This window comes from Callorhinchus milii, unplaced genomic scaffold, assembly GCF_018977255.1.
Source record: "Callorhinchus milii isolate IMCB2004 unplaced genomic scaffold, IMCB_Cmil_1.0 Scaffold4, whole genome shotgun sequence".
Taxonomy (NCBI): Eukaryota; Metazoa; Chordata; class Chondrichthyes; order Chimaeriformes; family Callorhinchidae; genus Callorhinchus; species Callorhinchus milii.
The window spans coordinates 58,751,183-58,823,271 of NW_024704745.1; positions in this window are offsets into that span (position 1 = coordinate 58,751,183).

Genomic DNA, 72,089 nt, shown 5'->3' on the forward strand with positions numbered 1-72,089 from the left:
CACTGTGATGCATGAGAGAACTTGTCAAATCTGCCTTTACTGTGGGAAGATGAAGTGCTTTGGTGGTCAGTCAGATCGATACTTGTGGTAATTTGTTCCCTTCCAGCAGCAAAGGCTGCCAAGTCGAAAGGCTTTTCTCATGCTTTTTCATAGGTGGCTAGGGCTCAGCCCCCCAAATCTATCTGCAGCTCAACTCTGTCCCACACTCCCTCCACCCCCTCCCTTGCCCCCTTCAAGACCCATCTCAAGACCCTCCTCTTTGACCGTGCTTTCGGTCACCCTCCTATCCCTACCCTCCCCGCCCTCCACCACTCCTGATCCCAACCACTAGCTCGGGTGGAGATCCGTGACAGTCCAGTCTTGCGACATCCTCCTGACATGAGCACAAACAGTTAATAGTTGGTTTCAATTATTCTAAAGGAAGTATAAATCTTGCAATTGCAACACAATATTCTGTACATTTCAATGTTCTTAAGTTATTTTGTGGCATGCAGAATTATTCTTATTACTTATACAACAACACATCGTGTTCAGTGCACTCTATTTGATGCAGCCCTGAACAGACTGAATAAAACTATGTATGTTTTTATTTAGAGTACTGGGTAACATTGATTAAACAGTAAATATTTTGAATTACAATCTTTTGTGTTCCGCAAAGAACGTAATACTTCTTTATTGTAGCGGAGAATGGCTTCAAAATTGTACCTTCTGACACTGATAATTGCAGTCATTGGAAGCTCTGTGTAACGTGACTCGTAAAGACAATTGTTCACATGCATCTTTTATTTAAGAAACAAGAATTCTTGTTATCTTGTGCACAAATACTGTACTGCATTGTTTTAAAATTCTGTATGCTTTTTCAAACATCAGATTTACATCTTATTATAGGTTTGCAATATTAAATTGCTATAATCTTTGCACTGCTTATATATACACTCAACCCTGTGTGACAATACAAAATCCTGTAGCTCATTGGTTAGAGCACTCTCAAGCGAGACAACGTGAGTTTGATTCCTGATAAGTTTCCTTACTCCACATGCCTCTGTTTACCTAGCAGTAAGTAGGAACCCAGTTGTTAGTCGATTGGTGGATTGGTTTTCCGGGGGTAATAATCCCTTCAAAAAAATAATAATTTTGGTCACTCAATCCACGACTGTTTGTGGATCACTGCTGTGCGCGATTGGCTGCTGCATTTCATCCACAAAATATAAAGTCAATTTACTTTCCAGCGTATTCCATCTCGAAGATGTGATAAGGCACTATATCAAATGCAAGGATTACTTTTTTCACTGATGCTGCATTCTCAATGTAAGTTCAACAAAGAACTTTTTTTTTACATAATTTGATATTTCTGCAGTGTTTGCAAGTGCCTGTGATTAGAAGTGGGTTTGGCAAATGATACACCTTCCATTGTTTCTTTATAACTGACTGTTTAGCAATCATTTAATTAGGTTATCTAATAAATGTGAGAATTGGTCAGATTTGTCTACAAGTCCATAGTCACTACACTTTACAATAATTCCAGTGAAGCTCTTTGAGACATTTTAACAATGTGATAAGGAGCTACATCAGATGAAAGTATTATTACGATCCTGGTCAGTCATTAGAAAAGTATAAGAGAATAATCATTGCATTTGATAATCATAGCATTTGATATAGCACCTTAATACATCTTCAAGAAAGCACTTCGTAGAATATACTGTTAAGTGAATTGACTGTATATTTTATGGGAGAAACGTAGCAGTTAATTGCGCGCAACAATGTCCCACGTATAGTCGTGGATTGAGTGACCAAATTATTATTTTTTAATTATTTTTATTTAAAAAAAATATTTTTTTGAAGGGACTATTATCCATGGAAAAGCGGGGATAATAACTAATAATAACTAATAAACTAACTAACTAACTAACTAACTAACTAACTAACTAACTAACTAACGGTCGGGTTCTTACTTACCGCTAGGTAAACATAGGCATGTGGAGTAAGGAAACTTGCCCATATAATATATATGAGACAACCCTATTATAAAGTGCCTCACTGGAGTATGAGTCTACTTCTGTAGTTTCCCTTTGACTCACAGTACATTTTAGGCTCCTGGGTATGTGTGTGACCTGTGTGTGGGTGCAGGAAGCCATGACTGCGCTCAAGAGCACAGCGCCATCTAGTGCACTTGTGAAAAGAGGGCACAGGTTCATAGTTGTGAATGGCAATTTTAGGTCAGATAGGAAGAATTGTTTAGGTCGGGAAGAATTTCTTTACTAGGAGGGTAATTAATTTCTGAACAGTATACCAGTATAGGCCAGGATGCTGGACTTAGAATGCCACATATCTGCATGACAACTTATTCCCAGTGGGTTTCAGTGTGCGACAACAACAACTTGCATTTATATAGGGTTTGTCAACAACAACAACTTGCATTTATATAGCATTGCATTCATTAATTACCAGTCCTTCCGAGAGTAATTAATGAATGGAACATACTGGAACAAATCTGCACTGTGTTGCAAAATAAATTTCTCTTAAAGTTTTACGAAAAAAGGCAGTTGTATTTCACTAGCTTCTTATCACCAGAATTATATTGTAATTTAAATGGTTAAATTATGAGGACAAGTTGCATAAATTTGATTTATATTCCCTCGAGTTTATAAGGTTGAATGAACAATTAATCTAGACCTGGGTGATCCAACGTTTTTGGCTGCTGAGGCCTGGATGCAGTATCTTAGAAACCCGAGGGCTATATAAGCAATATTTTTGTGTTTCCCTGCCAGGAACATAACTCATAAGAATTATGCAGAAATCCTATTTTTTAAAATTGTGTAACTATATTACTTAATTTCACTATGTTTCAGTTACAATGTAAATTTTAAATAGGTAATGTAAAAATTTGAAAACAATCCAACACCTTTATCAATAAAGTACACATATGCAAAATAATCCATGAATCTAGAGTTAACAATGAAAGTGAAAGAAATAATTAAGTGAATGCACATAATTCAATATTCCTAATGATGAACAAAATAATGATAACCTTAAATGGAAATAATATAATCATCAAGTTAATTTTTATGATTTAATATCAAAACACAAGTTATCAATCAGCCTTTGGAGGCCCAGTGCTTGGGGAGGCTCTAGATTGTTGGAGGTACTGACATGTTATAATAATAATAAGCCTTGCATTTGATATAACGCCTTATCACGTCTTCTAGACATCTCAAAGCGCTTCACAGAATATACTGTAAAGTGAATTGACTGTATATTTGTGGGCGAAACATGGCAGCCAATTACGCACAGCAGTGTCCCACAAACAGTCATGGATTGAAGTGACCAATTTTATTATTATCTTTTTTCTTGAGGCATTATTATCAGGCATGTAGAATAAGGAAACTTGCCCAAAGTTTCGTCCTACCAGGAATTGAACCCAGGTCTCTTACTTGGGAGGTGAGTGCTCTAAGCACTGAGCTAAAGGACTCTTGTATATCAAAATCATGTCTGCCTGTTTAAGTGAACATTAATGATTTTGTTGTACTGTTCAAAAAAGGGAAGGGAATTTCTTCCAGTGTCTTGGCCAACAATTCCCCAGATAAAACAACAACAACAAAATTACATTTGTAAGGCTCCTTTCACGTCGGGAGGACGTACCAAGGTGCTGAAGCAAGTCAGAGATCAGGACCCGAGCGTGGGGGCAGGGTTGGAATGAGGGAGGGGAGAGGGGTTAGAAGGGCAGCCGATGGCATGCTCAAAGAGGAGAGTCTTGAGTCGAGCCTTGAAGGGGGTAAGAGAGGAAGCAAGGCAAAGGGATTGTGGGATGGAGTTCCAAAGAGTGGGGGCGGAGAGACTGAAAGCCCGGCCACTGATGGTAGGGTGGGTTGGGCAGGAAACATGGAGCCGGCCGGAGCCTGCTGCGCGAGGAGCGGACAGGCTGATAGGGGATCAGCAGATCAGAGATATAGGAGGGGGCAAGGCCATGGAGAGCCTTGAAAAAATTGGTGAATGACCAAAAATTCACTCTTGCTGTTTGCTGCATGCAGATTGGCTACTGCATTCGCCTACAAAATGCAGTCACTGCACTTCGCAGTAAATGCTGTGAAGCATTTTGAGATGTCCTTCCAACACAAAAGATGCTATATCAAATGCAAGGATTATTTCATTTATAGTTTAGCCAGCAAGAAGTGAAAAGAAAGTTCATTCAATTTACTTAGCTGAGTCAAAAGGCTTTATATGAAATGTCCAACCTCTTAGCCTTGGCAGGAGTGCACAGTTGAAGATTACCTGCACAGTTAAAGATTACCTTTTCTTGTTCCCAGCCTCCAGCATCAATCAACAAAGTAATCAGTTTAGTCTCTTACTTTTGATGAATTCAGAGAGCCTCCGGCAGAAACCTGTCACGCTTATCCCCTCGGCTGGCGATGCGTCTCTGAATCCAGTAACAGTGAGAGATTAAAACTGATCTTCTGATCATCAGTGTTTGAAGCTTTGACAGCTGTGAACTGCAGTTTATTTTTTGGGGGGCAGGGGAACTTTTTCATATGATACTTTCCTGACTGAAGGGAATAAATTGTAACCAACCATCTCATTCACTTCCTATTGAGCCAGGAAATTTCCACTTATATTTGTGCAAAAATCTCATTCAGCCACACAGCCCAACAGCAGCCAGCATTGCATTTATATGCAGAGGATTAGGATGTGGAATGCCCTACCTGACCAGGATTGGGGCAGAATCCATAATAACTTTTGAAAGCGAATTAGATAAAAATCTAAAATTAAAATTTAAAAGGATATGAGGAAATTACAGGCCTTTCTTGAGCCAACAAAGGCACGGTGGGCGAAATGGCCTCATTCTGTGCTATACGTTTCTATGGTTCTAAAGGGTGAACTGATTCTAATGAGCAACTACCACATGAAGGGAAGTAGTTGTGATTTTGTCCATTTTTTAATCCTTTTTGTTTTGAATAAAGTTGATTAAACAACAACAATAAAATTACATTTATAGAGCGCCTTTCACTTCAGGAGGACGTCCCAAAGCGCTGAATAGTCAGATGTCGGAGCCCGAACATGGGGAGGGGTGGTTTAGGGGTGAGGGAAGGCAGAGAGGTGGAAGGGCAACTGAAGGCATGATCGAAGAGGAGGGTCTTGAGACCAGCCTTGAAGGAGGCAAGTGAGGAAGCAAAGCGAAGGGACTGTGGGATGGAGTTCCAGAGTGTGGGGGCAGAGAGACTGAAAGGGGGGGGCGGGAGACATGGAGCAGGCCGGAGCCCGCTGAACGGAGGGAGTGGGCAGGTTGGTAGGGAGTCAGCAGGTCAGAGAGTTGGAGGGGCCAAGGCTATGGATGGCCTTGAAGGTGAGGATGAGAATCTTGAATTCGATCCTCTGAGGGATGGGGAGCCAGTGGAAACAAGATAAGAAAATAGCTTCACTCTATGTGTTAATACTGTTTCTACCATTTCAAGAGAGTTTGATTGTGGTGGCAAATGGCTACGTAAAATCCAGACCCAAAGTAATGGATTTACATGAATTGTTAACCCTATAGGCATGCACACATTAATGGATGATAAGATTCAGCATCGGTCCCTACTTCTTAGAAGATAAAGGTTCTACAAATGGGAGCTTGGCTAGTTCTTTCCAAGGGGTGACAATATTGAAAACTTTAAAGCTAAAACATGGTAGCTTGTTGTGAATTTGTGTGCATGGATCAACACGTGACTGATTTGTCTTCTAACAAATATATTAATCATTTGTATTACAATTTACATTTATATCACACCTTTTGCATCAAGAGCATGTCCCAAAGTACCTGACAATGCTGGATTGGCATCTGAGATGAGGGTTGTAGACGAGAGGGTTGGGGAGGGGAATGATGGCTGAGACCACAGTCAAAGAGGTGTGTCTTGAGATGTGCCTTGAATGGGGGGTGGGGGGGTGGTGCGAGAAGGCATGTCACAGGATCTTTGGGATGGAGTTCCGGAAAGCAGACAGAATGGCTTGAAGCCCACCTGCCTATGGTGGGAAGCAGAGGGCAGGAGACATGAAGGGAGTGGCCAAGTCAGTGAGTTTGAAAGAGCTTGGAGTGGGAGTCAGGAACATGGGAGAATTTGAACATGAATAGCCTGGTCCTGGTTGAGGCACCAAGTCTTTGTATTGTGAGTCCAGTGCAAAGAATAGTAAAGAGGAGATGAAAATAATGACTACAACAAACCCTTCAGCTGGCGCATGACTCAGAAATAAATTGTCACAGTAGAGCAATCTGTGTTTGTGCTGTTGCTCCAATGCTCCTCAGGCAAGAATGAGGGTTTCGGCTGTGGTGAGCGTGAGATGGGGCCAGTGGCAGACAATGTGGCAAGAATGCAGAGAAACCGTTTTAGTCAGTGAGTGAAAGGTTAAACTGAATGCCAAGATTGTATACCTCTACAATGATAGCAGAGAGTGGAAAAGCACTTGTATGGTGTAATGCTGAAATAAGCATCTATAACAAAATTCTTCTTCGGGGAATGCCCTGTATGTTAATCTAACATAAGAGACCTTGGCTGTAATGGGGGTATCAGGTTGTAGCTGAACTCTTGTGAGGTACAGGATTGATCCGCAAAAGTGCAGTTGCATTGAGGCACATTTCCTGACAAAGGTGAAGCTTTGGTCTGTTTGTAATTGTTTGAATTATAATAATAATAATACAATATTAATTTAAATTTACATAGCACCTTCCATGTCAGAAGAACGTCCCAAAGCATGTAACAGTACTGACTGGGTAACCAAACTGGGGATGTGAGCTGAAGGAGGAGTTAAACATTTATATATTATAATTATTACTATAATAAAACAATAATAATTATTGCATTGGATATATTTGTTTTCATGTCAGGAGGACATCTCAAAGCACTGCACATGATTTATTGTAAGTTGCAGTGATTGTGTAGGGAAACGCAGCAACCGATTTACACACAGCAATGTCTTACCAACAGCCATGAAGTGAATGACCAATTTTCTCTGGGGGATTGTTGGCGAGGACTGAATCAGTCCCTGAGCTCAGCTTGTCTCTGTGAGCACTGCTGTTACTCTAAGTTGAAGATGGCTTTTCACAGTGGAGGTCCAGCTTCTGTGTTGTTTTACAAGTAAACTAATTGTGGCATTAAAAAGCACTACAGCGAAGTGCGTGCTGTTTTCTGTGCTCATCATATTTAGCAGCATGACTACAGACAAAATGATAAGCTAAAATAGTTTGTTTAATGTGCCAGTTTCATTCCGTAGGTAATATTCTCGCCTCAGGGTTAGAACTTTATGGATTCAAGTCTCACATTGGAACTGGAACCCATGATCTGACCCTTCAATGCATATAACGGATAATAATAATACTAATAATCCTTGCATTTGATATAGCGCCTTATCACATCTTTGAGATGTGCTCCGTTTTTCGAAGTGTTATTCTTTGGATTACAACAAAAATAGTATCAAATTGCTTTTATATAGCGCCCTTCACATAGGATAAGGTATCAGAGTGGAGGGAGATGACCATAGGTGTGGTCAAAGAAATAAACTAAAGAGGTGGTAAGGTGAAGGAATAGAGGTAAAGAGTTCCAGAGTATAGGGGCATAGTGACCTGAAGACTCAGCCAATGATTGTCTATGTCCGCTGAACAAAGGTGCGAGCAGTGGAATGGGATATGAACAGGTCAGAGAGGCAGTGAAGTGAATGGGCATGAATGGATTTAGACATTAAACTGAGCTTCTAACTATCTGTGAATGTTAAAGATCAAATTAAAAATAACTCCCTTCGCCCCTGGCCATTTGCCATTCTAGAATCTTGCTGTGCATAAAGTGACTGCCATGTTTATCCATAAAAGCAGTCGCTACAATTGATGTGAATTAATGTAAAGCATTTTGAAATGTTTCAATGTGGTAATTGCTATAAAAATATTGAATGATTCTGTCTGTAATTTGCACAAGCACAATTTCACCTTATGAAAAGCTCGTTCTTGTTGTTAATGGTTATTTGTGTATGTTTTACACAATATATTTGAAGATAAACAGAATGCAACACAAATTCACATTTATATAGCACCTTTCATGTCGAGAGGATATCCGAAAGCATTTCACAAGGCTGTCTGGGCACTCGGGCTGGGGATGGGAGCTGAGAGGATGGGAGGGAGCAGATGTCCAAAAGTGGGTCATTACAATACATTTTGAGAATAAACCATACATACTGTATATTTTGAAAATGTACTGTTGGAAAGCATAATACTGTAACTTACTTTATTCCGATCTGTTCCTATAGGGGGTGATCTTAGTTAACATGTGTTAAGGGTCACCCATCTCTTGTATCTCTTTCTGTCTGTCATGGACATTAAAGATCCTATTCTGAATTGACAAGGCAATTTTGAGAAGGCAGTTTCTCCTGGTGTCCTGCCAACAGTAAATTCATCATTCACCATGCTGCAATGCAATGTTTTTGTTTCTTCTTTGCTGTTAGCATGTTTGTAGGAGTAAAATTTTTTTTGAAAAACTATGTTTTATTCCGAGATAATACTTTGGGATATTTATTTATCTGGTTTTGTGATTTACATTCATAATATACAATATTAGTCTACAAATAACTATCCCTCAATGAGTGGTTACTGTATAGCGACTGTTCAGCTCCTCCTGTCCAAGTCACCCTATTGGACATCCATAATCGTTACTGTCATCAGTTTTTAAATCTTCAACAAACATTAACACTGTTTTCTTTTAGCGATGTTAAATGTTATCAAGTAACAGTGTGATATTGCCTTTGTAAGATGACCAGATGGGCTATCTTTCTTGTATTTTACTAATTCAAGGCTGGTGAAGTATTGAAATACATATATCCAAATGTTTCATTAAGTGATGGCACTAATGTTACGTTTCTTGTGAATCATTCAGTTAATGACATCTACATCTCAACACTAAGTGTAAAGAATACGGAGGGACTAAGGGCTAGCAGTTACTGCTCAACCACAACCAGTAACACCTGGAATAAGGGAAGAAATCTGCTTACTGTAGACTAATAAATATTAAAAGACTATTAACTAATCTGGCATCTGAAATGCATGATTTGTAAAGTGAGTTTGTGAAGACAAATTTCCATCTTACACATCATGGGGGTGAAATCTTAGAACCAAAACTCCTTTCTGAAAGTATGACAGTAAAACGCCACACTGCATAAATGTGCTGTGAAAGTAAAAACTTACCTTCACTGCAACATAGAAGTTGTGTGGTGTACAAGTGTAAAGTTATGCATTTTAACCTTCCTTTTCGAGACCTTTTTGGATAAATGGATATTCAAATAACTGGAATTCTAATGTATCCAAACTGTTTCATAGCTGTATGTAAGCCAATCCCAAATGGTGGGGATATTGGACTCTCTGCTGTTCGAATCTCACTATTGTCAACTTTAAACAGCAAGCAGATTGAGTGTTGAATCGAATACTGTATTTACCTAACTTAGCTGAAAAATCTGGTGTTATAGTAGCAAGATCTAAATACAAAATTGTACGAAGTCATTGCTAACTAGCATGCAGTAAAACCCAAATCTGAATGTCTACCTTTCGCTCATTCAAAAAGAACAAGGCAGATTGGATCAGTGACAAGTGCAGGGTTCAGTCATTTCGATCAGTGCTGCAGTACCTTAATTAAACCCATACTGTGGCTAAATTTATTTTGCAACCCATTGGAGCATGATTTTGTTTTGAATTATTTGATTTTCAAGTGACATTTGTTAAAACCCATTCTTCTGGTGGGTTGCAATGATTTGGACCAAATGTGATGCTGTTAATGATCCTTTATATTACCTTTTGCACAGTGTGCAGGTGCCTACGAAGACTACCTGTTTGTCGCAGTGTTCATTTATAACAAGCATTTAATCATCTAGAAAATTCATTAGCTGAATGTCAGAGGATTCTTTTGAAGAGCAACACCGGGCAACAAACCTCAGGTTGCACTTGCAATGACGCACTCATTCGTGGCGAGTTTTATTAAAAATCAGTCTCGGGGTTTAATCTTCAATATATGAACCGTGAATCCAAGAAAGAAAAGAGGTCGCAGTGCTATCAGAGCTAGGTGCTTCCAATCTCATCGTTCATCCTTCCTGTGTCATTGCCAACATATCCCCTGCTCCAGGCACTATCTGCATCAGCCCATATGGAGAAAGATGTAATGTCCTGTAGAACATTATCAGAGTAAGTCTGAATCGAACCATGTCTTTTCACTCCATTTGAATCTCACTCCCAAAATAAACCATTACTCCTCGAAAGGTTACAATATTAACCTCTTTTTACCATTGGCGTTCACAAAGGACAAATACACCAAATGAGCACTTTGCTTCAAATGCCTTTTGTGCACATGTAGCTGGTTTTAAGAATATTTTAATACAAACAAATTTAATTTGTTTTAGTTTGCAGTCTGTATTCTGCCGTTAATATTTAGTGCCGTCAAAAGTAAGATATGGTTGTGTTGCAGGAAACAGCACCTCGCTTAAGCATTATATATTGCTCCTAGAATTAATTATTAGACCCAAGACTATGTCTTTGTAACCGATAATAAGGAAGGACGCAATCATCATGCCATAAAGGAGACAGTCTACTTATGAGAACTGTTATCCAGCCAGTATCCAAATAAGAATCTCTGGAAGTGAGCCTAAAATGTAGATGGGCACAGTTATAGGTAACAATAATAGAAAACTGAAAATTGTCTATTATAAGGTAGGCTTATGAGATGAGCCTGGATGAGAGCTAACTTCCTGCAGTTGAATGTCAACAAGACCAAGGCCCTCCTGCTTGGCTCCCGTCAGACCCTCCATACCTCGGGGTCTGCCAGCATCTCCCTCCATGGATGCACTCTATATCTCACAGAGCCAATATGGAACCTCAGTGTTCTGTTCGACCCTCAACTGTCCTTCATACCCCACATTTGTGCCATCACCTGCTCCACTTTTCTCCCACCTCCGCAACATCACCCGGCTCCACCACTGTCTCACACCGCAGGCCGCCGAGACTCTCATACACGCATTCAAAACATTCAGGTGTGACTATGCAAACTCCCTACTTGTCAGCCTCCCCAAACCTCACTCCATAGCCCGCAGATCATCCAGAACTCTGCAGCCCATGTCCTCTGCCGCACCAGGCTCTGCGACCCTATCACCCCCATCATCGCTTGGCTCCACTGGGTTCCCATCACACAGAGGACACAGTTCAAGTTTCTGGTCCTCACTTTCAAAGTCCTTCATGGCCTTCCTCCGCCCTACCTCTGCGACGTCCTAATCCCTACCGACCTGCCCACCCCGTCCGCTCAGCGGGCTCCTGCCTGCTTCGAGTCACCCACCTCGCCCGCCGCATCATTGGCAGGCAGGCCTTCAGCCACTCTGCTCCACCCTCTGGAATTCCATCCCACAATCCCTCCACCTCGTCCCCTCCCTTGCCTCCTTTAAGACCATTTTGTTGTTGTTGTGGGTTGATCACCATTAGAATCTCCTTTGACATTTGATTCTTCCTGCTTTTCTGTTCAATATTACATTAGAGTGTTTTTTATCTGCACTAATTGGACCAGCTTTATTGCAGATAAGCAAACAGTGCAGATAATTGATCATTATACAGAATAGAAATAGCCTCTGCTGCTAACTAAAAAATTTTTCCCTTGGGAGTTATACTGTTACCATAGAGCCAGATTATGCCAGTCTTTCTATTTCTCTGCCTCTCCTTCTGTATCTCTCTGATTATAATAATAATAATAATCATTGCATTTGATATAACGCCTTCTCATGTCTTCGAGATGTCTCAAAGCACTTCACAGAATATACTGTAAAGTGAATTGACTGTATATTTTGTGGATGAAATGCGGCAACCAATTGTGCATAGCAATGTCCCACAAATAATCATGGATTGAGTGACCAAATTATTATTATAATTTTTTTTAAAAGGCATTATTACCCCCCAGAAAGCGATCTGTCAATTGACTAACAACTGGGTTCCTGCTTATTTTAGGTAAACAGAGGCATGTAAACAATGAGTTGGTGCTATGAGTATTGATGTGGAAAAACTAATATCTGATCTGCCTTTGCCTCCACCCCAAACATACAGACAGGCATGCACACACGTGATATGGGGAAAGTGCCAGAGAGTGGGGGAAAGAGCAGTGAATGGGATCAAAGTAGATGGCTCCAGTTGAAAAACTAATACCAGCACAGACACTAGGTGCCAAAATGGCCTCCATTTATATTGTAAACATTCTATAATTATAAATGTCGCCATGTTTCAAGAGCCGTAGAAGTAGTGAAAATTATAGATTTCTCAGTAATTGATTTTCAATTGTCTTTTAGGTGCCTTTATAGCACCCCACACCAACTGGCAGCACAAAGGAGTTTTTTTTTAGCAGCGTACAGTGTCGTGTTAGAGACAGATCATGAGATTGATTTGGATGAAGAAGGTCCTTCGGCCCATCCAATCTCATCCCTACAAAACACCAACCGGATCATCCCCCATCGCAGCGTCAAGGTGCTTTCTAAATGAATCCAGTGTCCTGGCCTCAACAACTGTTCCTGGCAACCAGTTCCAGTCGTTGATTAACTTCTGAGTAAAAGAAAACTTCCTGGTATCTGCCTTGATATTGCTTTTACAACTCTAAACCTTTGTCGTCCTATTCTACTGTCTTTTTGATATAATGCTTTTCACATCTTCCAGATGTCTCAAAGCGCTTCACAGAATAAATTGTAAAGTGATTGACTGTATATTTGTGGGTGAAGTGCGGCAGCTCCCCAAACACACAGATAGATAAACACACATACACAGACACAATACACACAACAAGAGGCATGTTAAGCCTTTAGTGTGTGCTGAGTTGGCCAGTTTCAGTTGCGATTAGCCTCTTGGACTTGGAAGGGAGAATAGTTCCTGGATTTTCCACAGTCATTTTTGTATGCAAAAAGATTTCAAAATTGTCTATGTTTACCTCCAAAATGGTCTACCCTCATGAGCAGTTTGGAATCAAAGACCAATGAAAATAATCATCTTAAGCTATTGTACAGTGCTATGATACTTTATCTCAACAACAACAACTTGCATTTATATAGCACCCTTCACGCTGGACAGCATATTGGAGCACTTAAATCTCCATTGCTGTGCGCAAGTTGGCTGCCTTGTTTGCCCAAAAAACCCACAGTCGCTGAATTTTACAGTAAATCCTATGAAGTACTTTGATTGCAGTTTAATGAAGAAAAGTCCAGTTGAGTAATTATGGTGTTGATAATTTCCCTCCCCATGTATGTGTTTTTTTTAAAAAATTTACAAAAAATGAGACATCGATTTGGTTACGTATTTCTCCAGGTGTCACAGTTTTGTCACAGCTTGAGCCTCGTCTGTCATGCCCAGTTATCATATACTATTTCCAAAGACTTGTCTGGAATAGAAGCTGTTGCTACACATGAGCTATCAATGCTCTCTGTACTCATAGACCTCCTTCTCTCCCTCCTCCTCCTTTGTATATGACGCGCAATAGCCGACATACCAAGGTCTTCATTAGAATAATCCCTGTATTCACTACTCTCAATGCTTATCTGTAACATCACTTTCATTTTCCTCAATAACTGCAGGGCGGTACACTCTGAATAATGTTAGTGATTTTGCTATCTATGGCATTATGATCTTACAATAGGATTTTTCCCTTATTAGTCACAACACCAAGAGTGGTAACCTTACCAATAAACTAAGAATCACACCTGTACCCTTTCTGGCTCTGATCTGGACTTTTTGATGTACCGTCTCAGCTGCAGGATGTTACTTGAATTTTTTGCTAATGACCTCTAGCAAGGCCTTAACAAGCACATTTTTTGCATTTTTGTAAATAATTTTTAACCCATCGTTTTTGAGAGGTTAAATGGAGCAACAGTAGAGCGACACTAAACAATGTATTAGCAATTTCAATCAGTATGTTTTCAGGTCATCAAGCTCTATATTAAATGAATGAATCAAATCTAAAATACAATGATGGAAATCTCATAATGCTCGACACTGAATTTCAGCTGTCATTCAGACATGTCTGATAAAATATATAAATGTGTTTTTAGGAAATACATATTTAATTCACGAGTGATTAATTCAATGTGACAAGAAGTTAATGGCTTGGCAGAGGTCTGTTTAAAATTACCTGAGGAAGTCATGCCTAATATTCATTTTGTACTATGGCTGTGGTAATGCTGTGGATGATTTATCTAAGTATTGACACCTTTCCACTTCAGTAGATAGCAATGAGGACAATGGAAGCCAAGGATACTTTGTAATGCAGTTTCTTTCATTTCATGTGGCCACTAATTTGATCAGACCTTGTAGTAACTACCATTTATTTTAATACCAGCTAATAAATTAAGTAAAGTTGGGTCTAGTAAAGTCTAAGCGGGGTCTCCTTGGAGCTGAACGGGCTCCAAGGTGACATGCTTGGCAACGGAAAATTTGAATTGAGCCAACCCCCTGTGGTGGTCTCGGTTCCTGGGGTGGGTCCGCAGTATTCCAGGGCATTGCTGATGACAGCACAGACAGCCTGGCTGATCGGCAGGACCTGGAAGATCAGACCAGTCACTGCGGGCAGGGGGTCATTCCACTCAGCTCCTGTTAACTCTGCAAGCCAAAGCCCTAACAGATAGGGTGGTCCTTGGTCCGTTCCCGACAAGCGGCGAGAAAGCTTGCCAGACAGCAATATCAATGGCAAGCTGGTTAGACTCCAGGAGTATCCCAACGTACACATTGCAATCCCCCATGCACACTTTGGAGTCCCCAGGCCTTTGGTTTAGTCAACCTGTGCCTCATAGTTTCTGGAATTAGGTAAACAGATGCGTCTCTCCAGAGAGAGAGTGCGCATTCCATTCCAACAATTTATCTCTGGGATTTCCATGTGTAGGTTGTATGCATGGAATTCTCAGTTTGGTTTGGATACTATTAGAAACATAGGAACATAGGAATTAGGAGCAGGCCATTCGGCCCCTCGAGCCTGTCCCACCATTCAATAAGATCATGGCTGATCTTCTAACCTAAGTCCATCTGCCTGCTTTATCCCCATATCCCTTAATCCCTCTATTCTTTAGAAATCTATCAATCTCAGTCTTAAGTATGTTCAAGGACTGAGCATCTGGAGCTTTCTGGGATAGAGAATTCCATAAATTCACTACTCTCTGAGTGAAGAAATGTTTCCTCAACTCTGTTCAAAAAGGCTGACCCTTAATCTTAAGCCTGTGACCCCTAGTTATAGATTCTCCTACCAAGGGAAACAGTCTCACACTGTCTACTCTCTGTCAAGCCCCATAAGAATCTTATATGTTTCTATAAAATCACCTCTAATTCTTCTATATTCTAGAGAATATAGGCCTAGTTTACTCAACCGATCTTCATAGGTCAAGCATGGTGATGGGTTTGAGCATGTGTCAGACACCCGGCTGACCAAAAACAAACAATAAAAAAAGTTAAGTAAGGAAGGTGAACGATAAGGTACAATTTGGGGTAGAGATGGTTACGCAGGTGTAGCTGGACAAACCATTATAATAGGGGACTTAACATTGAGGTATGCCAATGTAAATAAATAACAACAACAAAATTACACTTGTATAGCGCCTTTCACATCGAATGATGTCCCAAGGCGCTGGAGAGTCAGTGTTTCACACCCGAGCTGGGGGTCAGGGTCAGGGAGGGTAGAGGCCAGGCAGGGAATGAGAGTGACCGAAGGCACGGTCGAAGAGGGGGTTCTTGAGACAGATCTTAAAGGAGGCAAGGGAGGGGGCGAAGCAGATGGACTGTGGCACAGAGTTCCAGATGGTGAGGGCAGAATGGTTGAAGGCTTGTCTGCCAAAGGTGGGGCGGGCGAGGCTAGGACGTGAAGTAGGCTGCAGCCCGCTGAGCGGAGGGAGTGGGCAGTTTGGTAGGGGGTTAGGAGGTCGCAGAGGTATGTGGGAGCAAGGCCACAGAGTGCTTTGAAGGTGAGGACCAGCATTTTGAACTGTATCCTCTGTAATGGGAAGCCAGTGTAGTTGGGCGAGGATGGGGGTAATAGGGTCACGGAACCTCGTGCAGTAGAGGACACGAGCTGCAGAATTCTGGATGATCTGCACCCTATGGAGGGAGGAGCTGGGGAGGCTGACAAGCAAGGAGTTTGCAAAATCAAGCCTGGATGTTATGAATGTGTATATGGGTCTTGGCAGTCTGCGGTGTGAGACAGTGGTGGAGCTGGGCGATGTTGTGGAGGTGAGGGAAGGCAGAGCGGGTCATGGCACGGATGTGGGGTATAAAGGATAGTTGAGAGTCAAACAAAATGCCAAGGTTCCGGACTGACTCACTGAGGTGGAGTGTATATCCATGGATGGTGATGCTGCCAGCGCCTGAGGTGTGCAGGCGCTGATGGGAGCCAATCAGGAGGGCCTCAGTTTTCTTGACGTTCAACTGTAGAAAATTAGCTCTCATCCAAGACTTGATGTCATTCTGTCAAGACAATAGTGGTTCCTGGAGTCGAGGATGGAGACAGAAAGGTAGAGTTGGTTGTCATCCGCATACATGTGGAAGTTGACCCTATGTCTGCGGATGATGTTACCAAGAGGGAGAATATAGATGTTGAAGTGGAGAGGACCAAGAACAGAGCCCAAAGGAACGCCGCACAAGACGGTGCGAGAGCTAGAGAAGAAGCAGTTTGTGGAGATGAAGTGGAGATGGTGTGAGAGGTAGGATTTAAAGCATTCAAGGACAGAACCATGAAGGTTGAGTTGAGAGGGAAGGTAGTTGAGGAGAATAGAGTGGTCAATGATATTGAATAAGATGGTATACTGACTGCAAAGATAAGGCATATTGAAGGACTGAGGAGATAGTGGGAGGGAGTCAATACATTTGCAATCATTAAATGTGGGGACAAATGATGGAGGGAAATTGCGATATTTCTTGAAAGGTTTGGGGATGAAAAATTTGATCACAAATTCAATGAATATCGAACATTTAATTGAATCCATTATGAATTTTCCATCCATTCCTAAAGGTTGACAGAGTGGAGCTGAACTCTTTACCCCAACTCAACCATTACTGTTTCAGGTCAATGGAACACTTCCCTTTTTGAATTTAAAAAAAATTGCCAACATCTTGCCTGCTGCCTGAGTTTGATTTTGTAATGGAAAGATGAGATCAAATAGGCTGATGGACTTTCTAATTCTGTCCCTGTCTTGTAAAGTATGTTTAATTTCTAGATGGAGCAAAAAACAAACATGAACACAATCCTCACACATTCAATGTTAATTTATTAAGATCATATGCATTGTGTATTCACAAGTAGATGTGAATTCACAATGCCTATGATTTTAATAAATTACCCTTCATTGTGCTATACATGATATTTAGAACAAGTCAAACATAGTTTGAATGCTATAATGTTTTGAAATCTACACTTTCACTTTGTTCTAATATTTCTTCATGTTTAGTTCAGAAATGCTAATTTCAAAACAAGTGATTTAATCATAATTTTTCATGCTTGGCGGATAGAAAGACTACAGTACAATCTACAAAACTCAGACCTGGATTCCAACCATCAGTAAACCTACTGTCAATAAAAAAATCAGGGTTGTGAAGGGCAATTTCAGGACATGTTCAGGAACTACTCTCTCTCAGTGTTAAGTAGAGCCAATATTGATGCTATCATGGCACCTCTTTGACAGATGTCAACTCAGGATTCCACCTTAGCCTGAGCCTAATTTTAGTCATTAATGTTGTTCAAATCTGCATTTTTTTAAAAAATCCAGTCTTAATTTGGAAGTTGGTGAATTTTTTTAAAAAGAACTGCAAAAAAAGCTTCCAAGTTAATAATAATAATCATTGCATTTGATATAGTGCCTTATCACATCTTCGAGAAGTCTCAAAGCGCTTCACAGAATATACTGTAAAGTGAGATGACTGTATATTTTGTGGGCAAAACGCAGCAGCCAATTGCACACAGCAGTGTCCCACAAACGGTCGTGGATTGAAGTGACCAATTTTTTTAAAGAAATTATTATCCCCGGAAAAGCGATCCGCCAATTGAATAACAACCGGGTTCCTACTTACTGCTAGGTAAACAGAGGAGTAAGGAAACATGCCCAAATTAAGACTGAATTTAAGAATTTTCACAATTCTACATCATCTTAAATTTTTAACAAAAAATAGTCTTACAGGCAATGCAATCATCATTGTTAAGTGCAGGGCACGAGGTTCTGGCTTGCAAGGCAAAAACCCTGATGAAAGTTCCCATTTAAAAAAAAACCCACACCCAACACATATTGCCAATGGAAATTTGAGAGGAAAGTTAAAAATGAAGAGATTTTTTGCCAATTCTGATAATAATCAGGAATTCAGAAGGTAAACATTTCTCTGCAGTAAGAATCATATTGAACAAAGATGGCTCATAAAGTTTGTTGTATTTTCATCAATAGGCGTTAATACAACCTGATACTTTTTCCTTTGGGACTGAGTTGCAAACGACCTCAAAGTAAAAAGGGATAAATTCACTTTATTATCCCTGACAGAAGCAGGAGAAGACATTCAGTTTATAGAGCCTCTTCGATCGGGGCTGATGTGTAACTCAATACTATCTGCCTGTCTTTCCATAGACTCTGATACCCTTACTAGGTAAGTATTTATCTGTAAGTATGTGGAGTCCTGTAGCTCAGTGGTTAGAGCACTCGCTTTGCAAGCGAGAGACCTGAGTTCAATTCCAGGCAGGGCGATACCTTGGGCAAGTTTCCTTACTCCACACGCCTAATAATAATCCCTCCAAAACCAAAAACAATAATAAATTGGTCATTTTCAATCTACGACTGTTTGTGGGACATTGCTGTGCGCAATTGGCTGCCGCGTTCACCCACAAATGTACAGTCAATTCACTTTACAGTGTGTTCTGTGAAGCGCTTTGGGACGTCCTCCCGACGTGAAAAGCGCTATATCAAATGCAAGGATTATTATTATTATTATTATTATTATCTGCTACCTCTTCAACATTCCCAATAACTCTGCATTAACAGTCCTTTGAGGAATTGAATTACACAATCCTAAACTCTCTGAGTAAATAAATAACTTCTGATGTAACTACTAACAGGTCTAGCTCCAGCGTTTAGATCATGGCCTACAGTAGAAGGGATAAAAAGTCTTCACGCACTTCAACATTCCTTTATTAATCTGTTAGTGACATAGAAACCATGGGAAATCTGCATTGATCCAATGTGCTCATCAATGGAATTTTATCCCATAGAAAAAAATTATTTGATACCGATTTTGAATGCTTCTCTGATTATGGCCTCTACTGTTTTTTTTCCTGTATGGGATGGGGGCCGATAAGTCACTGTGTGAAAAAATTATTTCAATACAATACAATTTATACTTATATAGCACCTTTCAGAAAGACATTTCAAAGTGATTTGGATTCATTAAGGGATGACTGCCTCAGGTAACAGTAAATTAACATGTACCCTTTTATCATTAGACTGTAAGAGGGCGAATGTTAAATAAAAATAATAATTCTTGCATCTGATATAGCACCTTATCACATTGTTGAGACATTTCAAAATGCTTCACAGGATATGTTTGGTTTGATTGTGTATTTTATGGGTGAAACATTGTGCACCGCAGTGTTCAACAAACAGCCATGCAGTGAGTGACCAATTTTATTTGGGGTATTGTTGGCCAGAACACCCACAGAAATTCCCTTCTCTTTTTGAATAGTGCCATGGGATCTTTAACGTCCACCTTAACAGTTAAGCGTAGTTTTGGTTTAATGTATCATGTGTAAGAAGGCACCTCTGACAATGCAACAAAACCCCAAGCACTGCATTGGAGCATTGGAGCGTCAGCTTCGACTGTATGATTCCAAGTCCCAAAGTTGGGTTTGAACCCACAACCTTCTGACTCAGAGGCAAAAGTGCTACCACTAAACCAGGCTGAAACCTGCAAATTGTTGCAGGTCAACTTTGGTCACACCTCTCCCTCCACTCCCTCCTCGAGACCCTGCAGTCTGGTTTTCGCCCTTCCCACAGGACAGAGACAACACTTGTCAAAGTCAAAAACGACATCCTCTCTAGCTGTGACCAGCGCTCCTCAGTCTCCTGGATCTCTCTGCCGTGTTCAACACAAGACCACGCCATTCTCCTCCATCGGCTCTCCTCCCTCATCTACCTTAGTGGGATCCCACTCGCATGGTTCGAGTCCTACTTAACCAATCACCTCAATTTCATCTCACCAAATGGTTTCTCCTCCCTACCCCCCCACCCCCCAGTCACCTGTGGGGTATCCCAGGGCTCCATGCTTGGCCCCCTTCTTTTCCATATCTATATACTCCCTCTGGGCGATGTCATCCGCAGACATGGGGTAAACTTCCACATGTATGCGGATGACACACAAATCTACTTTGCCTCCTCCAGTACCAACTCCAGGTCCACCGATGTTCTAGCAACTTGTCTGGCAGACATCAAGGCCTGGATGAGTGTAAACTTCACTCAATTGATTATGTACAAGACGGAAGCAATACTCCTTGGCTCCCGTCAACGTCTTCACTCCTGCGGATCTAAACTCCCCAACCTTCCTGGGCTCTCCCTCAGACTCACTGAACCAATGCACAACCTAGGCATCCAGTTCAACGCTCAACTGTCCTTCCTCCCCCACAGCCAGTCCCTGATCAGGACCACCTTCTTCCACCTCCGCCACATTGCCTGCCTCCGACCGTACCCTAAATGCAGCCGAAACCCTTGTGCATGCGTTTGTCACCTCCTGCTTGGATTACTCCAACGCACTCCTCATTAGTCTCCCCAGCTCCACCATTCACAAGATCCAGCTCATTCAAAACTCTATTGTCTGCATACTGACCTGGACCAAACTCTGTATCCACATCTCATCAGTCCTGGCCAGGCTCCACTGGCTCCCCATCACCCGGATCGACTTCAAGATCCTCACTCTCGTGTTCAAATCCATTCACTCCCTGGCACCTCCCTACCTCTCCGACCTCCTCGCTCCCCATTCCACCACCCGGCACCTCCGCTCAACTGGCACCGGCCTCCTGCTCGTCCCTCACTCCCTCTGCCCCACCATCGGAAGTTGTGCTTTCAGCCACTAAGCCGCAAAACTCTGGAACACTCTCCCTCAATCCCTCCGCGTTGCTGCCTCTCACCCCTCCTTCAGATCCCACCTGAAAACTTTCCTCTTCGACCATGCTTATGGCCACCTACCCCCTACCCCCATCTCAGAGTCAGGCTCCGCCACTGTTAAGTGCTCTGAGACGCTACCCTGCGTGGAGAACCCTATAGAAGTGGAAGTTTTTGTTATCGTTGAAACACAGTTTGTTACTTTATTCCATACTTCAAGATGATTCATGTTGATGACAATGATGAACTCCATCCAACTGTTTTTACGTGATCTTGTAGAGAGGATCACCTCTCAAGCACATGCTTGAACCAAGACAATGGACATTTTTCTTAGAAATATAGGAATGGACAGCCCTCGAAAAGGATAGATCAAAGTTGGCAAGGTAGTAGTGTGGAGCAATTTTGTTATTTCTTTCTTAATGTCATTTCTTATTGAAATATTACCGGAATCCTATTAAGGAATTCCGTTTGAATTTGCATTCACCTATAGATCAACTGATTTTATTGACAGACCAAAACCGGTATTTTTTTACTGGCTTATCAATAAGTTTACTAATGGTTGGAAACCCTAGTCTGTGGGACTTTCTATATCCATTGAGCATGAAAAGCAAAGATCAAATCATTTGTTTTGGAAATAGCATTTGTATGCAAGAAGTGATAAAATACTGGGGAAGAGTGAAAGCAGAGATGTTGAAATCCACCATAGCTGTTTGATGGCAGGAAGTGATCAATACTGATCGAATATCTGAATGAATAAATTCTCTAGCAGTGGGAGTATGATATTATGAAATAAAAGATGTCTGTTTTTAAAACGTTCTTTTTATTTTGCTTTCAAAGTGTTTCACTGAGACATGAGATACTTCAGGACCTGGTTTGTGTTTGAACAGCAGCATTCAAATTGGAATAATTTTTGAAAGGTATGATAAAAAAATGCCTTTTACAGTGAGGTCTGGACAAGTATACACTATTACACTGTCCCAGTTCTGTTTCTTCTAGTCCCTGCATAGTGTGTATCTATATCAGTTTATAACAATTAATATAATCCTCGCATATAATGCCTTATCACATCGTTGAGACGTCTCAAAGCACTTTACAGGAATAACTTTTAAGTGGATTACGTAAGTATGGGACCTTGGAGTCTTGTTGGACCCTCAACTGTCTTTTAAACCCCACATCCATGCCATTACCTGTTCTGCCTTCTCCCACCTCCACAACATTGCCCCCCTGTGCCACTATCTCTTCAGACTGCGGAAACCCTCATTCACACGTTCATTATGTCCAGGCTGGACTACGCCACATAGGTCAATACAGACCCCAATAATTTTCCTATTTTTTGACTTTTGACATGAGTGATTTCATTATTACATCACTATTTGTCTTTAGACATACAAAACACTTTTATAAAAAAAACTTTAAAAAAAATCTTTAAAAAAAACTTAAAACTTTTTTAAGCCAAGGTGAAATAAGCGGATAATGCATCCATTTTACGTGCTTAATCTCTACTCAAAGCTACAGCAGTCTCATACAGAACTAACTGTGGTCTAGTACTTATTTAGCTTGTAATTTTCCCAATATATATCTGGTGATTCAACAATTCATGGTATAATGTTGGAAGATAACTTAATTGTGTTCGAACTCAACACTAAGAATTCCTGCAATATCAGTTACTAATAACATGAAGTTCAGTAAGGTTGAAAAGGATTCCCTTCCAGTAACTTGTGTATTGATATTGAATCACCCTAAAAGCACACTTTAGTGCAGCTAATGACGTGGAGTCCTGTAGCTCAGTGGTTAGAGCACTCGCTTTGCAAGCGAGAGACCTGAGTTCAATTCCAGGCAGGACGAAACTTTGGCAAGTTTCCTTACTCCACACGCCTAATAATAATCCCTCCAAAAACCCAAAACAATAATTAAATTGGTCATTTTCAATCTACGACTGTTTGTGGGACATTGCTGTGCGCAATTGGCTGCCGCGTTCGCCCACAAATATACAGTCAATTCACTTTAGAGTGTGTTCTGTGAAGCGCTTTGGGACTTAGGGAGGACCCCAATGTGAAAAGCGCTATATCAAATGCAAGGGTTATTATTATTATATTATTATTATAAACATGCATAGTATTTATTTTAGCAGTTCAGTGATTTCTGGCCTATTGCAAATCAAACATACATCTTTATTTCTGTGCTATTATGAAGAAAGAACAACTGTTGAATTTGTGCGTGCATGTGTGTGTCTGTGTGTTCATTTCCATCTCTATGGTAATCTGATTTTTTGGCATTTCATCGAAATTGTGTATGCAAGCATATTATACCACCTAACTACAGTCACTGAGAAGTGATTGAGAATTGACAGATATACTGTAAAGTGAATTGACTGTATATTTTGTGGGCAAAACGCAGCAGTGTCCCACAAACAGTTAAGTGACCAATTTTTTAATTTTGATTTTTTTTGAAGGAGTGATTACCAGAATAGCAAGAGTGAAAGTCTACAGTTAGATTAAATAGACTAAACCACATGGGTTCACTACAATTAGTGTTGATCTGCTTTAATATAAATGATCTGACTGGTTGATTCTTTACCGCATGTTCCGAAAATACAAGTGAAACATTTCTACTATTCTGGAGAAAGAAGCGCAATCATTTTTAATTCACACTTCACCCCTTTCACTTGCTTGCTTTCAGAAGCTCATCTATATAAACCTTTCCAATAATTGTAACTTGTCACCCATTTGTGTAAATGAAATTGTAGCTCCTTTAGTTCAAATTGTAACATTTTGTCTTGTGTATGTTCCAGTCACCTGGTAGGCATGAAATAGATAGGGATTAAGTTTCAATTTTTCCAAGGTGAACACCAATTTCACAACTCCTTTTGCTAACAAGACCAAGAAAAATAATTTGGGCAAAGGAGGTCCATTCAATTTATTTTAAAACCACAGGACTCAAAATTATATTGCTGTGTGATACTGTGACAAACCAAGTAAATTCTTCATCATTGCTACCAACCCATCAAATACATTTAGATAAAAGTAGTGATTGCATATTTACTAGAGTGGAATCTAATTTGCAATATTCACAAATATGTGTTAATGGCATATCCCATTTTGTGGCCTGGTTTTGCAAAATACGTAGCGTTGTAAATTCACAGCATGCAAATTTTGCTGCAAATGTGACAGCAGAAGTTGGAAATGGAAGGTGCTATTAACACTCTCCTGGTAACCTGTACTTGTCATTAATTACCCTCTAAATCAATGTAAGCTTTCTGGTGTTGTCCTGAAGTTGACCTTTACTACAACATTATGCCGTCTTGTTCTGCTGCCTTGGCATATCTGAAAATACATTATGTAATGCATTTTTTTGTCCATGCCATAGGTTGTGGCACTAAGAGATATGCAGATATATATTAAACTGGCAGAGCATGTTAATACTGTCAGTAAACTAGCCATGTTAAGCTTTTTGTGATTTCCTTTCTATGAGAAAGGCACTACATAAATGTAAATTTATTGTATTGTGTAGTAATGGTATATGTTTTGGACGCTTATTTCTCATTCTTTCCCACTATCTTTCCCATAAAGACTACTTCTTTTTCCAGCTTAGAGCACAAGACAATCTATCCAATCCATTTCTTCATGGCTAACATTAACAGTGCTCCATGGTTTGTTGCAGTGGTATAATTCCAACTGGGTGAGATGAGATGAGGAATATCCACTCAGATGTATAACTTTCATTCCACAAAGCAGATGGGAGTGTGAGTAATGGGCAATACAAGGGCTCCTTCATACAGCTGACAAATGAGATCAAGTTTAAAAAAAGCTCTTGGATTTAACGCATCCAACTGTTAAATAAGTTCAAGTTACATCAGCTCTTTGATTCAGACTCACTCAACCAAGACAAGAAAAATCAAATGATAGACATCCCTGAGATTCCAGCTCACTAAATTAAGATGAGTGAGACTAATGCCCAGTTTATAATGCTGGAGGCCGTTTTCTTTCAACAGAAAAGCATTAGATATAGAAAGTTTGATTTATGTTTCCAGCTCTCCTATTTATCTTCTTTTTTTCTGCCTCATGTAGGAGAATTCATGACATATCAGGGAACAAAGCTTAGACCTTCTGATCTCTGTGGCTCAAATAGCTTTGCACACTTAGGCAGCAAGGGAAATTGCAATATTCTCAGTTTGTTATGATACAACTTTTATTTAGTTGTGGTTGGGTCTCTATATAATGATGAATTATTGAAATGTCCTGTGGCAATCCAGAATGAATGTCTCCTCGCTCTGCTGGTGGCAATTGGCATGTATGAAATTAGTTTGGACAGTTTCAACCCAATCCCTAGTTAGTGCAGCCCTAAAGCACAAAAACAACTTCTAATAATGATAATACTGTAATCCTTGAATTTCATGCACTGCTTATAATGTTAAAACATCTTGAGGCACTTCAAAGATAATTGCTGTGATGAATAGTTTTTATGTATTTGTAAGCAGTCACGACAACCTATTTGCACACAATAAAGGTTCCACAACCATGAAGTGACCAATGCATCTGGAAAGTTGCTGTCCAGGACGCTCCAAGAAACTCCTGACTGTTTTCGAATAATGATCTTTAATATAAATCTGACCACAGGACTTCAGTTTAACATCTATCTAACCTAACCTAACCATTTCATCTATACCTAACAGATAGGGGACCCAAGCTTGACAAGCAGCAGGAAGCTTGACGGACGGTGCTGTCAATGGCAAGCTCTGTGGTTTTAGCTGGTTAAACTTGAGTAGTACCCAAATACACACCTTGCATTCCCCAAGTCATGGTTCTTGCTAACCTGTGTTCAATAATCTCTCCATAGAGAGAGAACGCATCCCTTTCCAGGTACAGGACATTTCCACGTGTAGGTGGCATATATATGTGGAACCATGATTTCAATACTCAAAGCATGATGATGGGATTTCACATGGGTTGGACAGCACTCGCAGTATTTGTAACATCAGACTGTCAGCTCAAATCCCAACAAGGGACGTAAACCTGCAAACCTCTGACCCAGTGGTGATAGCACAAACAAAAGGGAAATACTGTAGATGCTAGAAATCTGAAATAAAAACAGAAGTCGCTCGGTCAGGCAGCATCTATGTAGAGAGAGGAAAATGAGTTAACATTTCAGGTTGATGACCTATTGTCAGAACTCTTGAAGTGAGAGCAGTTGAACCAGTCTGACATTTGATACCAAAAGAGAACTCCATTGGCTTTGTCAATGAGAAACAACAACAACAGCAAAATGACATTTGTGTAGCACCTTTCACGTCACGAGGACGTCCCAAGTCGCTGGACAGTCAGAATTTCAGAACCGAGCTGGGGGGCGGGATTGGAGAGAGTGGAAGGCAGAAGGGGGAAGGAAGGTGAACAAAAGCATGATCGAAGAGGAGGGTCTTGAGATGGGTCTTGAAGGAGGCAAGGGAGGGGGGCAAGGCGGAGGGACTGTGGGATGGAGTTCCGGGGGGGGTGCAGAGTGGCAGAAGGCCCGCCACCCAATGGTGCGGCGGGTGAGGTGGGAACGTGAAGCAGGCCGGAGCCCACTGAGCGGAGGAAGTGGGCAGAATGGTAGAGGGTTAGGAGGTCGCAGAGATAGGGGGGAGCAGTGCTACTTCAGTGCTTGGTTACCTACTGTCAGTGAGTACTTCTAATTAAATATTCACATTCTAATCGCACAACTGGTAAGATGTGTAAATTTACTGCTGATCAGTTACATCTATTGAGAAACCATAAGGGCAGCTGTTGTGGATTGTGAAAGATATTGCACTGTTGTTGTATGGGTGCCTTTTCAAGAGTTCAGCCACGTGGTTAGCAGGTCAACAGACTTTTCACATTGTATCTGGCTGTGCTTGATGCTGTTGGTCGAAGCCTAATTCCCTCAACACTGTTCTTCACCTTAAGAAGCATGGGCACACACAAAGCAAATGGTTTAAGCTACTGTTGTCTTAAAATATTTAACTTCTAGCTGTTGGTACACATACAAGTTAATTGAATATATATCATGCCACCACATCACCTTAAACTTGTTTCTCAATATTATTTTCTCGCAGTCAGCATGGTGCACCACTCTCTATAAATGTAATTTTGTTGTTGTTGTTCATGAATTTTAGAACAATATTTGAGAGTTTATGATCTAATATGAGTTAGTGTGATGATTGTTCAATAGCTTGTATCTCAATGACCTGACAACAACCAGAAAACCAATCTGTTCCAACCAGAGCAATGTTGAAATGGCTTCAGTCTGTTCATTCATCTTCTGAGGTGATTTGAATTAACACATCAAGAAGCTGCTAATGTAAATATACAGTGGGAGAGTGGGGTTAATTTAGCAGCTCTTTTTGATACTTAGCACACTGATTGGACCAGAATCATAAACAATAGCTGCTTCTATAAGATTGCCTTTTGTTCTTACATAGGAAACACCTATTCTAAGAATCTGTGGAAAATTACTTATATCCATTAAGTCAAGGTTTATATTACGTCATAAGTCTAATTGTTAATGACTGAATTTAAGAATTTTGCACAATGATGCACAATTGTTTTGACTACTTTCGATCTTTCTTTTCCTTCTCTCCCCCCCCACCCACTCCCCCTACCACCCCGCATCAGCTCGGGTTCTTGGTCAACTATAACGTATTCCCGGGCTGAAAGGCATTGGGTAAATAATTGTTGTTGATCTTCTATTTTAAGACTAAATGGTCCACCAAATTAAAAACAAGTGGCATTGTCACACACTGAAATGCATGGATTTCTCACGTATTTTCTCTATGGGATGTAAATTAAGATTATGGAGGTCACAGGAGGTGTTCATTCTTCTTATTTTACTGGCTACACAACTTACCTCTGGTTGTCAGAGCATAACCAAATTAAAAGAAAAGTAAAACAAACTTAGAAATGTTTAAATGCCATCTGGAATAGTGGTCACACACAGGTCAAAGCTCCCTATAGATCTTTTGAAGATTTTTGTGATGTATCTGAAGTAGAAGAGTGTAACATCTGAATTTTCTGAACCAGCTCAGCATAGTGTCTGTCTACATGGGTTTACCAGGTCAGTGATGATACATGTTGGATTGTAGACTCCTGCCCACTGGGAACTAGACTTAAATCATCTGAACTCAGTAACCTTAACTTCCAATTGACAGAGAGGACTTTCATCACACTAATCCCAGAGATGAGCAGACAATTCTCAAACCCACAGTGACAAACTCAATCTGTGCATTCCAGTGTGTGACACAGCTGTAGGCCTGAAATTCTACTTTGTTGTAAGACCATTAAAAGTAAATCCACTGGTTGAGATGGTTAAGAGTAGGGTGGCCATCTATATTTTTACTTTTGATCAGTGCCATGAAAGTAAATGCCTTTATAAGATCTTGAGTGTTTTTGGTACTAGCTTAATGCAGCAATCTGTTGTAAAATGGCAAGCAATAATTTGTTAAAACACCAAACTAAAAATAGTTGAGCCAAGTGTTGCTTTGCTGTATAACTAGAATTCCAGCTAAACATTTTCGCTAAATCTAGATTTCAGTATGCAGTGCGATATTTCTAAATGTGCATTTCAGCACCTCAGATGTGGGAGATTTTCAGATTATGTGACATGATGATAGTTTTTAAAGATCAGCCCAGAAATATACAGTGTTGCTTTTGGTACATATGCTTGGAGTTCTTAGTGGAAGTCTTGCACCATGTCATGTAACTCTGATAAAGTTATCCAGCGCTGCAAGACTCAACAGCCTAGACACCTGACAAGAAGCCTTACAGCATTGCCAGATCTCAATGTAAAATAGGTGTTTTAAACAGGGAATAGTCTGAGTGAAAAAAAGTATTCAGCTAACATTTTTTTGTTTTGAGATGGGAAAATAATCATTTGCTAAACATTTTTCTTAAATGAAGGTACTACCCCATTATTTTCCTTATAATGTAAATTTACTCATTCATAATTTAAAAACAGATTTTATTATTTTTATTTATGATCAGCACATATACATCAATGGTTGATTGTTGTTTAGAAGGATACTGTGTAAAAAATACATTAATTTGGAGTCCTGTAGCTCAGTGGTTAGAGCACTCGCCTTGCAAGCGAGACACCTGGGTTCAATTCCAGGCAGGGCGAAACCTTGGGCAAGTTTCCTTACTCCACACGCCTAATAATAATCCCTCCAAAACAAAACAATAATAAATAGGTCATTTTCAATCCACGACTGTTTGTGGGACACTGCTATGAGCATTTGGCTGCTGCGTTTCGCCCACAAATATACGGTCAATTCACTTTACAGTGTATTCTGTGAAGCGCTTTGAGATGTCAATAAGAAATGAAAAGCGCTATATCAAATGCAAGGATGATTATTATTATTATAATTGACAGACTGTATTCATTAGTACATTTGTGCACTCCCAGAAATGAATAATTTTCTGCCAGCAGTATCACATTACAGATATTAATCCTTGATAATGATATGGGGAAGTTCTGTTTCAGTGCTGTTTAGCCTATGTTTATGAAACTATATCATAAGCAGGGGACAAGAAATGTAGCAGAGAATCTTAGACATTATTGTGTGCTAATTTTATGTAACAATGTGTTGTAAAATGGCAAGGAATAATTTGTTCAAATATTAAACTAGAGTTACCTGGGATAATTTCAATATTATTATGATTTGAGACATTTCAATGTTATTGTTATTACCTCTTTGAGCTGCTTACACCCCATTCATTTACCTGTCACTTTCACTCAGTTGGCTCCGGCTTCTTGCATGTCTCTCATCCCCTCTGCTCCACAACGGTGGCCGTGTTTACAGCCACTACAGCCTCAAACTCTGGAACTCTCTGCCTCAATCCCTCCACCTTGCCCCCTGTTTGACCAGCTTCAGATCAAACCTAAAGACCTTCCTCTTCCACCGTGCCTGTAGTCACCTCTTTTCTCTCATTCAAATTCCGTGTTGAGCTCGGTGTTGAGCTACACCACTATTGAACACTCCGAGGTGCTACCCCGTGTGAATGGTGTTATATAAATGCAAGTTGATGTATTCATTTGGTGAGAATAGAAAAGGGGAAAAATTATACTCAAATGTCCTATTACACAACTGATTGTGTATCTGCTCCCCCATTCCTTTCACAATTTTAACAGTAGGGTAACACACAGGATACACAAGTTACGATTGCCTTGTTTTCTCCCAGTTTGAGATGAACAGCTATTCCTCTGAACTGAACAAAAAGCATGTAAGAATGTCTGTTGTACATCACTCCCACCCTCGCTCGCCTCCACTGGCTCCCCATCCCCCAGAGGATTGATTTCAAGATCCTCATCCTCACCTACAAGGCCATTCACGGCCTTGCTCCCTCCTACCTCTCCAACCTACTATCCCCTACCTACCTGCCCGTACCCTCCGTTCCTCTGGCTCCGGTCTGCTCCACGTCCCCCGCCCCAATCGCCCTACCATCGGTGGTCGGGCCTTCAGCCTCTCAGCCCCGAGGCTCTGGAACTCTATCCCCCAGTGCCTTCGCCGCCTCCTCCCTTTCCTCCTTCAAGGCCGGTCTCAAGACCTTTCTCTTTGACCGAGCCTTCAGCTCCCCTCTCGACTCTCTTCCCCCTTCTCGCTCCCTCCCTCCCCTCACCCTGACCATTTCCCCCTCCTCGCTCCCTCCCTTCCCTCCCCTCACCCTGACCATTTCCCCCCTGCTCGGGTCATGACCCAACTGTGCAGCGCCTTGGGACGTCCTCCTGACGTGAAAGGCGCTTTATAAATGGAATCTTGTTGTTGTTGTTGTTGTTGTATTTTTCACAAAAGATATTTGATTGAATCATGAACCAGTTACCAAGTTTGCAGTTCAACAAATATGATAAAATCTTGTGCAGTGCCAAGTTTTCAAACAAATATTACTGAAAACTATTGCTATTTACACAACGCATTTTGATTTAAATGAGGCTTATACAGTTTGTGCATGTGCATGCAATGTCACAAGATTATTTGAGATCCATAAGGGCCTTGCAAATTTCCCTAGACAGTGAAAGGAATGAGATACAAATTATTATTTTCAAATGAAATCAAGCCTGACAGTACCCTACTTTGTGATATTTTCCATATGACAACTTCAGGTTTCCGCAAGGAATGTCACAAGGCATTTAATTATTTCTATTTGTTTGGTTCACAACAAATCACAGAAGACAAAATCCTGCTCTCTCTATTCCTAGTCGCTTGCCTGAGATCACAGTAGGAATAGTTTTTCATTAGGATGTGGGTGCAAAATGTGTTTTGCTAATTGTAGTGACTTTGATTCTTGGGTCTAATTTGCAGGTTGGGTTAACTATGTCAAAATACATAAAGGTGTCCTTAATTAACAATGAATGTAAGGCCTAATGAGAAATGAGTTTAAAGAATATTAATCTAAATCTTGGTGGGCATAATTCCACAGTTTAAAGCTGCCCTAAAGTTGGCAATCGAATGGATGGTGTGAGAATGCATGAAATTACATTGAGTCAGTAGGCAACTTATGAGGGTTTGGATTAAAATATATTTGACTAGAGTATGGCATGACAAGGAATTTGACTAGAGCATTGCCTTGGTGTGTTGAGTACAGAAACTGCTTCATTGAGTGACCAAATAGGAAAATTCTTCAGCATTGATATTTCTCACATTGAAGAGCACAAACAGCACAGTACAGCTATAGTACAAAAATATTGTTTCAGCCCGACTCAGTTGGCAGCTCTTAACCTCTGAAGGTTGTGGGTTTAAATCCAACATCGGGACTTCAAACTGGGCTGACACTCCACTGCACTGTTAGTCTTCAAATACAGTTACTACACTTTGTAATCTGGGAAGCTACTGAGGCACCTTCCACTTGTGAAAGGCGCTATATCAAATGTAAAGATTATTATTGTTACAAAAGGAGGGGAACATGTTGAATTGTTCTGTTAAAAGTACATTATACACACAGATTAAAGGGTTAAATGAAGAAAAGATGCAAATATACACCTCAGTTGCAGACAATTTTGGATGTGCCTTTGGACATTGTCTTCTTGTTTAATAATAAGAAATAGGTTTTAGCATAGTGCATGTGTAACCAATGAAACTGTTATTCTACTACACTCCTTTCCATGGCTTCCAGCAATGTGTCAGATGTCGTTACTGAAAATGAATGAATTAAGATAATCAAATGATTAGAAATACAATGCTGTTAATAAATAGTAACATAGATAGTTTTTGATTGCTGAAAGGGTAATTTTTAAAATGAAATTGTCAGTTCAGACTGTGGGATATGAAAGGAATAATATTATTCCCTTCAATTAAATTAGATCTCACACAACTTGTAGTCATCACCTTCCTTCACTTGCTGCGCGTTCCACAGTGGCTGATTATTTTGTTGTGGTGAAAAGTATAATGTTTCAGTACAGATTAGAGACCCCAAATTCTCTTAAGACTGTTGTCTTCAAATTTAACATTCTTCAATTCGATTTTAACTATAAAGGAAAGGGTTTTGGGGGTTATGGAGACTGAAAGGGGAATTGGGATTCGGATGAACGGATTTCATTCTTAAAGGAGTAAATACTGTGAGAAAAAAATGGGTCAAATGGCCTACTACCGTGACATACATTTCTATGGTTCTAATTGTGAAGTCAGTCCTTTTTAAGAACTCAAAAACTTACCTCTTCAAACATGACTATAGCCCTGCTCTCCCTTGCTTGGCATCCGATCCTGTCCTTGTTAACCGCTCCTAAATGTTATCCTACGTGTTTGCCAATTTTTATGGTCAGCCAGCAGAATACATTTTCTTGGTTGAATATTTCTAGTTTTATGCCATAAATGCGATCAGAGCCAATTGTGTCAGGTGCCATCTAACGGCCTAGTTAATGAGATTAACACGCTTCTGTTGCTTAGCTACAATGCGAAGGGGATCAGCTAGGCATTTGTGAGGCACAGTCAGAGGGAATAGAAAGGTATAGGTAAGGTGAATAGGAGGGATGGAGGCTTGTCAAATGATGTCTCTCTCTGTAACACGGGTCCCTCTGCCTTCTTGTCCCCCTGGATTGCTCAGCTGTCTTCAACACAGTTGATCATTCCATCCTTTTCTGCCTTTCCTCCCTCATCCACCTTAGTGGGACTGTACTCTTCGAGTCCCACTTTACCCACCATCATCCCTATGTCTCCGAGAAATGTTTTTTCTTCCTGCCTCCGCTGGGTTACCTGCAGCATAGCCCAAGGCTCCTTGCTTGGCCACCTTCTTTTCCTCGTTTACATACTCTCTCTCAGCACTCTCGTCTATAGGCGTGGGGTCAAATTCCACATGTATGTGGATGATACACAAATCTATTCAAATGACAAATTTCTCTTCCTGCAACTGTGACTCCAGGTCTACCGATGTTCTGTCCTCTTACTTATTAAACAACAAGGGCTGGATGAGCACCAACTTTCTGCAGTTGAATGTTGACAAGACGAAAGCTGTACTCCTTGTGTCCTGTCAACATCTTCTCACCTGTGGCTCTGATCTCCTTAGCCTCCGCGGCTTATCCCTCAGACATACTGAACCTGTGCACAACCTAAGCATTAGGTTAAAACCCCACCTAGCCTAGCCCACATCTGGTCCCATTCTAGAGATCCTTTGCCTCCCCTCTTCCCTTGTTGATGGTATTGATTTGGTGGTCTGGTATTATGGATTCTTAATCAGCAGTAGATCTTCAAAGATGAAGGTTGTTATGTAATGTAACTTTTCTGTGAAATTGTCATTCAGTCCACAGCTGTTTGTGGGACACTGCTGTGTGCAATTGACTGCGAAGTTTCATTTACAAAATATACAGTTAATTTACTTTACAGTATATTCTGTAACTCGCCTTGAGATATCTCAAAGACGTCATAAGACACTATATCAAATGCAAGGATTATTATTATGAACAGCACCTTTGGTTGTCTTCCCACCTCTTCCTTGCTTTAGCCCCCATTCCTCTTGAATAAAACTCTCAGCTCGGGTGCAAACCCTTGACTGTAGATGTGAAATGCGCTATATAAATGCAATTTGTTGTTGTTGTAAATGTTATTAAACTTTGGAAAACAGTACACGATGCTATGTTGAAATGATATATTGCACCTAAAATATTTAATGAAAGGTATAGAAAAAATATGATTCCAAGTATAAAATTAGCATACAGAAATATCAAATACGATAGATTTCAAAATCTCTTGCTCTTCACTCAAAGTTGCACTTTAAAGAATATCCCAAAGATAGAAGTGCATTGTTAATCAAGTGCTCTCAGACACTATCCTGCGTTAAGGGCGCTATATAAATACAAATCGTTATTGCCTCTATTGCCTATGCAAAAGTAGAGTCTAATGTCACTGCTGTCATTTGACCCCACTCACATATATCAGTAACAGAGCACAGTCAAATGTATAGATGTTAATCAAAAACTCCTATATATAAACAGAATCCCAAAAGTGACCACAAACATTCAAAGCAACAAAATGAATGGTACTCTTAATACTTAGTGGCACACAAATGATGGTATTGATCTGGGGATCTGGTATTGTGGCTTCTACATCAGCAGCAGATCTTCATAGATGGAATTTGGTATGTATTTTAACAAAATACATCTTAACTTTTCTGTTACATTCAAATGATATATTTTGTTGATGGAGAATTGCATGGAGGCACTTCAGTTGTCGATTTATAATAATAATAATAATCCTTGCATTTGATATAGCGCTTTTCACGTCAGGAGGACGTCCCAAAGCGCTTCACAGAACACACTGTAAAGTGAATTGACTGTATATTTGTGGGCGAACGCGGCAGCCAATTGCGCACAGCAATGTGCCACAAACAGTCGTAGATTGAAAATGACCAATTTATTATTGTTTTGGGTTTTGGAGGGATTATTATTAGGCGTGTGGAGTAAGGAAACTTGCCCAAGGTTTCGCCCTGCATGGAATTGAACTCAGGTCTCTCGCTTGCAAAGCCAGTGCTCTACCCACTGAGCTACAGGACTCCACATTGATAGTTTGGAGAGGATTGCTTCTTTAAGGTGGTTAAATTAAAAATCAACTAACCCGAATGTGCTTTCATGTTGAGGCTTAAAGTATGTTGCATAATATTATTCAACTTTGTTGATCGCAAACGTGGCCACCGGCAGTTCATCAGTGTGTTCAGTTGTCCTCAGTATGTCCTATCACATCTTGCAAAGCACTGACCTGAGAAAGCAAGGATATTGCTTCTGACTGCCAAGCATTTTTATTTCATCATATTAATGACCATCATTTGCTGAGAGGCAATTTCATCTTTACACAGTTTGATTGTTGCAGTCTGCTCTTTTGAAGAATTGAAGTACTGGAACACATAAAGGTCTGTTTCCATGTCCGTCCATGCCTGAAATTAAAGCTATATGACTTTTTCCCCATTTTCCGCATGCATTAAGGGTTAACTACCTGTAAAATGTGGTCAGTGGTCATGCTGATGGTATCCCATTGAGTATTTACTGCCTTCATAGACTTTTTATGGAATCAATGTTGATGTCACAAGCTAAAATACTATTAAGTTGGTGACTTTGGTGTTCCTCCAGTAAGCTCAGTGAAACATTTGTTGTACTAAATTATATCAGAACCTTTTATGTTTTAACAATGCTGTGCAACAGCTTGCATTTATGTAGTACATTTTTATGTTCGCCTAGAAGTACAGTCACTTCACTTGAAGCTCTTTGGGATGTACTCCCAATGAGAAGGGCACAATACCAAATGCAAGGATTATTATTATTATTACTTACCTTTGTGTAAAAGTGTCTTGAAGCATTTAAGTCAACAGAACTAAAAAAACTTAACAACCTGACATTATTTGCAAGTTAAAGTACCCTGCATTTTAGACGGATGGCAAAAACTGTGAAAAAAATTCCAGAGTGGTGGTTTGTTGCGCTGTTTGTTCTGAGAGCATGTTTATTCTCATGCTGTGACTGGGTCGTGTTTCAACAATAATAACTTATACAGTACCTTTATTCGGTCGGTTTAGCGTCATGAAGCGCTTTCACTGTTTTTAACATTCTACTTATTTTATTTCTCAACTGAAAAATCCAGGTTTCGATGTTCATGCATTTATAATAATAAATAATAATTCTTGCATTTGATACAGGACCTTTTATGTTGGGTGGATGTCTCAAAGTGCTTCACAGGATTTACAGTGAAATATAATGACTCTGTAGGCAAACACTATACACAGCCATAAAGTGAATTACCAAATGTATCTGGGAAATTGTTGGCCAGGGCATTTTATCATATGCTCTACACAGCATATTCATCATATGCAAGTAACAGCTCTCACATCTACAAGAAACGTAATATTTCTTCTTCAACATAATGAATCTCGATAGCAAAGTTTAGATTGACACTTAAGAATTAGTTCTACTTCTTATAATAACCATAAAAGGAAGTTTAAATACTGATTTTCTCATTGGAAGTCATCTCATCCAGTTTCCAGTATCTCACCGCCACTCATCACTGAGTTCAGCAAAGAGATTCTGCAAGTTAATGGGTTCACAGTTATTAGATGATAAGATAAGATGTGTCAAATCAATCTTTCAGGAAGTTGCATGGGTAGACTAAACCGGTGGTTTACTCTTGTTAGAAAATGTTATTAAATGTGAAATGTGTGGTATTTGATTGTTGCTTCATTCTGCTCTTGCAAGTGTCCCAAGTGACAACTGCCAGAGGGACTTCATTAAAATGGTTTTGTCAGAGGCCAGTAGCTGCAGCATTGATCCAGCCAAGACTTTTTTTTGTGTTGCCAAGCAGATCCCAACATTTCGTAATGGCTGGGGAATACCGGTTCAACTCAACTTTAAATTGACTGGGATATCAAGTGCTCCGACATGCTACCTGCATGAAAAGCACTATATAAATGCAAGTTGTATGTCCCAAATTGTGATAATCACATGGCTGTGTGCTGTGTTTTGCATCTATCTTATTATTGTATCTATCGTTGTCCTTATTTCAGTGGCTACAAGCTACTTACAGATACAGTGAAGTAGACAATGGGGAATTTAATGCTATTGACCTTTTGTACTGCAGCATATAATTTGTAGAAACACAATGCTGAGTTAAGAAGATGAAAAAATGCACTTGAGCCAGAAGAACCCACTTCATTATCAGTGGATCATACAGGCAGGAAGCCATGTTTTATTAGTGTAACATATTTCTAACAAGATCCCATCAGCACAGGTAATAATTGGTACTGCTACCAAGGGAGGTATTCCAATAACCTTTACAATGGATTCCAGCAGCTATAAGTCTTCCCAGTTACTGAAATATCATCAACCTTGAAGAGATTGGGCAAGTAAATGATAAACCGCGGCACTCCATGTGGTTTTAGAAGAAAGTAACTCTCAGCAGATAGTTTAAATGCTTTGTAAGGTATGGGGTAAATGCTGTGTCTGTACAATTGAATACATTTTCGGTATTGTACTGTTTTAAAAAATAACTGTTTTCTCAATCTATAACCCTCTGTTTGCCTACAAATACACAGTCACTCTGCAATAGGAACCTACTTACCCCTGACCCTCCATGGATATTTGTCTTCAAATTATAAAGTCACTACACTTTATAGTGTACCCTGTGAAGGACTCGATTGAGACGTTCTCCTGAAGTAAAAGGCCCTATATCAAATGTAAAGATTTTTATTATTTGATTATCTGAACTGAATTGTCAATATAAATAGAGGGAAACTTTATTTTCATTCACTTCTTCAATCTCATTGATTATGTGCATACAAACAATAATAATAATCCTTGCATTTGATATAGTGCTTTTCACATCTAGATATCTCAAAAAGCTTCACAGAATATACTGTAAAGTGAATTGACTGTATATTTTGTGGGCGAAACGCGGCAGCCAATTGCGCACAGTAGTATCAGTTGTGGATGAAGCAACCAAATTATTATTATTATTGNTTTTTTCTCAGGGGATTATTATCAGGCGTGTGGAGTAAGCAAACTTGCCAGGACTCGAACCCAGGTCCCTCGCTTGCGAGGCAAGTGTGGTGCCCAGTTCTGGACACCACACTATAGGAAGGATATTAAGGCATTGGAAAGGGTGCAGAGGAGATTTACGAGGATGGTACCAGGAATGAGGGACCTTCATTATGAGGAAAGGCTCATAATTATGCTAGAATTATTCTCATTGGAGCAGATAAGGTTACGAGGAGACCTAATAGAGGTCTTCAAAATCATGAGGGGATTTGATAGGTTAGGAAGGGAAAAACTGTTTCCGCTGGTGGTGTGTCGGTGACTCGAGGTCATAGATTCAAAATAGTCTCTAAAAGAAACAGAGGGGAGATGAGAAGAATTTTTTCATGCAGAGAGTTGTTTGAATTTGGAAAGCATTACCTGAAAGGGTAGTGGAGGCCGATTCGATAACTACTTTTAAAAACGCGGTGGACGGGTATTTGAGGAGGATGAGTTTGCAGGGTTATGGGGAAAGGGCTGGGGAGTGGGACTGACATTAATTGCTCTATTCAAAGAGCCAGCACAAACTCGAATGGCCTCTTTTTGTGCTGTATGATTCTATGATCTATGATTCTAAGTGCTCTAACCACTGAGCTACAGGCCTGCGAGCAATTATATTGACACTGTCTTTTTGATATGGTTTCTGTCTGAAATTATGTAGATAAGGAATTGTAGTTCATTTTACTGCAGTTACACTGTGTGCATGTATAACCGTATTCATCTAAGCATTGAAGCATTTATCTGTTTCTGTGTGTGCATACCAGACAATGGACATGGCTGAAAACCTTGCTTAATAATAATAATAATAATCCTTGCATTTGATATAGCGCTTTTCACGTCAGGAGGACGTCCCAAAGCGCTTCACAGAACACACTGTAAAGTGAATTGACTGTATATTTGTGGGCGAACGCGGCAGCCAATTGCGCACAGCAATGTCCCACAAACAGTCGTAGATTGAAAATGACCAATTTAATTATTGTTTTTGGTTTTTTGGAGGGATTATTATTAGGCGTGTGGAGTAAGGAAACTTGCCCAAGGTTTCGCCCTGCCTGGAATTGAACTCAGGTCTCTCACTTGCAAAGCGAGTGCTCTAACCACTGAGCTACAGGACTCCACTAAACTGTCAGTCAGTACATACACATATATTTACTAAACTGAAAATGAGAAAAATGCTTTAAATATAACAGCTGAAAAGTAATAGAACGTGAAACTCGTTTAATAAGTAGTCTACCGTTTGCACTTTGAGACCTGAAATTTCCAAACGCTTTTCCAAATACCGGCAGGAATTCTTAATCCCAATTTCACGTTTCAGACAACATTGTGTTGCTTTTCAGGCAAACTAAAGCAAATTAAACATTACCAGTGTTTGCTTTGCCTTTGTGAGACCATGGAACAAACTCCTACAAACTCATGTATATTACAGGTATTGCTGCCTTGTGAGATGACAAATACTTTTCTACCTCCACGCTGGGAGTATGCTAAGTACTGGCCAATTATTGTCTGCTTGTGTTTTTGTTCTTCTTGCTGGTTGCTGAAACCATTGTTTGATTGCTATTTTTTCTTCCCCCACACCCAGTTTATTTTGTGTTTCTGGAAAATCTGGAAATAAAATGTCATTTAAAAAATGGGTTGTTTGATATTTTCTGTGAAGTGAATTGATCCTTTACAGGCTCCTATTTGTGCAGTTTGCTGTTGGGGAAAATCTCTCACTGAAGGAATCCAGTATCTATGACTGTCAGAGGGGCATCATATAGAGATAAAAAATGGAATGGGTTAAAAACAAGAGTATAAAGCAATAATATAATTCACAATATCACAGAATTGGTTTGGGTGAAGAAGAGCTTTAGCTCATCTGACCTCATCCCTCCACCGTCCTATCATTTTCCTGGCACAGCATCAAGCTGCTTTCTAAAAATGATTTCAGTGACCTAGTCTCAACAATCCTTCTTGGGAATCTGTTCCAGGCTTTATTTACCCTTGGAGTAAAGAAAAAGTTCCTGATATCAATGATAAACATCACCTGAAAAGAGAGCCCCAAAAAGCATTCAGCATGTCACTGTCATACATGCATTTTGTTTCATCTTGTATAGTATTTGAATGACGCTCTTGAGAAAGAAAATAGATTAAAAATCATACTTTTGCTCTCCTAGCTTCCAGTAAAAGAACAAAGCTCATAAAACCACAAGAGTAGTTCGGATAAAGTACAAATTTCACTGTAATGGATGAATAAATTAAATAAATTATAATAACACGATTGTAATATTCAGAATAAAGACTTTGCTCATGAGCAGAGTGCAGACACTAATTTTGGCCACTTTGATTTCTACTAACCTATAATCATTCAATTAATCTATTTGTTGAGAATCACTGAGAAACTAACCCTATGAGTGAAAAACTGTGAATGAGACTGAAATGATGAAAAAAATCATATCCAACTGACAAAGTAGTCAGTTAAATCTTTACAGCTTTGTGTCTACAGCATTGAGTCTGCCACAGCGTTAAACCAATATAATTTCAATGATGAGATCTTTAGTTTCAGAATAATTTTCAGATGGATGTCAGATTCCACGACAGTCTTCCAAAAGAGAAGGAAAACCCCATATAAAATCCCCAGGCCAACAATTCCCAGATAAAATTGGTCATTCACTTCATGGATGTTTGTGGGACATTGTTGTATACAAATTAGTTGCCACATTCACATACAGTGACTGGACTTGACTGCAAATTCTATGAAGCACTTAGAAATGTTTTAGTGATGTGATAAAGCACTGTATCAAATTAAAGAATTATATTATAATTTCTGCAAAATTCCATTGCAGTACAATACTGTACAGTTTTACAGGAAGGGAATTTTTTGGAATTTAAATACCTGTAATATACTTATTCCTGACCAAAATGATTGTTAAAAAAACTGCAAAAGTCTTCAAATTTACAACTACCTGCAGCCTTATGACACATGTGGAGTCAAATTGAATACTCCTTTGTACTTTTCCCCATGTTAAACTCACTACATGCATTTGGTAAATGTCAACCTTGTCCCCTTCTCTCCGACACATCTGACAGTAAACCCCTGCCCAAGTACCTTCTCAGCTCTGTAAATCTACACAAGATCCTCCGTAACAAACAAAATTGACCTGTGCGTTGTCCATTCTCCATAAAGACTTTTGTGCATACTTTCAGAAGGGGAGGGATGCCAAGAAAAGTACTAGACATTATTGGTTCACTCATTCACTCAATCTTCCACTCTCTGGTTTACGTATCTTGGTTTTGTTAATATCATTAACTACCAAAGGAATTGCAGACCCCAATTGAGTCAATTATTCATGCATGAATCATAGATAGCATCATGGAAAATTTTAGCAAAGGAGGACATTCATTCCATCAATTTGAATCTTACTCAGTCAACCTACTCTAATCCTATCACCATAAATATATTCTTCAATTATTTATTTCATTTAAATGTTGTAGGTTTAGTTCAACAGTCATATTCTTTAAGGCGTTCCATAATCAAACACCCCACATATTTTGAAAACAATATTTCTTCTAACCTTTCTCTCTTATTCCTCCTCTCTATTTTTCTCCTTTCCCAGTGGTAATCTATAAAATGACACCCTCATATTTCTGACTCACCAATCAATAAGAATTGCCTAACAAAACACAAAATACTGCAGATGCTGGAAATCTGAATTCCTTACTGTGAATAAGAATTGCCTTTCTCATTTTACCCAAATCCCTGACTGTCCAGCGCCTTGGGACCTCCTTCCAACATGAAAGGCGCTATACAAATGTAATTTTGTATTGTACCTCCTCCCCCCAAATCATTCCTAATTTTGCAAATTACCAATTAGCAAATCACCAGCCATTTCTGGCCATTATAAAAGGCTGCCACCTGTGCAGAAAGTCATATTCTGATCAAGGTATCAGAGTTGTACTGTCTGTCCTAATGATTCAGATTCTTTAGTAATACATTGATAGCTCTGCCAATTGATTGTACCTAATTGGAATGGGTTCTCAGTGTCTCCAGCTGCTCTTGTGAGACTGAGCAATTGACAAAAACAATCTGATTCTAGCTGTGAACTGTTTCAGGCACCACTTAATGACTTTAGCAATAACAGGATTGCTGTGCATTTGTTGCTGAGCTTTTTACGCAGTAAAACAAATGTATAAGATAACAAAGTTGGTAAAAATTGTATATTATTCCATGATAGCAACTGGCAGAGGTCGTTTGAGGGGCAGCTATTTTTTCTCTGGCTTGCTGTGTAAGTGCAAGTTCTGGTGCAGATCAAACCAAACTCTGCCCTCCAATAATCTCCTTAAAGATCTTGGAGTGTCTGAGAACTTTCAAGTATCCGTTTTTAATGTTAAATAGAGTCTTTCACACGGTCAGCTCTTCAATAACATTGACATATTTACACCCGTGTTTGGAGTTCTGTGTATATGTGTTCTGTATATACAGCCTTCATTCTATTTTCTGTAAATTATTTCAAGAATTACAGATAACCAATTTTAAAGTTAAGGCTGCATTCAATATTTTGCCAAATGTTGTACGTTCTAAAATACTACATAAATAATAATGAATCTGAATCAGGTGGAATTTTTCCCTTTACCGTTGGTTAAAGGCCCTAATGAAATGTGATGTGAATCTTTGCTCTCTAACCTTAAGAAGTGCATTGCTGGCATTATACATCTCCTGCTGGTGATTCAACCATTGTGCCTGAGACCTTGCAGCAGAATCTGCGAACTTGTGGTTGTGGGTTCAAGCTCCACATCAGGACTTGGAATTACATAGTCTAAGATGATACTCCAATGTAGTGCTGGGGTTGTGTTGCATTGCGGAGGTACCATACTTTGGATGAGATGCTAAACCACACTTGGTTAGACCACACTTGGAGTATTGTGTACAGTTCTAGTCCCCATATTATAGAAAGGATATAGAGGTACTGGAGAAGGTGCAAAGGAGATTTACAATTATGATAACAAGCTTGGAATCTTTTGAGAAGAGTGAGGGGTGACTTAATAGAGGTCTTTAAAATGATGAAAGGTTTTGATAGGGTGGACATAGAGAAGACGCTTCCACTTGTGGGGGAGACCAAAACCAGGGGTCATCAATATAAGATAGACACCAATAAATCAAAGAGGGAAGTCAGAAGAAACTTCTTTACCCAGAGTGTGGGGGCAATGTGGAACCTGCTACCACAAGGAATAGTTGAGACGAATAGCATTGATGCATTTAAGGGGAAGTTAGATAAGTATGAGGGAGCAAGAAATAGAAGGTTATGCTGATAGGTTTAGTTGAGGAAGGGCAGGAGGAGGTTCATGTGGAGCATAAATGCCGGCATAGACCAGTTGGACCGAATGGTCTATTTCTGTACTGTGTAGTTTACGTAATTCTATGTAAACCGACATCCCGCCTGCCTGTTTAGACAGATGTTAAAGATCCCATGGCACTATTTGTAAAGAGAAGGGAACCAACAAATTTCCAAATAAAATTGGTCACTCACTCCATGACTGTTTGTGGGACAATGTTGTCTACAAATTGGCTACTGCATTTCGCCTGCAAAATTCACACTTCACATATTCTTTGGAGCACTTTGATATCTCGAAAATGTTATGAGGCCCTGTATCAAATATGAGGATTATTATTATTTATTATGCATTAAGCCTGATTGTTCCACCTTTATTTCTGAGGCTGTGGGTCAGATTGACCCAGACAATGGACTGGCTGCTATAGAGACCACTCTGTGGAGATTGTCATTCAACTGTATGATGTTAACTTTCAAATGCACCTACTTCTGACAATCCAGCATTGGGGCCTTTATACCTTTCACACACAACCACCGCACATTCCATTATAATAATAATAATAATCCTTGCATTTGATATAGTGGATTTCACGTCTTCTAGATGTTTCAAAGCACTTCAAAGAGAAGGGGGAAGTGACCATAGACGTGATCGAAAAGTTTAATTCATAGGTCTTAAAGTGGGATTTTTATTCATATGAACTTATAATACGAGTTGAATCATTATTGTACAAATTATCTTTTGCAGTATTTTATAGAAAGATCTTCTAAAGACAAAACCTTTCAAAGATCGAATCCAGAGGTACTTTGAGCCTCATTTATTTGTAATGCAGTTGTAAGAAAGGAGTCGCTGGTACTAAGGTGTGAAGGTCACTGAATAGGAAACATATTGACTCCTTCCTTTGTCTCATCCCAATCTTTGCACACCTCCTGCTGGTCAATATTGAGAGAGCAGCAAAAGATAATAGAAAAAAAAAATTTCCTGACTTTCTAAGTGGGTGTATGGAATCCTGTAAAATCTTTCTTTATCTGTGTTCTTGTTGATGTAAGAATTTCTAAAAACTATGTATAGCAATAAAAGCAGTGAGTCTTACTCAAGTATGTGGATGTAACATATTTTTGGAATAGTATGGTGGGCATACCCCATTCCTCTGCCCCCAGTCCCCTAATGTTCTGTCAGCCTGCCTGTCAGACCTCAGGAACTGGATGAGAGCACATTCCTTCAGCTGAACATTGACAAGACAGAAGCCATACTCTTTGGCTCTCATCAACATCTAAAATCACATGGTTCTCACCTCCTCCACCTACCTGACCTCCCCTAAAACTCTCCGAACCTGTACGCAACCTAGCCGTCAGGTTTGACCCCCAATTATCCTTCCTCCCCCACAGTCCCTCACCAGCACCGCTTTCTTCCACCTCTGACTAACTAACAGAATGTCGCCCATCTCCGCCAATACCTCACTCCAAAAGCTGCTGAAACCCTGGTACATGCCTTTATCACCTCTCAGCTGAACTATTCAAAGGCCCTCCTCACCGGTTTCCCCTCCAGTACCATTCATAAAATCCAGGTCGTACAAAACTCTGCCATCCACATTCTCACCCGCACCAAATCCGCTCCCCGATCACCCCAGTCCTTACCAGACTGCACTGGCTGCCTGTCCCAGAGAGGATCAACTTCAAGATCCTCACCCTTGTCTTCAAATCCCTCCACTCCTCTGCACCCCCCTACCTCTCTGACCTCTCTCTTCACAACAGTGCCCGTTGCCTTCGTTCCACCGGGTCTGGCCTCCTCCTTGTCCCCCGAGGCCTCTGCTCCACCCTCGGCAGCCGTGCCTTCAGCCACTATGCCCCGAGGCTCTGGAACTCCCTTCCTCACTCCCTTCGCCGCGCCCCCTCTTTTCCTATTTTCAGGTCTCACCTGAAGACCTTTCTTTTCGACCGCGTCTTTGGTCACCTTCTTCCCCCTCCCCCTGGCTCAGTCTGGGGATCCGTTACTGTGAAGCACTCTGAGATGCCATCCGGTGTGGAGGGCGCTATATAAATCCAAGTTGTTGTTGTTGTTCCTTCGCTTAGCTAACACATGCCTGCGCATCCTTTGACCCTTCCACATCACCATTGGAAACTGTATCTTTAGTCATTAGGCCCCTAACCCATGGAACTCTCTGCCTCAATCCCTCTGCTTTGTCCCTGCTTTATCTATCTTTATATCCCACTTTAAGACCTATGAATTAAACTTTTCAATCACCCCTATGGTCACCTCCCTTTCTCCCTTGCTCAGTGCTGACCATTATGATAACTTGTGGATGGCACTAAGGTGTATATTATATGTGTAAGAGTTATAAGAATAATGATCCTTACATTTGATATAGCACCTTATCAAATCATCGAAAAGTCTCAAAGTGCTTCACAAGATATACTGTAAAGTGGTTTTGACTGTGTTTTATGTACAGAGGGCAGTAGCCAGTTTACGCACAGCAATGTTGAACAAACATGACAAACGTTTTATTTTGGAGATTTGTTGGCCAGAACACCAGGAATATCCCTCCTATATTTTCAAATATTGCTATGGGATCTTTATCATCCCCCTGAACAGACAGTCCTTGGTTTAATGTCTCATCTGAAGCGTAAGCATTCTGTTAGTTAGTCCACTTGCCGTATATCTTCTCCATATCGCAAATCACCATTCCTGATTATTAAATGGAACAAATCACATTTCTTAATGATGAGCATAGTTTACAGTGTGGTGAATGTAATGGTGTCCACAGAACTTTTGAAAATTGGTCATTAACTTTGAGCTAGATGTCAGTGTTAATCGCTGTATTTTATTATTTCTAGGCATTATCAAAAACTAATTTTCATTTTCTTTGCAGGTCCACTTGGAGACTAATCAGATGCGAATTGAGCTGCATGCTTTCCGATGGGATACTACAGGTAAGTACCGTTTCATTTAGGCTGTACCCAGTTGGAGATAATTTGAGTAAAAGGTTTCTTGTCATTTCTCAGTTAGTTGATGGTTGAAAGAACTGTTGCATCAGAGCAGAGTTGAATAATGAAGCATTTCCCTGGCTTCATTGACTTTAAATGTCTTTGGATTTGTTCAGTTATGTGATATTACTTCTTTATCTCTGACCTTCATGTCTCCAGATGGTGTTTGTAATTAACATGTTTCTAGTGTGGTCCAAAGCTATAGGTAACAGAAATGTTACTAAAAGAACTGGTCATGATGCTGTGGTAAAGATAGCGCAATCACTGGATTGTTTCACACACCAGGGTTGAAAATGATAAAGTTAATTGTTACTCGCTGGAAAAAGAGCCTCACAAAGGTAAACCTCATTTTCTGCAGGGAAAGAGGTGTGTGAAAATTACTGTTACTGAGACTATTACTCAGTGGTTAGAGTATTCGCCTCGCAAGCAAGAGTCCTGGGTTCGATTCCTGGCAGGGCGACACGTTGGTCAAGTTTCCTTACTTCACACACTTTTGTTTACCTTACAGTAAGTAGAAACCCGGTAGTTAGTCGATTGGTCGATCGCTTTGCCAGGGGTAACAATCCTTAAAAAAAATTGGTCACTCAATCCACGACTGTTTGTGGGACATTGTTGTGTGCAATTGACTGCTGTGTTTCACCCACAAAATATACAGTCAATTCACTATACAGTATATTCTGTGAAGCGATTTGAGACGTCTTGAAGACATGATAAGGTGCTATATCAATTGCAAGGATTATATTATTATTTATCAAATGGGCTGAAGGGCTTTTCTTCACCTGAACACATTTTTGTTGGTGGGGTGTGGATTTTCACGTGATCCGAGGTAATCTTTGCAAATTTTGGGTACTCTAAAATTTACCATCTGGAAGCCACAATTAACCCAATAATTCCTGTTTTAGGTATTGGAATTCAGATGCAATTGTACACTTGATTTTTTTTTACTTAAAGCTTTTACAGATGAATAATGTTAACTTAAAAACTGTGAAAATTAGAAATCTGTTCCATAATTTTCCATCAACAAACATTAATATAATATTATAATCCTTGCATTTGATATAACACCTTATTACGTCATTGAGAAGCCTCAAAGTGCTTCCCAGAATATATTGTAAAGTGAATTAATTGTGCATTTTGTGGGCGAAACATGGCAGCTAATTGCATACAGCAGTATCCCACAAACAGTTGTGGATTGACTGATTATGTTTAGCTCCCCTTTCAGTTGCTTAGGTGAGTGTAAATAATTCCTTTATAATTGTTATTTCAGAATGCTTATATTGCTGCCAACTGATAAATAGTAATTTTTACAGACCTCGTCTGCATTGTGACTTTGATAACTTCTATGGTAAGTGACTATAATACTCAGTGTCATTAAAACAAGGGATGATGCTGTGGCAGTGAATTTCTGTTGGTCTTTTTAGAAGTCCTAATCATGAGGGCTGTCAATCCTTGGCTGAAAATGACCTGTTTCATGTGGACTCTCAGTGTCTCTTGAGAGCGTACAGAGTGACTTTTGTAATAATGTTTCCCCTCCCTCATGGTGAGCAACTGCCTCAGTTCACGTCAGTATTTCCCACAACGGTCCATTGCTTTTTCTTGCTCTAAAATATTCTTCACATAAAAATACAGTACCAACAATAACCACAAAATAAAAATGGTTATTCCTCAGCAAAATCCTATTCCCAGAGGTGAGATTGTCTTGTTATCATGTTTTATCACGTTGAGTCAACTCCAGTCTGTGTCTAAATAGCAGGCAGTTAATTTGAAGAAATCAAGAACATATCTTGTTCTACTGGCATAACATTTGTATTGCTCGAATCTCCAAAACTTGGTGTTTATCTGGCACTTGTCAATTAGATTAAATGGCATAAATACTGTACAATATTCTAATTAGCTGCACTATTTATGGCAACTCTATTGCATGTTGTATATTGTAGTTTTCAAGATATGTGCACTTAACTTCTTTAACACTTGTAATTCTTTTTTTTTGCTCCTAAAAGCAACCTTCCAAAGTTTTTTTAACAACAGTCGCATTATCTTGGATCATAAATATATAATGGTTAGGGGGAGGTGCTGATTAAGAATATTTAATCCCTTCATTTGATATTGTGCCTTTCATTACTGTAAAGTGTACTGATTGTGGATTTTGTAGGTAAATATGGCAGCTGATTTGTGCACAGCAATGTGCACAAACAGCTTTGAAGTGAATCACAATTTTTTAAGGGGAAGTTGTTGGCGAGGACACTGGAAGGAACTCTCTTTGCTTTTCAAATAGTGCCATAGAGTCTTTAATATTTACAGTGAATAAAATTAAATCCTGTTGTGTCATAACAACATTTTTACAAAATTTTTTGTAAGGCTCAACATAATCCATTTTCTTTCAAGATGCAGCATCTCTCCTTGTAACCCATACTAGACTAAATTGTAATGATTATAATTACAGTTCATTGCGTCAGAAAAACGAGACTGATAAAAAATATATAGACTATGTAAAATGATGTAACAGATATTTCCTGGTGAAAGCATTTAGTTGTCAATTTATTCAATTTTGGACTCAGTTTTGTTGTAAGGGATCATCCATGGCAGAATGTTCTTTATGTTCTTGCTGTATGTAATGCAGTAATATCCAGTCAACACCAGTCGGTTCAAGTATGTGCATGAACGGTATCATACTAATATCATTATGACATTTTGTTTGTGTAGAAGTAAAGTTGATTACAACTAGTGCCTTAACTAATATTTAATATAGGAACATAGAAATGCAAAGGCTATAAAAAGACCGCTGAGTCCATTTGGCTATAGCAATTTTTTTTTAAAAAAATTGTTTCTGTGCTAAACACTGCTATCTGTCTGCCTATGGCAGTACCTTTAACCATCAAGATTTAGCTTTTGCCTGGTCACCAATGAGTTGCTAGGAGCTGAAAGGATTTTTCTCTCCTCCTGCCATGCAATACAGTTCATACAGCACACATACAGTATCCAATCCTTCGTGCAACATTTTTGCTTGTCCTAAAGCGATTTTCAATGCTGCCGGATTCTGTTCAGCTTTAGTTGACCTCGATATCGATCACATGTCTGTTTGTCTTAACCAACCTGATTCAGTTGGAAGGTTACCTGCATAACCGTGGTAACAGATTCTGCCTCTGGCTTCTCAGGAGGTTTCTCTCTGGTGTTTCATTCTTCAAAATGGACTGGATTACTGGTATCTATGAGAGTCATCATAATGCACACAATAATAAATTACTGTGTCCGTGTCCAGGCTGGTAAAAACAACGTTGACAGATCTGCTTTGCTGGGGGAGATGTTCCAGGTATACAAATAAATAATCTCCCAGCATTTTCTCCTGCTTTCAGATAGTTCAATGTATCCAAATGGAAAGTAAGCAGACAGAGATGAAGGAGGACAGCCCAAAATCTGATCGCAGTTTCAGTCAAATTGTTGGCCACTGTTACAATTTTGGAAGTGTGAGAAGAATCAAATAAATGTAAAAATAATAAGGTGGGTTATTCTGTTTGATTCCTTGCCCTCCGCCATTCAAGATTGATATTCTTGTCCATGACTCTGATGTACAGAGTAGTGTTTCATCAGTACCAAGCAAATCTCATAAGATCAATTCAAGGCAGAAAAGCAACAAATCCTTCAGAGTGGACAGAAAACCAGAAATGCTTAAATCTGCAGCATATCGCCACATTCATCCACAAAATATACAGTCAAATCACTTTACAGTATATTGTGTGAAGCGCTTTGAGATGTCTCAATGACAGGATAAGGCATTATATCAAATGCAAGGATTATTGTTACGTGAATCAGTGGAGATGAATAGATAAACTTTGATAGGTTCAGATAAAGAAACATGCTCGAAGCATTTGCCTACAAATTCAGTCACTACATTTGACAGTATTTCCTATGAAAAGATCTGAACGTTTTGACATTGTAGGCACTATAATAAAGGCAAGGACTATGATTTATCTAATGTTTTGTTTCGGAACAATATAAGAACAGGACAATATAAATTTCAGAACGGGACAATATAAATTCTCACTTAGAAAAATATGGTTCAATAAAGGACAGTCAACACGGATTTGTTAAAGGCAGATCATGTCTGACAAGTGACTGAGAGGGTGGATTAAGATAGTGCAGTACACGTAATTTATTTAGATTTTCAAAACAACAACAACAACAAGATTCCATTTATTGAGCGCCTTTCAAGTCGGGAGGACGTCCCAAGGCGCTGGACAGTTGGGTCAGGAACCGAGCAGGGGGGAAATGGTCAGGGTGAGGGGAGGGAAGGAGCGAGGAGGGGGTAGAGAGTCGAGAGGGGAGCTGAAGGCTCGGTCAAAGAGAAAGGTCTTGAGACCGGCCTTGAAGGAGGAAAGGGAGGAGCAGGCGAAGGCACTGGGGGATAGAGTTCCAGAGCCTCGGGGCTGAGAGGCTGAAGGCCCGGCCAACGATGGTAGGGCGGTTGGGGCGGGGGATGTGGAGCAGACCGGAGCCAGAGGAACGGAGGGTACGGGCAGGTAGGTAGGGAGATAGTAGGTCAGAGAGGTAGGAGGGAGCAAGGCCGTGAATGGCCTTGTAGGTGAGGATGAGGATCTTGAATTCGATCCTCTGGGGGATGGGGAGCCAGTGGAGGCGAGCGAGGGTGGGAGTGATGTGGTCCCGAAGCCTGGTGCGGGACAGTACACGAGCTGCAGAGTTCTGAATGACCTGCAGCTTGTGGAGGGAGGTGCCGGGAAGGCCGGCGAGGAGAGAGTTCCCATAGTCCAGCCTTGAGGTGATAAAGGCGTGGACCAGAGTTTCAGCAGCGTGAGGGGTGAGGTAGTGCCGTAGTCTGGCGATGTTTCGGAGGTGATGGAAGGCGGTGCCAGTTGTGGCGCGGATATGAGGGAGAAAGGACAGCTCAGGGTCGAACAGAACACCGAGGTTCCTGACTGGCTTTGAGAGGTGGAGAGTGCAGCCTTGGATGCTGATGCTGTCAGCGCCTGAGGTGCGGAGGCGCTGACGTGAGCCAATCAGGAGGGCCTCAGTTTTGCGCACGTTGAGCTGAAGAAAGTTGTCTCTCGTCCAGGACTCGATGTCGGACAGGCAGGCTGTCAGGACATCGGTGGTCGTGGAGTTGAGGGTAGAGGAGGAAAGGTAGAGTTGGGTGTCATCCGCATACATGTGGAAGTTAACCCCATGTCTGCGGATGATGTCACCAAGGGGGAGCATATAGAGGGTGAAGAGGAGGGGACCGAGGACAGAGCCCTGAGGGACACCGCACGAGACAGTGCGGGGGCTGGAGGAAAAGCCGTTTGTGGAAACAAAATGAAGACGGTGGGAGAGGTAGGACCTAAACCACTCAAGGACAGGGCCTTGAAGGTTGAGGTGGGAGGACAAGCGGTGGAGGAGGATAGCATGGTCGACCGTATCGAATGCTGCTGATAGGTCGAGGAGGACGAGGAGGCAGAGGGAGCCCTGGTCGCAGATGGTCAAGATGTCATTGGTGACCTTGACCAGGGCGGTTTCTGTGCTATGGGCAGCACGGAAACCCGACTGAAGGGGTTCGAATAATGCATGGGTGGAGAGGAAAGAGCGCAGCTGGGAGGTGACAACTCTTTCAAAGACCTTGGACAGGAAGGGGAGGTTGGAGATGGGCCGGTAGCTTGATAGCTGCGATGCATCAAGGGAGGGGTTTTTCAAAGTGGGAGTGATGATGGCAGTTTTTAGGGGAATGGGAACAGAGCCAGAGGAGAGGGACAGGTTGATGATGTCTGTGATAAGTAGGGCAAGGAGGTGGAGCTGAGAGATAAGGAGTGGAGTGGGGATAATAATAATAATAATAATAATAATAATAATAATAATAATAATAATAATAATAATCCTTCCATTTGATATAGCGCTTTTCACGTCAGGAGGACGTCCCAAAGCGCTTCACAGAACACACTGTAAAGTGAATTGACTGTATATTTGTGGGCGAACGCGGCAGCCAATTGCGCACAGCAATGTCCCACAAACAGTCGTAGATTAAAATGACCAATTTATTATTGTTTTTGTTTTTTGGAGGGATTATTATTAGGCGTGTGGAGTAAGGAAACTTGCCCAAGGTTTCGCCCTGCCTGGAATTGAACTCAGGTCTCTCACTTGCAAAGCGAGTGCTCTAACCACTGAGCTACAGGACTCCACAGGGTTGGGGTCAAGCGAGCAGGTGGTGGGTTTCAAAAGGCATTTGACAAAATGCCACATAAGAGACTTATAAACAAAATAGAAGCCCACGGTATTAAAGGGACTGTGGCAACATGGATCCAGAACTGGCTAGGAGACAGAAAGCAGAGAGTGGTTTTCTGACTGGAGGGAGGTCTGTTGTGGTGTCCCTCAGGGGTCGGTATTGGGACCACTGCTCAGTGGTTAGAGCACTCGCTTTGCAAGTGAGAGACCTGAGTTCAATTCCAGGCAGGGCGAAATCTTGGGCAAGTTTCCTTACTCCACACGCCTAATAATAATCCCTCCAAAAACCAAAAACAATAATTAAATTGGTTATTCTCAATCTACGACTGTTTGTGGGACATTGCTGTGCGCAATTGGCTTTACAGTGTGTTCTGTGAAGTGCTTTGGGACGTCATCCCGACGTGAAAAGCGCTATATAAAATGCAAGGATTATTATTATTACTATATTAATGATCTGGGCCTGGATATAGGGAGCACAATTTCCAAATTTGCAGACGATACTAAGCTAGGAAAAGTAGTTAATGGTGAGGAGGATAGCACCAGACTCCAAGAGGACTTAGACAGATTGGTAAAATGGGCAGAAACGTGGCAAATGAGATTTAATGTGGAGAAATGCGAAGTGTGGCATTTTGGTAGGAAGAATGAGGAGAGGCAGTATAAGCTGATGGTACAATCTTAAACGGGGCAAATGAACAGAGAGACCTGGGGTCCACATAAGCAAATCTCTGAAGATGGCAGGACAGATAGATAAAGTTAAAAAAGCATATGGGATACTAGGTTTTATAAATAGGGGCATAGAATTCAAAAGTCAGGAGGTTATGTTGAATATTTATAAAATGCTAGTTAGGCCTCAATTGGACACTGTGTTCAATTCTGGGCACCGCACTTTAAGAAAAATGATTGGAGAGGGTGCAAAGGAGATTTACCAGGATGGTACCCGGAATGAAGGACCTTAGTTATGAGGAGAGAATAGCAAAACTAGGATTATTCTCCCTAGAGCAGAGAAGATAAAGAGGGGATTTAATAGAGGTTTTCAAGATCATGAGAGGATTTGATAGGTTGAACCAGAAAAAATTGTTTCCAATGGCATGTGGGTCAGTAACCCGAGGACACGAATTTAACATAGTTGTTAAAAGAAACAGAGGAGAGGTTAGGACATTTTCTTTGACCCAATGAGTTGTTCGAATCTGAAATGCATTACCTGAAAGGGTAGTGGAAGCCTATTGAATAAGAGAGAAGTAGATGGATATTTGGGGAGGACAGGATTGCAGGGCTATGGAGAGAAAGCGGGTCAGTGGGATTGAGTTGGATTGCTCTTTTAGGAGCCAGCGCAGACGCGATGGGCCAAATGGCCTCTTTCTGTGCTGTATGATTCTATGATTCTACGATTCTATGAAATGCTGATTGATCTATCTAATTTCAACATTTCTATCTTGATTTATTATGAGGTAGGTGGAAGGATTATAATGTAAAATATTATATGATGTGTAGCAATCTGGTTTGCCGTTCTATTAAACTCAGGCAGGTGAGGATCAAATAGGGTTTTTGAAAAAAAATTGATATGAAGCAATTGTAGTCTTATTCTATTTGATATCAAGGTTATTTTTTTCCAAATTTGCAATTTGTTTTGATGCTTTTAGGTAAGACCATCTAAAAAACACTTTACAGAGACACAATGGAAGCCTGGGCAGGAAGATGGGAGGAGTGGGGACAAACAGGTGGGGGCCAAAGACCAGTCAGCGAGAGAGAGAGGAGTTCAGGAAATAAATAGAACAATGGGAAAAATCTAATCCTGCTGTAACACTCATGTTTGGTCCAGTAACCAGGTGATTCAAAACCTTTTGAAGCTCGATCCAATATTGTAAAATTTAAAGGTAAAAGCCTAAAGCATCCTCAGTTCAAACAGATTGTTTCTTTGGATCATTCAACAGATCCTTCCACCAAGCGTTGCCAATCTTTTGAAGTTTACTGTCTAACGAGTGTATGATATCATACAGTATGTTATATATGGCCAGGAAAGTTAAAGGTTTAATTCTTTACATGTCCTAGTTGTCAATTAGCAGAAGTGTTATAGACAATTGTTGGACAATCTGAGATGGTGAAAAAATCTCTATATACATTAGAGAGTACTGGGTCTGAATTCTGTGCAATTCCTTATCTGGCCCTCGTTAATGGATAGGTTTCAGAACAGCATTATTTTTCTATTCAAATTCTGTATTTCCTGAGGCTTTTAGCACCAGTGCTAATATACGACTCGTTGGTCTTGCCATTAACATGCTACAGGCAACTGTCCAAGGAATAATCACGGTAGATTATGCTGCAGATAGAATGGGAAACCTGTTACTTTAAGTGATAAGTGCTATAATTTCAGCTATTGCTCCTTTGAGACATACATATCTGTCTGTTAAGAGTATTTGTATGGCTAGAAGCAGTTCCTGTTATCAGAGATTTCTGTCAACATAGCATAGAGGAGGCCTTGAGAAGCCTTTGCAAAATGGAGAGTAATACTTGAAAAGAAACTACTATTGATAAGTGTTTTCCAGCACACGTTTTAATATGCATGACATAAAAAGGGTATCACAGCATATATGCACATTATTTGCAGCTACTGGTAAGTGTTATGATAAAGCTACTATTTATTTTTATTATAACTGTTTGATCTTTGTGTGGAGCATGTTTATGTCTGTATTTGTTTAACATGTAATAATACTTACATTTGATACCGCACCTTTGATGTTGGAACACGTCTCAAAGTGGTTCATAGGATATACAATAAAGTGAATTGACTGTGCATTTTGCAGGTGAACACAGCAGCCAGTTTGTGCACGGCAATATCCCATAAACAGCCATCACAACATTATTTGGGATTTGTTAGTCAGGACATTGGGGAAAAACTTGCTTCTTTTTTAAATAGTGCCATGGGAGTTTTAACGTTTATCTGAACAGTGAGACAGGAATTTTTAGAATTTAATTTAACACCTCATCCGAGTGCACACTTGACTACGCTTTGTATATGACACAGATATAATGGTACAATGATACTCACAAAAATATTGATGCTCTACTTTTTAATTAATTAGCCAACAATGTACTAAAATACTTGCAATAATCTTCCATGTTTGTAATTTCATTATACAGCAGAGACTTTGATAAATACGTTTATGTTATCGTGGAAGCCACTTAATTCACTCATGTCAGGGTAGGCCGTTTGTCTGAATCACCAGGCGTTCAAAGTTATCCAAAGTCATTACAATAAATAGCACCTAGTTGTCGTCATTGCACCGCTCATTACAGGATCCAGGACACCTAGTGCATGGGTAAAGGACTGAAAATAATGCTCAGTGATCATTTACAAGCAAAGTGATTGTCTCTTTTACATTTAAGTACTGTACTGCATTCTTTCCCCCATAGATTACAGTTCTGTATTTTACACGTTTAATTTTCCAAGTAAACAAATCTTCCAATAAGTACAGCAAAATGAAAAAACTGAAAAACTGAAGTTGTTGTACAAACAAAATTAAATTTTGTTAATAAAAAGAATCTCTCAATTCGGACTGCACGAGATTAGCATAGCATACCCATTTAAAAGAGGTTTACAATAGAAACTAATTGGGACCTGCTGTCTAAAATAAATTATATCCAGAGTTAACTAGTGTCCGGATTAAGTGATCTTCACTGTATTTATGCTTGCTAATTCTATCTGTTTAATAATTGACTTCTACCTCTTCCTCACAGGATGAGTCCTCTTACAAAATTCCATCTACTTCAGCTCCCGCTCTGTCTCTGTAAAGCACTTTGAGAAGTTGCCTAATGTGAAAGATGCTAATTAGATGCAAACTTGTTTCTGGGGTTTTGAAATATCTCATGTTCTTAGATTTAAGACCATAGTCTTTTAAAAAATTAAGATCTTGTGCAATTTTGAAAACAATTTGAATTCAGTTTTAATTTGAAAGCCGGTTTTCCACAATCTTATTTTGCTCCTCTCTGACCTGCCCCACTCCCCTGTCTGCCCACTTTGCTCAGCAGACACAAGCTTGCTGAGCGTCCCCCCAATACCTCGTGCCACATTGGTGGCTGTGCCTTCATTCATTACTACCCTAATCTCTGGCACTCTGTGCCTCAATCCCTCCACTTGCCCCCTCTTTATTCATCTATTAATTCTTCTGAAGACTTATATCTTTGACTGCACCCATGGTCATCTCCCGCTCGCACTCACGTGATGTTAAGCCTTGCCATTGTGCAGCGCTCCAAGAAGCTATCCTGTGCGAAAGGATGTTACCCTTTCAATAACAATTTGCAGGCTACTAATTCAAAACAAATTGATGACTGTTCTATGAGGAAGTCGTGGATCAGGGAGATTGTTGGAATATCTGCGGCTTTCTAGAGGACAAAAAATCTTGTAGGGTCACTGTTCCAATCAACACCCCTACTCGTTCACCCACAAAATACAGTCACTCCACTTTTCAGAATAACTTTTAAAGAGCTTTGTGATACATTGATTTGAAAGGCGCAATATCAAATAATAATAATAGTCCTTGCATTTGATATAAGCGCCTTATTACGTCTTCGAGATGTCTTAAAGCGCTTCACAGAATATACTGTAAAGTGAATTGACTGTATATTTTGTGGGCGAAACTAATAATTGTGCAAGAATTATTGGATGATTATTGTTACTCTAACATTTATCTGTTTTGGTGCATATTAAATATCTTGTGACACTATTCAAAGAGAGGAGGGAGTTTCTCCTCATATCCTGTCCAATAATTCTCTGGATTAATTAATCATTCAGCCTCTCTGCCCCCATCCTCTGGAACTCCATTCCACAGTACCTCTGCCTCGTCCCCTCCCTTGCCTCCTTCAAGACCCGTCTCAAGTTCCTCCTCTTTGACCATGCCTTCAGGCACCCTCCTAAAATCCCTGTCCTCCACTCTCCCTGATCCTGACCCCCAGCTTGGGTCCAAATCTCTGACTGTCCAGCGCCTTGGGACGTCCTCACAATGTGAAAGGCACTCTACAAATGTAATTTTGTATTGTATAAATAAGCCATCCTCAACACTACCAGGCTCCATGGGCTCCCCAACCCAAATGGATTGCCACTGGCCTGCTTTATATCCCGTGGCTCCTCCATTTACCCCTCCTCCCCCACCCCACTATTGGCAGGTGAGACTTCAGCCACTTTGCCTCCAATCCTTGGAACTGTTCTGAAATTCCTCACTTCAGACTCGTTTCCTCCCCTTTCAAAATCTGTTTAACAATCCAACACTTTGACTGCACCTTCAGCCATCTCTTCCTATCACAGACATAGCTGGCGCTGCAAAGTGCGTTGAAACATTCTCATATATATCTATAATATATTCTCCTTTATATAATACATATATATAAAGCCACTGTACAAGTGCAATTTGTTGTTGAGTCTCTCTCTCTGAATTTCTGCTTTGCCAGCTCACAGTCATGTAGCTGCATGTGTTCAACTAGTTCTATTTTATCAATATCTATCAGCCTAGCTTTCATTTCAGCATCAGAGCCTGTAGACAATTGGACTTCTCGATAGTTGCTGTATGGAAATGCAGAGTTTAATGCAATACAATTTTACATTTTACAATTTTACAATACAATTTTACAATTGTACAATGCCTTTCACGTCGGGAAGGTGTCACCCTGGACAATCCACTACATACAGTCAGTAATATACTAAGCACTAAGACTTGTGAATATTTTGAGAATGGGAGCTTGGCACATGTGGAATCTTATTCATTGGTACACATCCTTAAATTGCACAAAACTGGCATGCAATTGTGATAAGGAAATCTAAAGAGAGAATTATAAAGAAACCGCAGAAAAAAGTCAGGATACGATCCAACCAATAAAATATTAAAACAAAATTGATACAAGAAAACGTGTTCTCTTTTTACTTATTGTTAAAAATATCTATTTTGACCCTGTTTCCCATACCCTGTGAGCAAATATCAACTTCTGCTAGCGAATTCCTCCTTAGTGAGAAACCATTATGAACCAGTTAATGGTTTTGTCAGAAAAGTTCCAAGCATAAGATCTCTGATGGAATATTTTGGATCTGAAATATAGAATTTCATTGGTGGATTTTGGATAGACTCTGCTTGAGCAGAGAATAATGAAAGAAGGGTATTAATGATATCACCTGAAGTAAGATGAAAAAGGTGTTACCACTGTTATTACCACAGAGAATGGAAAAGGACATCAGCTATTAATTATAAATGGAAACAGATTTATTCACACCAGATGTGTGGTGCAGAATTCCAATCAGTATGTAGCGATACTAAATAATTGTAGTGCTACAGTGTGGAATAGCAATGATACTTAGAACAGACATTCAAAATAAAATTGGCAGTGTCGCTTCAGAGAGAGGGAAATTCAAGAAATTGTGACTTATTTACTGTCTTTAGTGTGATTATCCTATTCTTTGAATGTATTTATTCTCTTCATGCTTCTGAATTATCAAGGAAGAGAATGAACAAACTTGCATTACATCTCAAAGGGCTTCACAGACAATTCATGTCCAGTGTAGTGGTTTTACATGTCTCAAAAACAACCATGGGTAACACTTTAATTAATTTGTACAAGAGAGCTGCTTGTTACAGCATTCTTCAATATAGCACTGCACTGCAGGTGTTTCTATATTTTTATGACCTCCTACGTGAGCTGGGGAGTGGTGGGGGGAGAGAGGTAAGCAGGGTCTTCTTGGAGCTGAACTGGCTCCAAGGTGACATGTTCGCCAACAGAATGTCGGAATCAAGCCAACCCACAGCGGCGATCTCAGTAGTCCCAATTCCTGAGCCAGGCGGGTGGCAATATGCTAGGGCATCGCTGATGATAGCACCTGGCTCATCGGGAGGACCTGAAAGAGCAGACCAGTTACTGGAGGCAGGGATTCCTCCCACTCAGCTCCCATTAACCCAGCAAGCCAAAGCCCTAACGGGTAGGGTAGTCCTAGCTGGACAAGCAGCGTTAAAGCTTTCTAGGCAGTGCAACTGCACAATATTGTAACTGGGCAAAACATATTGACTGTAACTGAGTTTATGGATTTCAACAGTCACTATAGATACCATATAAAGAAAAGATTAACAGCCTGAAACCAATTAATTTTCTATCCCAGAAATGTATAGCTTTAGTCAAGTGAGATTACAGGATGCGTGAACTCCTATTTCCGGATTTTACCCCTTTGTGCTTAAGCTAGGGGATCTCACTTGTGGTATTTCTGAACAAGAAATGTGTAATCAAATTACTAAAACATGTCAATGTGCATCATCAAATTACATTCTTTAGCCTGTTCAATATATTAGAAACAATAGTTGCACATTTTGTATTAAGAAATATTATAAATTAGACCCGGTGTGTAAAGAATCCCCTGCCATTTGTCTTTTGTTTTGTGCCATGGTACATATTGCTTCAGCTGATTTGTCAGAATGTACCAGGTAACTTTGCAGCTTAGTAGTCTGTGTCCAGTATCTCAGCAGTTGTGTTATAAATGAAGCACAGAAAACAGGCTCACTTCCTGGTTGTCATGTGGCTTCTGAGTTCATTTTCTGAACACGTGAGTCAAAAACATCACTGATATCATTTCCTGTAGCCACACATGTACAGGAAATGACGTCAGTGATGCTTCCTGAGCGTAGCACTCAAACGCGCAACATACAGTAAACAATGTCAGCCAATTTTTTAGTGCAGAAGCCAGCTTGTCTCTATCAGAAGCCAGATACACAACAACAGTTTCCATTTATATTGCACCCATCACGCAGGGTAGCGTCCCAGAGCTTACCACACTTTTGGTTAGCAAAGTACACCAGCACTGAAGTTAAGCTGCACTTAATCGGGAAGTGGTGGGGGGGAGGGAATTATAAGGACATTGCCCTCTACCGATATCTGTGTACAGTACATAATCTTTTCTTCTTTTGTTGGTTTAGAACTATGATCTGTGATATTTTGGATAACAACAAATTGCATTTATATGGCAACTTTCATGTCAGCAGCATGTCCCAAAGTCCTGACAAGTTCAGTACAAATTCCGAATGTGTTTTGCTGGTGTACACAACACTGCTTGACTGCAGTAATTTGATGATTCTAATATAAATTATAATTAACGAACATTTTTGTTCCCCATAGTGTAAAATTTAATTTAGCAGTTTTCCACATACGTTAATTAGAATTATTATCAAATGTTGCAAAATTATCTGAGCAAGAGCTTACCAATCTGGTTGCCATGGCAATTATAAAATCACTTTAGTTCTAATTCCAAATCTGATTGGTGTCAGATGTAAACATACCAGCTGTCATTTAATATTAAAGGCCTTTCACAACAATTTGAATGTTATTTTAGTAACGCTGACATTTGTACATGGATCATTCTCCCTCGATGCTTTATCAAAATACAGTAAAACACACATAAGTCGTATCAGTCGGGACCATAACATTTAATATGACTTGTGCGAACTCCGAGTTGCAGTCTTTCTGTATAAGTCATATAAAATGTAATTTAATAATCTGCACTCTGTACACATAATTATCCTTCCTCCCCCACATCTGGTCCCTCACCAGCACCGCTTTCTTCCACCTCCGACGCATTGGCCGTCTCCGCCAATACCTCTTCTCAAAAGCCACTGAAATCCTGGTCCATGCCTTTGTTACCTCTCGGCTGGACTACTCTAACGCCCTCCTCACCGGTCTCCCATCCACTACCATTCATAAAATCCAAGTCATACAAAACTCTGCCTTCCGCATTCTCACCCGAACAAAACTCCACTCCCCAATCACCTCAGTCCTTGCCAGACTGCACTGGCTCCTCATCCCAGAGAGGATCGATTTCAAGATCCTCACCCTTGCATTCAAGTCCCTGCACTCCTCTGCACCCCCCTACCTCTCTGACATCCTCTCTCCTCAAAACAGTACCTGTTGCCTTCTTTCCTCCGGGTCTGGCCTCCTCCTCGTCCCCCCAAGTTCTCCGCTCCACCCTCAGCGGCCGTGCCTTCAGCCACTATGCCTCGAGGTTTTGGAACTGCCTTCCTCATTCCCTTCAATTTGCTCCCTCCCTTCCCATTTTCAGGTCTCTGCTGAAGACCTTTCTTTTCGACCGCGCCTTTGGTCACCTTCCTCCCCCTCCCCCTGGCTCGGTCCCGGGATCTGTTACTGTAAAGCTCTCTGAGAGCCCGTCCGGCGTGCAGGGTGCTATATAAATCCAAGTTGTTGTGTTGTTCCTATAGAAATTCATCCTTAGTCTACAAGTCCACAAAGTACACAGTAACTACACTTTACAGTATATCCCGTGAAGCGCTTTAAAATGTCTCGGCCATGTGATAAAGCACTATATCAAATGCAAGGTCTGTGGTTACTAATATTAAGCTTGTGTCTATACATCCTTTCAACATATGCTTATCAGTAATGTGCTGCGCATTAGTTGGCTGTGTGCAGCAGAGGTTCTATTTGTTAAACATGGAAACTGAAACCAGGAAGCATTACAGCTGTTAGTGCAGATGCTAGATGCAGCTGTGAACGATATACTTGCACTGGCTTTTGGGCACAAACGGGAAGGATAGCAGCATAAAAGCTCTGGAGAGCTTTTATCTAAACAGCAGGGGGGAAACCAGCTGTTCATTCATATGTCTTAGACAGTATTTAACAGGTAATGTGAAAGCAAGGCCATTTATTAAACCAATGTATTATAGATGGGATAAAAGCACTTAATACAGCAAAAAAATTCTGAAGCTTATTGACAACCTGTCAGGGAATATTTCTAAAAATGTTTAATTTCATGTGGAAGAATGGGGATCTTTGCAGATTCATGTGTTGTCATATCACTTCTCAGTGAGGCGTGAATGTTTAATGGACAATATTGCTGTGTAGATTTATTGTTTGCATGGTTAAAGTGAGGAACGCTGCATTGTTGGAGATGCTATCCTTTGGATAAGATGTTAAACCACTGCCATCACCAACAATAAATTGCATTTATATAATAATAAATAATAATCCTTGAATTTAGTATAGTGATTTATTATGTCATTGAGATGACTCAAAGTGCTTCACTGGATATATCGTGAAGTGAATTGACTGTGTATTTGTGGGCAAACTGCGGCAGCCAATTGCGGAGATCAGTGTCCCACAAACAGTCGTGGATTGAGTGACCTAATTATTAGTAGTATTTTTTGAGGGATTACTACCCGTAAAAGCGATCCGCCAATCGAGTAACAACCAGATTTCTACTTACTGCTGGGTAAATATCAAACCCGGGTTCTCTTGCTTGCGAGGTAATTGCGCTAACCATTATGCTATGAGACAACATTAACTTGCACTTATATTAGTGGAGTAGCATCCCAGAGCGCTTATAGAATAGCCTATTATCTTTTATTCTAATTTCAGATCAACAAATTTAAATTGGAGATACCCACAAATGATAGCCATGGTGGACTGAGAAACTTAGTTACCGAAACCCACCTCAATACACCAGGCAATACAGCAGCTTTACTCCAACTGCCTGTACAGTCCCATTCCAAAGTGTTGGGCCATACAGTAGCAACTATACATAATATGTTACAGAGCTGCTGCTGGAGATACAATCCTGCAATTTAATTGAGCAGATTCTCCAGTTACATGGATTGAAGAATAAATAGAGGTTTAATGTAATTGAACCTCTATTTATTAATCAAAAAAGTACTCTAATTGCATTACTGCTGCATGGCAGCTGGCAAAAGCATTTCTTGTTCTCTTTGGAAACCCTTGTACAATGCAGCATAGTGCGATTTTGTCTCAGACTTCATCTAATCGGAACCAAACTGTCCCTTTATTCAATTTTTATTCAAGCATTTGTTTAACTTCATTTCTCTTTCAGGAGAGTTCAAATACTTTTCACTTTCTGAATAATTCTATAGCACTTATAACTTCTTCCAAATTCTATAATAGACCAATTAATGTTCCAAGAAAGCTTTTATTGCTAATGAAATGGTTTGAGGTGAGAGAGCTTAGTCACAGACCCACCAAGCTTAATCACCAAAACCTTCCATTTTAAGAAGATGAGGCTGATTTAACTCTTAATCAGGTAGTTTGACTAATCTCTAACACCATCTTTATTTATATCAAAAGCACAAAGGTCAGTAAGGCAAAGTAAACCCGTCAAATGCGTTAAATGCCTTGAAATTATAGTGAAGTACAGCACAAATGGGAAATAAAGTGTTCGTATCTGGTTCAGCTGATCAGAGTAAAAATGTTAACTGTGCATTGACTGTCCTTTGAAAAGTATACTTGAAATGTCTTGGTTTTCTACCTGTGTACGCGATTCAATCATATATCTGATGACATCATAAATCATGTCGCAATAATGTCACGTGTTTCATACATGTTTATTGGTTTATGAAATCAGCCTGGAATGGGTTCTGATGTTAAGTCCAGGTAATGAAGGTCAAAGAATAGCACGAAAATTGAGTAAATGTACAGAAATGAATTTTGTGTCCACTGCACCAGAGGAATCTCACAGTGCAAAAAGGGGAAACTGTACCTGGAGTGAAAAGTATGATCTTTTCATAACAGATTCAGTGTTATCGAATCATCAACAATTTATATTTATGTAGTGGCTTTCACATCAGTAGGACTTCCCAAAGTGCATCCTTAGATAACTGAGTGCCCAAGCAGGGAGTGGAGAGTGATAAGGGTGTTGGGGTGGGGTGGGGGTTTGTGTGGAGGAAGGTGACTGAAAGATAAATGGTTGGGAAATTTAAAAGAAGAGGCATAAATTGTATTTATTAGATATGTGTAGAAAGAGGTTAAAAGAAAATATACAATTGGTTAGTGGGATATGGGAAAACTCTGTCGCAAAGTCAATAAGAAGATTTGAAAGAAAATTAAATAAACATTTGAAGAATGAAGATGTAGAAGGAGATGGAGAAACAATTTTTAAAAATTGGGATTAGATGAGACAGCTTCAGTGCAGGGGAATTTGCATGCCACAGGCATAACAGGCTGAATTACTTCTTTCTTGTCTGAAATTACATAATTCTATGACGTTACTATGGAGATGGGACTCTTATTACTGTAGCTCGGAGTAATACGATGTACTTAAGAGTGCTGTACCAAGACAAGTCAGTTTATTAAGCATTATGGTTAAAATTGCATCTAGATATGAAATATCCAATTTTCACCTCGTAATTTTTATTTCTGTTAAATTAAATGAGTGGCTGCTCATTGTCTCAGCACCTGCCTGGGTCTTTACAAATGTGGATGGCTATAACTTGGGACTCTGGGATTCCAACCTCAGAAATTTGATGGCAAGGTTTGTTACTGCCAGAGCATGTACAGTTATAGCACATGTGGGTCAAATAAGCAGCGGTTCACAATGGAGTTCATTATCAACAACTTGGAGTCATCAGCAGGTAAGCAGCAATGCATCACATCCAACTCAAATTTACTTACAGCACTTCAGAGCAAGAATCCTGAAGACCATAAGAGCAGGAGCAGGCCATTCGACCTCTTGATCCAGTCCGCCATTTAATAAAATCATGGCTGATCTTCTAATCCTGCGAGTCGGCTGTGATGTGCTGCATACAACCACAGAATTTCCCATAAGTAACTTTGAGTGTATACTATAGTAGACCACTGGTTATCCATAGGCCTGTAATTTACATGTCTGTTTGTCAGCAGCAGTGTGGTGTTAGCCTGGCTCAGTTGGTCCAGGCAATGAAGGCCATATTATCCCCCTATCTACCTGCCCGTATCCTCCGTTCCTCTGGCTCCGGTCTGCTCCACATCCCACACCCCAACAGCCCTACCAACGGTGGCCGGGCCTTCAGCCTCTCAGCCCCCAGGCTCTGGAACACTACACTATCCCCCAGTGCCTTCGCCGCCTCCTTCCTTTCCTCCTTCAAGGCCGGTCGCAAGACCTTTCTCTTTGACCGTGCCTTCAGCTCCTCTCTCAACTCTCTACCCCCTCCTCGCCCCTCCCCTCCCTTCCCTCCCCTCACCCTAACCATTCCCCCCCTGCTCGGGTCCTGCCCCAACTGTACAGCGCCTTGGGACGTCCTCCCGACTTGAAAGGCGCTCTATAATTGGAATCTTGTTGTTGTTGTTGGTAAATGAATAACAAAAAATTGCATTTGTATAGCATCTTTCACACACTTGGCTCTGAGTCAGAAGATTGTAAGTTCAAGCCCCACGTCAGAACTTTGAACTCATACTCTGGGTCGCACTTCCATGTGGTACTGGGGGAGCGCTGCATTGCTGGAGATATCATCCTTTGGATTTTACATTAAAGCAAGGTCCCATCTGCCTGTTCGGGTGCTTTAAAGATCCTGTTCGAAATGAGAAAGGGTGTTTCTCCTGATATCCTGCTAATAATTCCCCGGTTCTGTATAAATTGGTTCCTTCATTTGCCTACAAACGCAAGCTCACTGCACTTTATACGAAACTCTGTGAAGCACCTTGAGGCATTCTGACATGATTAGTCACTTTATCAAATGTAAGAATCATTATGTCGCAACCTGATACAGATGTGAATGCAGGACTGCAAGATACCAGAAAAAAAATGCTGTTATGTGTGCACATGCACAAAGTTGTGTACATGTACGCAAGCTCTGAGGTCTACCCCACATGAAGGGTGCTTTAAATGCAAGTTGTTGTGAGGGATGCTGTTAATTGGTCTGACCAGCTAAACTGAATCTCACAAGCACACAATAGGATGTTTTTCCTGACGGTGCATTTTCATTTTTCACCTTTGAGAGTTTGAAATCAGCATCGCTCCTTCAAAAAACACTGGGGTTAGAGATTCTTCCCATTAAGCTCTTGTTAACTCTGCAAGCCAAAGCTCTAACAGGTAGTTTTGTTCTTGCTAGACAAGCAGCTGGATGTTTGCCAGACAGTGTCCTGAATGCCAAACTGTTTGTTGAGAGGACATCTTAAAGCACTTCATAGGATTTACTGTAGTGACTATTTTGTGAGATCGTGCAAACTGTGCTCTAAATGGGTTTAGCTGGTTAACATCCAGCAGTATCCCAGCACACTCTGAAGCCCTAAACCTTGGGTCTTTCCAACCTGAGCCTAATAATCTCTGAAATTAGTTAAGTAGGATGTATCTCCGCAGGGAGAGAATGCGCATTGCATTCCAGACATAGGAACATTTTGATGTGTAAGTAGCATATATATCATGGAGTCCTGTAGCTCAGTGGTTAGAGCACTCGCTTTGCAAGTGAGAGACCTGAGTTCAATTCCAGGCAGGGCGAAACCTTGGGCAAGTTTCCTTACTCCACACACCTAATAATAATCCCTCAAAAAAAAACAATAATAAATTGGTCTTTTTCAATCCACGACTGTTTGTGGGACATTGCTGTGCGCAATTGGCTGCCGCGTTCGCCCACAAATACACAGTCAATTCACTTTACGGTGTGTTTTGTGAAGCGCTTTGGGACGTCCTCCCGACGTGAAAAGCACTATATCAAATGCGAGGATTATTATTATTATTATTATACATGCAACTCTGTCTGGTTTAAATACTCTTAAGCATGGTGGATTTCTGTATATTGCAAACATCTGGTTTAAGAAAACTGTTGCAAGTATACTCTTGATAAATCCTAAAGATGATCCTTTAAAATCACCTATTGCAGTTTTAGATCAATGTACAGGTGATAAAATCACTGTTAAAATCTATCCAAAGCTCCATCAGACACATTTATACATGCCCAGCTTAAGAGCACAAAGATTGAAAGCGGGAACATAAATGGTACTCGGTCGGATTTGGGGGTGACAATAAGGTCGTTTGAAGCTAAGGATTGAGGCTGCAGGCTGTTCCCCAAGAGTCTGAATCTCAGTTTTGTGACAGTGTTAAGAGTAAGCAGGATTAATTTCAACATTCAGCTTTACCTGCATCATATTCAGCAAAGCCATCAGACCTTCCCACGTGACTGTGCACTTCATCGCAAGTAATAACGACTCTCCAATCTATTTATGCTAATGGACATCCAGTGTGTTTGTTGCTATTCACACGGGACACTCGGCATACTTAGTACTTAGACCTCCGTACAATGAGGAGGAAACCAGCTCAGCAAGCTGCATGGTAATCGGCACAGTGTGTCCTCTAATAGAGACTGTGATAAATTGCTATTATTGATTTAGTTTTTATGCTGCGCAGTCACAAAAAAATGTATTGTTTAAAATGTTTGAAAGTCAGGTTAACTCCTTGTAATCCCAAGAGCTTGAAGCATAATACAGTTTAATAGGTTGATAACTTTTTTTAAAAAATTGAATGATTTGAGTTGGGAAACATGGACACAATCTGACAGGAATGAGCTATCAGCAACGTTAAAACAAGCTTAGGCTTTTCAATAAAATACAAAATTACATTTGTATATCACCATTTCATGTGGGGAGTATTATGCTTCAGTCTTGAATGGAGTTGTGTATAACAGAGGTGTATAACATTTTTAGATATGATTCAAAAAAGTAAAATCAGAACAACATTTTCAGATGCACTGAGACAGCAAAACAGAAAGACATGGGTTTAGAGTTGCAAAGGGTTATTTTGGGACAGACGGAGGTAGGTAAGTATTCTTTACCTAGAGGATTACTATGGGATATTGTGTCCTCGCCAACAATCTCCCAAATAAGATTGGTCGTGGCTCTTTAATAATAATAATCCTTGCATTTGATATAGCGCTTTTCACATCTTCGAGACATCTCAAAGCACTTCACAGAATATACTGTAAAGTGAATTGACTATATATTTTGTGGGTGAAACGTGGCAGCCAATTGAACACAGCAGTGTCCCACAAACAGTCGTGGATGAATGACCAAATTATTATTGTTTTTTTTCTTGAGGGATTATTATCAGGTGTGTGGAGTAAGGAAACTTGCCCAAGATTTCAACCTGCCAGGAATCGATTCCTAAGCAAGTGAACCGTTTGAGACATTCTAACCTTTCCAGGCTATAGGGTTATCAAATACAAGGATTATTATTTTATTCTTTTTAATTCTGATTTTCAAATTAGAGTTGAATGTAAGAATTTTCGACAATTCTACATAACTTTACTTTTAAAACAACATTTTTCTTCCATGAATTTCAAGCGTCAGGAATACTGAGCACAATTCTGATTTCTGCATTACTGTAAGGATACAGTGGCATTGGAAGGGGTACAGTGAAGGGCAAATAGCTGGAATTACACACCAAGTTTTGAGAGAAACTACAGAAGCTGGGAATATTCATGTGAAAGCGAAAAGCTCAGCGGAGATCATATTGAAGTACTCAAGATCCAAAAGGGCATAGATAACAACAACAATTTTATATAACAAACATAGCATTTATATAGCGCCCTTCACATCGGGTAGCATCAGGGACAGCTTCACAGTGTTGGAATCTGACAAGCCAGGGAAAGAGTGAGGGGTTAGGTGACCATAATCATGATGAAAAAGGAAGGGCTTTAGACAGGATTTGAAGGTGGGGAGGGAGGGGGCAAGGCGGAGGGATTGAGGGAGAGAGTTCCTGAGTTTTGTGGCGTAGTGGCTGATGGTGGAACAGAGGGCACGAGGGACAAACAAGAGGCCGGAGCAAGCCAAGCGGAGGTAGATGGTGGTGGAGTAAGGAGTAAGCAAGTCAGGTAGATAGGGAGGTGGAAGGGCCTGAAGGGGTTTGAAAACGAGTGAGAAGATCTTGAAATTGTTCCGTTTGGTGAGTGGAGCTTAGCAAAGAGTTTTGTGAGGGTGAATATCCAAGTGATGGAGTTTTGAATTAATTGGATTTTGTGTATGGTGGGAGCTGAACCGAACCCCCTGATGTTTAACGTGATCAAAAGATAATCATCCTTGCATTTGATATCACCTCTCATTAAATCGGCAAGATGTCAAAAAGCACTTCACAGGATGCACTGTAACGTGTAGTAACTGTATTTTGTGGGCGACTGGGTTCCTACTTACTGCTTGGTAAACAGAGTAAGGAAACTTGCCCAACATTTCCTCCTGCCAGGAATCAAACCCAGGTCTCCCACTTGCGAGGCGAGTGCTCTAACCACTGAGCTACAGGATTCTACAATGGTAATTGCACTGAAGCATGATGCAAAGTATATATTGCAAACCCACTTTCTATCATTTTACTGAAAGAAACATGAAGGTCCAGATTGTTCCAGTGTTTGTGCTGAGTTTTGTCTACCGACCCTTCATTCATCTTCACTGCATTCATTACTGCCTCTGGAAGCTTTCAAGTCCTTCAACCCAGTCCACTCTCCTCCAATGGCTCTGCGCTGTAACAGCAGTTTTAATGGAATGATGAAAGGGTACTCATTTATTTTTATATTTGCAATCCAACTTCATCTTTAATCTCCTTGCTGTAGATTTCAAAGGAGTATTTCAATTGAAGGTTATTGAAAGCTACAAAACACTTGGGCCCATGACTTTTGATTGCTGACTTGTGTGTACCACATCAACGTTGAAAAAAAAGACAATGTCTTCATCTGGTATCTAGTACCTACACCTGGTTCTATGAAGTTATACGTTTGTGCCAGCCGTGCTATTACATAACCTTTACAATCTCTGTGAGGAAAGTGTAATTGGGTTCTTATGTTTCCAAAAAGTATAAGTTGTAACTTTAGTATTAACTGGAAGAGTTGAGGTGAGGTTAAAATAACCATTTTCCCCTAGAGGGTTATTAGAACAACAGTTGTTAAAATCACAAGTAGCTATTGAGGTTGAGATAGTTTAAAGGAAGTTGGGTAAAAGTTTGGGCAATACCAGAATGTCACCAGATTTCATTAAAAGTTGTAGTTTGCGAACTTGTTGCAGAAAAGCTTACAAAATACATGTGCATGTGTTTGCGTGTGTGTCAGTCTCAGTAAATCTATTTTTCATTTTCATTTTTTTATCAAGCCCACTCCATACATTAGTTGAAATGAGTATGAAAGGAAATCATATTCAGACCTTGCACAAAGTCTTTACCCTAAGGGAAAGGGAGCTACTTCTTTTGTTCTCCTCAGAAAAAGACTTCCTCTCCTTATGAGAAAAGTAAGTTAAATCTGATGTGAGCTTATGAGTGATTTTATAAAGGCTCCTTTTCCCCCAACAACATTGGCCTTCTCTCCTCAATTTGCTTCCTGCAATTGGCACTTCACTATGTGAATCAGCTGTGTCTGAGCCACAGAAAAAAAATGGTTAATTTGCACCTGAGCAGGTTTAACTCATTCAAACTCCACAGCCCATGTTCACTCCTGCGTTAAGCTCCATAAACTCATTGTCCCCAGCCTTGCCAACCTTTAATGCCCCAGGATTTGAACTTGTCCCTGTCTGGGCTATATGCACTGTGCCTTTGGTGAAGTTGTTTTACTTTTTCTTTCTTTTCTTACGTATTCATCTAGTATGTGCTTGATATAATAATGTGTCATAGTTACAAAATGTCAAATTTTATAAGTATTGTTTATTTAACCCAGTGAAAATTTCATATCATAGAGGATCAAATAAATAGTAATTATAATAATAATGATTTCATTTGATGTAGGGCCTTATCACATCATTGAGACGTGTCAAAATGCTTCGCAAGATATATTGCAAAGTGCATTGAATTTGTATTTTGTGGGTAAATCGCGGCAGCCTGTTCAGCCCAGAAATGTCCTATAAACAGCTTTGAACTGAATGATCAATTTTATTTGGGGGGATTGTAGGCCATGACACCGGGAGAAACTTCCTTCTCTTTTTGAATATTGTCATGGGATCTTTAAAGTGAACCTGATCAGGCAGATGGAACATTAATGTCTCATCCAAAGGATGGCATCTCCGACAATGTAACAAACCCCCAGCAAGCAATGTACATGATCTTTAAATTCTGAATACCAAAGTAACTTAGGTGTAAACTTTGTGTTGATAGAAAATGCCACCATAGTCTTCAAGAATTCTTGAAAAGCTTTTTGTCTCATCTAACATTAAATAAAAGATAGCTGTGCCATTCACAACTGGACACGTACATCCTCTTCTTTGTTTTTTTCATCTGTGTTTCAATCTCTATTTGACACGACATTACAAGAATAAACGTTTTGTGCCCCAGTGTCAAGGAAATCTCCTCTGCACAAATGACACGATTGTTTGGAAATACAACATGGATCTGGGCAGCAATGTGGGCAGCAGTTCAAACCATTGTAATGAAAAATAACCAGTTCCCAACAATAGAAATAATTGCAATATACAATCTTATCAGAAGTAGCAGCCATTCTTGGGTTGTGTGTTAAATGGTGCACCACATAAAATCCTCCAACATGGGCTTTTATGCAACAAATTTACTGTGCAATAATATTTTCTGTGAAAAGGTACTGGAAATAATTGGTTATTAAACAATGGGAGCAACTTGTAGACACATTTCACCATAACACCATAAAACTTGTGGATTCTTTACCTATATTTTGTTGCCGGAATACAAGTCTTGAGTTCTGGATTGAGATTTAACAAGCAAAATGATGATTCTGAGATTCTCCAGCTGTTAATATAGCATAGAGTGTATGACGTGGCTGGTGGCTGTTCGTT